The sequence below is a fragment of the Cryptomeria japonica genome, chromosome 7 (assembly GCF_030272615.1).
Source record: "Cryptomeria japonica chromosome 7, Sugi_1.0, whole genome shotgun sequence".
NCBI classification, from domain to species: Eukaryota; Viridiplantae; Streptophyta; class Pinopsida; order Cupressales; family Cupressaceae; genus Cryptomeria; species Cryptomeria japonica.
In genome coordinates, this window is record NC_081411.1 from 147,199,291 (window position 1) to 147,261,911 (window position 62,621).

The window sequence follows — 62,621 nt, forward strand, 5'->3', positions numbered from 1 at the left end:
AAATCAGGTTTCGGTATAATATACCAAATTAAATTACTTGAACATAAAAATTATGCAAATTGAACCAAAACCATTTAACCCTTCTTTTTCATCTCAAAACATATCTAATGGCTTTGTGGTATGCAATCCTTGTATCATATCTTAAGTTGACTAATGTCTAATTGGGGTAATCCATGAGTGTCTAATGTGAATTTGTTATCAATGTTGTGAAGTCATCGAGAGTATGGTGATATTCATCCTTATAGGATCCTCTCAATACTGTCCAAATCAGTCTAAAAAGAAAGCAACTATCCATTCCCATGGTCATGCATACTTACATGACTAATGCTGCCCTTATGTATCCTAAACATTGGAGATACCTTATCTGACTTTCCTAATCAATGTGGTTTCTATCCTAATATGAAATACTGAGTTCTACCCTTGCCTCTGCATCAAACTTCTCACATCATGTTTCTTCAACAAAACACACTAATATGGCAACTAATCATAATATGTGAAGACGGGGTTCACACATAAGTGTTGGCTCTCAACAATGTCACACTTCCAAAATTGCTAGTCTCAAGACTTCTCCTATTGGGTCAATCACTCATTTATGGCCACAAGGGCAAAGCAATCTAACTAGGCTTCAAACTCCTTACTCTAGGCTTGGAGGACCCTACACAAGGTCTATGAACACTCACTTGGTATTACAATAGAAAGAGCCCAAACATGTACCAAATCTAATTTTGAGCCCTAAACACAACATAATATGATACATAGCATGAACAAAGGTCTTCCCAATCATTTGGGTGAATTTATATGCATGGTAGACCAAACTATACATTATTTACTCCTCTCGGTAAACACTAGGCAGGGTTTTGACATATTTTGGAAAAAACTATGATATCTTCTTTAAAACACAATGAATTTCAATGCCACAAAAAGACAAAATGAATTTAACTTACTTCTCTACCACATCCAATTGACTTCCCATCAAATTATGATGATTTTCACAATGAAAAATTGAAGAGAATCAGACCGAAATGTCAAAAAATGCACATAAAACCCCAATTTCATTAAACAAAACTTTTGGATGCCATGCCAAAGGCCTATTTATTCCCATCCAAGTGGGTTACAACCTCAAACTACCATAAACTAACTTTCCAACCATATTTTTAAGAAGTTGCTACAAGAAATGCAAAATTTGTCATGGCAATATGACAACTTTTTTTCCAATGGACCTCGAACTTTCACAATTAGGTCCCAATATATGAATATTTGAATGGTATGGAAACTTCCAAAGAGGGTAAATCTTGCACACAAATTTAACTGACATAAATATTACAATAAAATATTTATTGAAATATGCAATTAACAATCTCCATGCACATCAATTCTCTTCACATTTAATGTCTCTCCCTAGTGTTTCAATTTTTTAGATAGTTATTGATTTGATGAAACACATGACAATTATATTTATGGTAGAGTTTCAATTATATTTATGGTCTTTTCTATTCTTGTTTCTTGCATAGCCTGTCTCTATATTGTGCCACGCACCATCTCTGTAGCCTTCCAAAGTAGTGTTATGTTTTTTTATTGCCCCTTTTACTAAACTCTATAAACTACAATCTTGTATTTATTTTTAATTGATGCTTTCCTAAATTGTTTGATGTGCCATCTTGTTAGAAATATCATCTCTATTATTCTTTCATGGATGTCTCATCCTGTTACAAACCTCACATTTTGGCATTGGTAGAAAGGATATTTGCAAAGGTTGTGGAATATGGATTTTACATCTACCACTTGTCATTTCATCTTGTGCATATGGCTTTTACATGTAAAAGAAATAAATTTGATAAATAGGCCATATGGTGGATGATAAGTGAAGGATGTAAGTACTAAAGGTGTGGCACTAGGGGTGGTACATGAGGGTGACTAGAGGTTGTGGAAGGAGAAATGGTGGAAGCTGGATCTATGGTAGAGGTGGGACTAGATGTTATTTATGCATGAAAATTTTAATCTAATACTCATAAAATATCTAGGAATCCAACTTAAGGCATTCTATTTGTTAATAAATTTCTCTACCATTGAGCTACTACCCCCTTTCTTACCATTCCATTGTTGGCTTGAGTGTAGAATATTTTCAACACCCATTATAAGACACATTATAGGTTCTTGGGGATCCTAACTTAACCTAGCTTTGATAACATTTTGAGCTACTACTCATGGACTAGTTAGGTTACCAAGATATGACCTATTTGTTGTTAGAAAGCAATCTATGACTAAGTATTAGAGGATCTTACTAACTTGGGTATCATGCTTTTATGTGTCTCTAACATGACTCCTAGTAACTATATAAGGATCTTAAGAGTCCTAGATCTATGCCTTGTCTTTTTGATATGGTTCCTAGTGAGAATATATGAATCTTACTAGTTCTAAATGTCATAACTTTGTGTTTTGCATGCTCCATGTGTGTTACCAATGTTACTCATATTACTCACTTTGTACTTCCCTTTTATCTCAATATTGTAGATTGACAATATCATGTCTTCGGGGATACCACCTTTCCAAACTTGTAGTCATCTTGACTCTTCAATATCTTGGTGAAAGAATATTTGGTTTCTCCATATTTTCCCAAGAGTACATGAGCATAATTTAATACTCATGCTAAGAGGGGGCTAAATATTGCATCATAAGTTGTATCTCTTTATAAATATACACTAGGTTTGGACTCACTTTAGTGGTTGTGCCTTATTTATGCCTAATTGTATTTAGTTTGAGAATGTTTTCATAAATTTGGTTCATTCCCTTATTCATGATGTTCCTCATGGCTCAAATTTCTAGGACTAGTGTCTTGGGAACCCTTATTCATGGAAATTGGACCTAAATTTTGAAAGATGAATGTTGGATTCGCAAATAGTAGGAATTTCCTCTCCAAATTTGGACTTTTCTAAAAGTTCAATTTGAAAAGGTGCAAGTTGCATATAGATACAAGTCTATTTCTCATTTCAAACCCCTATCAATTCCAACCCACATCTACCAATTTTTCAATCAAGCAATTCAAATCAATTGATCATAGATCTATAATCAAGGAACAAGGCATTCAAAGATAAAACTTTGTTACATCAGTTATGATCAACTACATTATGTTTTTCCATGATGAAAGCATACACTAACATTTTCTAGAAACATTTAAGCATTTCAAAATTGAGGTATATTTGTCAATTTTTTATTTACATTTATGTTTGGAACATATTAACAGAAACTATAATGTTATGAAGCTTCCTCTGCTAGATACCTCCCTAGAACTGGTTCAAGATGACTCTCACACACATTTGTAAATGTGCAAGGAAACACAATAGACAAAAAAAAAAGTAGAAAAGGAAGATGGTTTTCCAGCTAAAGACCTTAACATAAAACATGAAAAATTTAAGTAACTATCTTGAACTACCTCACTGTTAGAGGGGGTGTGGTTGATAACTACAAAAATAGTTTGACAATGGCCTCTCCTAGTCTATCTTCTAATGAGAAATGGAAACTCATCAATGCTAACCACGAAAGGTTGATCCTTTAACCGGTTAGCTCGTTCTTCACCATGTATACGTCCTAGTGCCATGGTAGGGGTAGGGTGGAAGAGAGAGAAAAGAGAAAGAGAGTTCAATTGCCCTCTAGGCCGTATATAATTCATGGTGACGGAAGGGGAAGAGTGAACATTGACAACCAAGGCATAGGGGAAACATTAAAAGACTTTCGATGATGTTGACCTAGGAACGACAAAGCATAGGTAGTTGTGAAATGTAGTGGATAGCTCAAGCAATGACAAGCAATTCCTCATATATGCAAATCAATGAATGAATGTGAAGATTCAACTACCTCGAATGGTGAAGAGTCTACCCAAGAAATTCCTCATATTATGCAAATCCAAAATGAAGGTGAAGATTCTACCTCGAATGGTGAGTGTACAAAAGTACCTCGAATGGTGACTGTGTCATTTGATCTTGCCAGGGGTTTAGCTCGACGCAGAAGCTTGCGTGGGATTGCAAATGCACAAATAACTTGCCCTCTTTTATTTTTTTAAAGTATAATGCCCATTGTCGTCTAAATTTCGACGAATGCGGGCACTTTTTAAAAAAAAATAAAATAAAAATTTCATTGCTAATGCCTTCTCCGTCGAAACCAAATGTGAAATTACCGTCGGAATTTCGACGAATTGTGGCATTTCTTAAAAAAAAATCAAATTTGGTCACAATATACCTTCTCCATCAGAATTATAGATCAAATGTATTAGTGGAGGCTGAAACTTAAAATTTAAGTCTGTGATGGTGTTGGAAGGTTGTTTCTTCTGTCAGAATTTGATCTAGACATGTAGCTAAACTTTCAACATAAAAAAATGGTATGTGTGTGGCTATATAGAGATTTTCCTTAGTTGACCCCTCATTTTGGTGATTTCGACCTCCACAAATAACTGATATCAAAATTGGAATTATGTGTGCTCTTGAATCTTAAGTGTATTTAAGATTGTTATGAGCTAAATCTATAAAAATAGCCTAGAGATCTACTCAAATTGTTATAATAAAACCCTAAATGATATTGAAAATGAGATTACATGAATCAAATAACTTGAAACCATGAAACTTAGATCTGATGCTTGTATGTAGAAATTTTTAGCAAGAGACACTGTTTTAGAAGTGATTTATGTTTGAGGATTGTTTAGGGGTTGTCATTGATGGCAACTCAGCTCAGATGTGTCATCCGGTATATGCAAATTCATTCTACCAGAAGTTTTGTTTAAGTCTAGAAGGTGGAACACATTGTTCAAGAGAGTATGAGTACATTGAGAAGAACTCAATTTTGGGTGCACATTTTCATTTGTGGTGGAAGAGGTAGTTGATTTGTTGATTGGAATTACTTTTTCCGCAATCCTAGATTTTGGTATTGATTCTTGTGAAAGTTTTATGATCCGGTATCTAGTATTTCAGGAAGAATAGAGTTATTTGGGTTATTGTTGTGTAGAGTGTTATACAAAATCTTCAGGATGATTTTATTGATTGGTACCATGTTCGAGGTTGTTGTGCTGACTTGTTTGAAGTGTATTATCAATTTGTTTTTGTCAGCATGAGCATTTGTAATCAGATTGAGCTGACATCTTATTACACATTTCATATTTTTGGAGCTGACATGTTAGTGATCTAATCATGTGATCAGGATGTATAAGGTAGATTTATATGAGCATTTTTCAATGTGAAGGCAGTGTGTGAAGATTGTGTGAGTGTATATGCATAGTTTCACGTATAATACATTTTGATCTATTCTTTGGTATATGAATGAGCAGAGTAGAACAAAGCAATGTGGTAGAACAATGGAAGAAGACTCTTTGTGCCTAACCAAAACTGCATTTTGGCATTTTTAGATACTATTCATCAGTTTAGACAATCAATTATCATTTGTAATCATTTGTATGTGTAAAGTGGAAAATTGGATCCTAGTGACTCCCCACCTAGGAGAGACAAAGGAAGCCACTAGGATGATTTTCTCTTGGGAGGAAATTTACATTCAAAAGAACGATTGAATCCACTAGATCCAAATCTAAGAGAGAGAAGGATCTAAATACTAAGTGGATTGCAAGTGGTTGAAGTGTGATTTACCCTCTTTTGTAAATAAGAAAGTTAACTTGTTGACTATGTGGAAAAGAGAGAGGAAACGAGTGAAATAAGGTGCTACCAGTTCGGCATTGAGCTGTAACTTTGGATCTGAGCTAATTAAACTGGCGCGGATCTGCCGTACAAATTTGGAGAAAAGTCATCAAGACCATGGCGGGAATGTACATGGTCTGCCACAAAATCTGTGAAATGAAAAGGGTTCTTCCGTCTCTGCAAATGAAGCCCAAACATACAATTACAGCAACGCACCTACAACCTACACACCACAGTTGAGGAATCAAGGGGGGTTGTGGATAGAGGTTTTCCTGAGTCAAACCACGGTTGAGGAATCAACCTAGAAAGAAAGTAATTGCGAATTCTTGAATGTAAACAATGGAGATGTATACCTTATAGATCTGCAACTTGTTGATGATGATTGCTTTGCTTCTTGAATGTAATCACAAATGTTGTATGAAATGGCATGAAATATGATAAAACCCTAACACATACACATCCTTGCAAATGAATGTTGTAATGTTGCTCCAATGGATGAATGAAGAAGACTTGAATGCTTGATGATGACCTTGAAATGTTGTATCTTCTCCTTATGCTCTCTATTTGTCTATGTGCTATCCATCCATTGTTCTCTCCCTTGAATGAGGGTATTGAATTCCCTTTTGTACATGCCTCAAGCATTAACTTTCAACCACTGAAGGCTGACAAAGAGGAATAACAAACCTCGAAGACAAGAAGTGCATACGAGATCGGGAAACCCACAAATAGGACTACCCTAGGAGGTGGGGACAGGGGCACCACGCCACTATCCTAGGGGGACAAGGGCACCACGCCACTATCCTGCCCTATTTTGGGCCCTAGATAGGATACAGAGCAACCACAAGACATAAGTAAGGAGATGCCATTTGCAAGGTGAGGACCCCAAATATGGTTAAAATTGTAGGGGTCGCAATTTTATGACACTACATTTAGCCCCCACTTTAGCGAGAGTATAGCTTACACCACTACTTCTGATAAAGTAGAAGAAAAGAGAGATGAAGATGAGAGATGCAGAAAAACCACAAGGCATATAAGACACCAATAATATTATGGAGCAAAAATCCCCCAATATTAGGGTCTCAACTCATGCCAACATATGCAAGAGCACACAAAACAAAAAGGCACAAGACACACAAAACAAAGATGAAGTGCAAAAAGACACACGACAAGAACAAGACACAAAATGACAAACTAACTAGATGAAGAGATCTCGAGCTCAGATGTCTCAACAACTGATTAGGACACAAAGACCAGTGCTATCACACAAACACGAGTGATCACATAAAAGAGAAAATATGACATCATCCATGAACTATCAATAGTAAAACTATGAGTTCATGAGAGGAAGAAGAGAGAGAACATGAATACACACTTTGGTGATCCATGAGAAGAAAGATGAAGAAGAAAGAAACCATGGATGTCTCACCCCTAAAAATAGGTGATCCATGGAGAGGACATGGAAAATCTCACCCCTAGAGCTTGCCTAGGTGATCCATGTAAAGAGAGAGAGAGAGTGAGAACTCTGTTAGTTCCACTCAACCTCATGCACGTGTGTGCAAGTGAGGTTTGAAGTGCGTTATAGGAGTCTATGCCTGAGTACGCTACAAACTTTATAGAATGTATAGTACAAGTGTCAAGAAAGGTGTGATATCTCACTCTAAGAGACCATGCTCTGGTTTCAAGAGTAATCACCCTGCACAAGAGAAAAGTGGCATCATCTCTCTCTAAGAGACCATTCTCTGGTTTCGAGAATGACCCATTGTACAAGAGAAAACTGACGACGTCTTTCTCTATGAGGCTCCCCCCTAGTTCCAAGAATGACCCACTATACTAGACAAGAAGAAGACAAGACATCTTGCTCTAAGAGACCATGCTCTGGTTCTGAGAATGACCCACTATACAAAAAGTGACGACATCTTTCTCTAAGAGGTTTCCCTCTAGTTCCAAGAATGTCCCACTGTTCCATGCATGAGAGAAGTATAGTACAAAGGAGCAGTGTGGGTGCCCCCCCCCCTTAAGATGTCAACATAGTCCAATGTTGATATCTTAAGGAAAGTAGAACAAGGATACCTACCTTCGTCACAAAGAAGATATCTACCATGCAAAACAATGTCATAAATCTAAGTAAGAGAGGGAATACTCTTCAAGAAAGGATATGATAGCTGACAAGAGATATCTTGTTGTAAGTGTAAAGGTGATCCTTGGAGGAGAAGAGATCTTTATTCAAAAAGACACCTACCCCCAAGAGGAGTTATCTTAGACAAATATAACATCTTCTAGAAAAAGAAAAGGAAAGAACAAGAATGCAATCCTTCCTCCTATTTCTAGGTGAAAGGGATTCTTGATGAGGGATGACTCATGTTCAGCCCCCAGAGGGATGGTTGGATTTATCATAGATGTACATTACCAAGTGTAAAAGACGTCGTAGTCAAGGATTAACAGTTCTTATATCAAAGAGAATCCTTAAGTCAATAACCAACAAATTCGACACAAGGAATGACATCAATTAATAGAACTCACACCATCCACTTAATAGGATAAAGTGGATCCCTAGAGAAAGAGAGAGAGAAGGATCATTTCCCCCCAAGCTAAGGGACAATGAGAAGAGCTTACACAATCTACTAGAGAGAGATTAAACATAAGCAAATGTGCAATGAACTTACATGAACACATGCAAGAAAAGACACTAGTAAATGTGAAATACATATCTCTAGAAGTGATAATCTTTGAAAAGAAGAGAGAAAAAGAATCATACATTCCCCAAGGGGGATTATTCATAAAAGCATACAATTATAAGAAATGATAATCACATATGAAAAATTCATCCCCTAAAGGAAATAATGATACAAGGGAAAGGAGTGAAAATCCTTGCCCCCCAAGTGAGGAGAACAAGGAGAAATGTTACACATTTTTTGATGGTGATTAGTTTCAAGAGATATGTCGTCCTAGTGGAACAAATCCTTTCAAGGAAGGGATACATACTTCTCAAGAGATCATTCCCTGTTAAAGGGCATATCATACTTGCCAATAATTGAAAACATAAAAGAGGTAAGATTTCCAAGAGAATTAAGGAAAGAGAAGAAGTGCAGTACTTATTGAAGATACCCCTCTCCAAGCAAAGAGGAAAACCAAATAACAATTATATGCCCACATAGGAATAACCCTATGTGAGAAAAGAGATATAATAACGAATAATGCACCAAGATAGAGATAAATGAATAGAAAGAAGAGAAAAAATGGGCTTCATGTTGCTGCCCCAAAGTATGTTTAAATAAAATACTACCACCACTAATAAAAAAAAACCCCCATTACATGGGATAATTATATCATAGGGTGAAGAGCAACATGAAGGGAAAGGAAGTGCCTAAGGCACAATGTTTTTACCAAGAAAGACAACTAGATCTTCTGTGAGACAAATGTGTGCAAGATCATATTATAGTTGAACAAATTTCTTAAATGCATAATATTTTCCAATAGAATGTGAATATAAATCATTAAAAATACAATATTCAATACCTTTGACTTGCTTAAGATTTTTATTTTTTATTTTGAGGAGGAAAGGAAATGTTCTTGTCAAATTTCAATCTCCAGTAGATTCTTGCAGCTAATCTGTCAGGATGGTAAATATCACCTTGCCATGAAGAAGAGGGTTTGCTAGAAGAAGGAGTTTGATTATCCACAATTCTAATTTTGCCACTACCTATGCCATCTTAAATAGATTTTTTAAAATTAGGGCAATCATCAGCATTATGGTCATGGGTTTGATGAAATGAACAAAAAGGATGCTTTGAAGAAGAAGTATTCTTATGAGCTCTCTTGATTTGTTGTTTTTGAGGGTAATCTTTAAAGTTTTGAAGTCTAAGGAATTCATCCATAGAAAGAGGGGTACCACTTCCTAGGCCTCTTGTAGTAATTTGTGTAGGAGGGTTTATAGGGACATGAATTCCATGCTCAATTTTCCCAATTCCTTTTCCTTTAAAACCTTGTTTTGTAATTATATGAAAGCCACGACTATAAGAATATTGCAATTGACTAGATGGAGGAACATGATCATGAATTTATTTGAAATCTGATGTGAAAGGAGGTGGAAAAGGATTTGTAGATGAAGGAGGAGTATCATGTGGAATGAGAATCTCTTTGCCTTTATCAAGCTTATCCTTTGTGGAAGATTAGGGAGGAATATCTTCATCATTCAAAAGCTCATTGCTAGTGATTTTTATGAGAGGAGAAAGGTCATGAATAAAATGCATGACATGATCCTCTCTACATAGACTTTGATGTTGAAGATAGGTCCTAGGAGAATAAGGAGGATCTAAAGATGTAAGAATGTTGATGTTGTCATATTGCCCCCCTTGCTCAAGGGTGTGTGTAGAAGAAGAAGATGGATCCATATTACTTTCCAATGCTTGCTCTCTTTTAGAAAGATCATTAGTTAAAGCATTAGGTCTCATCTCATTTACAAAAAATACCCTAGGAGAGGTACAAAGGTTAGGATCTACAAAAGCTTTAAGGTGATTAACATAGGAAATGCATTTTGTTAACAATATCACCATAATGCAACATAAATGATACATGAAAGCTTTGAGATCTAATAATTTAGAAATCCTAACAATACAATATGACCAAGGACTATGAAGAAAGAGAAGCAACAAGAAATGGAAGAAACTCTTATCCGACACATGATAAATATATGCAAAAATTAATGTAATCACATGTGAAAGAGCAAGTAAATCCAATTTATTAATTGCCATTAAAAGTCTCTTAAGTGAAATCTAAATTTGCTGGAAAATAAAATCTAAAATGAGGACCTTTTATGAAAATTAATTTTAAGATATGAATTTAATGAATTTTGAATCTGTGTTTGACCTTAGATAGTGTTAAAATTGATAAAGTATGTTGATTTTCTAGATCTGAGCAGAAAAATATAGTCAATTCCATCTCCTGAAATTTTGGGAAAAAAGTCGAGGACCGTGGCGGGAATGCACACAGTCTGACCAACTTTTTTCAAAAATTTCAGGGATGATAGAGATTATGATTTTAATGCAAAATCCAAAAAAATAGCTGATTTGGAGATGTCTAGATTAGTCAAACCTGCAATCAAAGGTTGAAAATGAAAAGATCTTAAAAATTAGGGTTTTATGATTTAACCACTGAATTTTCATAATAAAGAGACAGATTTGAATTGCAATTTTGAAATAGAAATCAAATCTAAAACTAGCAATTACAATTTTGCACCTCACAAGACTAATTCTCACAAAATGAAAAATTAGGGTTTTTATGCAATTAACCTCTAAAATTTGCAAATAGATCAAACTTGAAAATGAAAATTTGAAATTCAAATTGCAATTAATCAGATCTAAGAATGAGAAATCAGAATTAATGTTTAGGACGTTAGGTTCACTAAAATGTAAAGTGGAAAATTGGATCCTAGTGACTCCCCACCTAGGAGAGAGAAAGGAAGCCACTAGGATGATTTTCACTTCGGAGGAACTTTACATTCAAAAGAGGGGTTGAATCCACTAGATCCAAATCCAAGAGAGACAAGGATCTGAATACTAAGTGGATTGCAAGTGGTTGAAGTGTGATTTACTAGTTCGGGATCGTGCTATAACTTTGGATTTGAGCTAATTAAACTAACGTGGATCTACCCTACAAATTTGAAGAAAAGTCATCGTGACCATGGCAGGAATGTACATGGTCTGCCACAAAATCTGTGAAACGAAAAGGGTTCTTATGTCTCTGTAAATGAAGCCCAAATGTGCAATTACAGTCATGCACCTGCAACCTACACATAGAAAAGAGAAGAAAGGGGGGTTGTGGATAGGGGTTTGCCTCAGTCAAACCTCGGTTGAGGAATCAAGCTAGAAAGAAAGTAATTGCAAATGCTTGAATGTAAATAATGGAGATGTATACCTTGTAGATATGCAACTTGTTGATGATGATTTCTTTGCTTCTTGAATGTAATCACAAATGTTGTATGAAATGGCATGTAACATGACAAAACCCTAACACATACACATGCTTGCAAATGAATGTTGTAATGTTGCTCCAATGGATGAATGAAGGAGACTTGAATGCTTGATGATGACCTTGAAATATTGTATCTTCTCCTTATGCTCTCTATCTATCTATGCGCTATCCATCCGTTGTCCTCTCCCTTGAATGAGGGTATTGAATTCCCTTTTATACATGCCTCAAGGATTAACTTTCAACCACTAAAGGCCGACAAAGAGGAATAACAAACCCCAAAGACAAGAAGTGCATAAGAGAATCAAGATAACCACAAATAGGACCACCCTAGGAGGTGGGGACAGGGGCACCACGCCACTGTCCTATGGGGACAAGGGTGCAAAATCCTTGTTCTACCCTATTTTGGGCCCCAGACAAGATACAAAGCAGCCACAAGACATAAATGAGGAAGGGAGAAGGATTAGAAATGCAGAAGTAGGTCTTAGTTAAGGAAGGAGATGCCATCGCCAAGGTGAGGACCCCAAATGTGGTTAAAATTGTAGGGGTCACAATTTTATGACACTACAATAGGATAGTGAATCTGTCGGGGTTGGTAGCCCTCTCTTTGTAATTGAGCAGTGAGCTCTAAGCAGTGTGCTTGAATGCATGTGCATTCCCCTTTGTAATATTATTATAGTACTAATCATAGTATTATAATATTGTGGGTCTCAATCCCACCATGGTTTTTCCCTTTTTGGATTTCCACATAAAAGTTTTGGTGTCATGGTTTTATGCTTGTGTGTGTTGAGTTTTTGCACTTTACTTTTATTCATTTGCATCGAGTGGTTGAAGAATCAATTAAAGAGAGTTATAAATCATAGAACATTGATTCACCCCCCCCCCCCCCCCCCCCTCTTAGTGTTCATTGATTCTAACAATTGGTATCATAGCCTAGTTCCTAAAAGGAAGCCTAACTACTTGAGGAAGATCCGAGATAGTGAAACAATGGAAGCTAGTTTACAAAAATAACTCACTGTGGCACTTGAAGATCTAAATGCAATAAGAAAAGAAACAAATAGCCTAAGAAGAAATATGAGCGATGTTGAAGACTTCATTGAATCATTGAAGGAGAAAGTGAACACATCTAGAGAAAAGAGGAAGGAGATTATGGACAAACTCAAGGAGAAAGAAGACCAAATCATTGATGACCAAGCCGTAAAAGACAAGACAAATGAATGTGAAAAAATTGCTAGAGATAATGCAATCTTGAAGAATGAAATAGAATCCATTGTGATGAAGATGATAAAGGAGATTGAAGATAGGAAGAATAATGAAGAAAGCTTGACTCAATCACTAAAGGATAGATCTGATGAATGTTGTATACTAAATCATGAAAATGAACTGTTGAAGCTTTAATTAATACAAACTAGGAATAATGAGAAAGATATTGAAAGGCATATCATAATTCTGAGAGATGAACTTACCACTACTAATGAGTACAAAGAAAAATTCAATGCTAGCTCGACTAAGATGGATGAGATGCTACCAATTCAAAATAATAAAGGTGATATGGGAGGACTTGGATTTGAGAAAAGAGAAAGCTTCGGATTTGGTCAAAAAAATCTTCAGAAGAACAAGAGATCTTCGGTAAGGCAACCTAATGCTTACAAATTCAATGGTAAATGGTTTGTTTGCAATAAATTTGGTCATATGGCAATTTAATGCAAAAGTAGGGAAAATCAGAATAATTCATCATTCTCTGGACAATGTTTCAAGTGTAATAAGTATGGTCATAAGTTAGTTGAATGCAGAAGTATGGTAAATAGGAGGAATGTAAGATGTTATGCTTGTGGAAGATTTGGTCATATTGCTAATCAATGCAGATCAAGGAAAAATCAAGGTAATTCTAGGCATAATCAGAGAAACAACATTGTTTTCTATGCTTGCAACAAATCTGGTCACATTGCAAAATTCTGCAAAAGCAATAATATGAACCAGAATACTCCGACAAACAAAAATAAGCTGGATGATAAGGGAAAATAAAAGGTTGAAGAGATCAGAGAGAAGTACAAGAAGAAATGGGTCAAGAAGGGTGATTTAAATACAGTGAATGAGTTCACACTTGATTCCGTTGTGGAACCTCATTCAATAACTATGTCACTTAGCCTTAGGGGGGAATCTTTTCATGCAAATCCTAAAAAGCCCCTATCTAAGATCTGTAACTGGTTGTGGCAAGCTACAGATGGTTGTGAATGTTTGTGCAGTCAATCTTGAAGGATCTTCAAAAAACTTCATGTTGATTTGTGACTCTAGAATAATATTCATGTGATACAAATAAGTTAGTAGAGTTAGGGTTAAGCATTTATTATACCTAAAAGTTAGCTATGCAGCAGATAAAAAGGTGATTTAACTTATTTCTCACATTGAGTTCAAAGCAAAAGATCAGGAGATCTTGGCGAAGAGATTGTGAAGTGAACCTGGAGCTTGGAAGATATTAGATGAAGATTTCTTGCATTCAGTTGAAGATCAAAAGGTATTTTTCAGAGTCGAATAACTTTCTTTGTTCATAACCTAAAATTTGACAATAGCATCATCTAGTGTGACGACTCCATTGGTTGTTGACATAGCTGATAGGGCAAGGCCTAAACTCAAGAAACACCCATATAAATCAATGGAAGATGATCTACAAGGGGCATTTTTGTTTGTTTTGTATGGACGTCTACATGTTGAAGACATTAGGGCTTACATTCATTGCAATTTTAAAGAACTTGGGAATGCTGAAATGTTGAAGCTTTGCATAGAGCATATGATAGATGGTATGAGAAACCTTAAACCCAAATTCAAATCACTCAAGGACAAGGGTTTCATCCAATTTTTGAAGTTTCCATTATTTGACGAACTTGAATGGGTCAAATACATTTTGAGCATAGTTCATGGCGAGTTCATATGCCTTGATACGCCACACAAGATCACGAAGAAAGCAATCAAAGCCATAACATGCTTGAATGCAACCGATGAAGTTCCTGGCCTAAGAAATGTGAAGAACATGACCATGATGGAGGCAACTGGTTTTGAACATAATGAAAGATCCATGACAATTAGTGACATTATTGAGTATGATGTTAGATTTGAATCCATGGTGATAGGTTACAAAGTTTATCAGTCTAGCAGAGATAACTCAGTATCTGGTATGGCCATTTACGCTGCTTTTCAAATTCTTAAGGAAAATATGCTATTTGATCTATGTGAGGTGCTCTGGAGTGAGATCTTGAATAATTTGAAGAAGATACAACAAGATAAAAAGTATGTATTCAAATTCGGTACCCTGATTATTTGCTTGTACTTCTATTTCATGAATGAGGTCCCCAATGTAGGAAAAGTTTGATGGGCCTATGATAGGGTAGTGGTTGTATAGATAAAGGAAACTTTAGATAGATTGGGTGATGCACAAGCTTAGAGAGCTATTTTGTGGGGTTAATTTAAAACTTTTAAGGCATGTTGTAGAGTAGGGAAAGAATCCCTAATGAAATTGTGGAGAAGTATGAAGACTCCATATGCTTCATGGTGGACACCGATCAATGCTTGATGGAGGTTGTCGAACCTAGGACAATTTAGATCATACCCATGGGGTATGAGTTTAGTGGTGATATTCTTGATGCATATGCTCAACACCTCTTGAGAAAGCTGGTAGACTCAATAGAGGAAAGGTTTGGAACATAAGGAGAAAAGTTTGAGTTTGCACTCTCAGTTCACCAAACCTGGAATGCAGAGGAGAGTGAGGAAGGAAGTGGAGCATCTTGCAAAAGACATGGTAATTAATAAGGAGGTAGTCCAGAGGGCTCAGGAGAAGAATATCCTAAAGAAAAAAGACATGGTGAAACCTAAGAAGACCAAACTATAATCTCCCTCCCCGAAGCTAAGGCAAACAAGGAAGCCAACACCTTCCTTTGGTGGTCAAAAGACTATTCCTCCACCCAAGCCTCAATCCAAACCATTCGGTGGAGCTAAGAAGAGGAAGAAAGGGAAACCTGAAGAAAGAGATTATGTAGTAGCCACTATGAAAAAAGAAACTGAATCAGATGAAGTAGTGAGAGAAGTAAAGAAGAGTGCTACTACAGCTAGGGTTGTGAAGACATAATCCTCTGGTGGAAGTCAGACCTGCAAGAAGCCAAGAGTTGAAGATGATACATCTAGAATAAATATTAAGAAAGTCAAGGAAGAAATAGAAGAACAAGGTAATTATTGGAGTTGAGGGAAAATCAACTCTACAGCTCCCAAAGATCACCTGCATGCAAACCTGTCATAGAAGGAGAGAAGCAAAAAAGCTATGGAGGCCAGAATTCAGAGATCCAAAAAATAGGAGTCATATTGATTGTGCAACAAGAATATAATTCAATAATTACAGTTGTTATGAAAATACAAAGAGAGAATCCTTATAAGAGGATACTTGAAACCCTAAAGAATTATAAGATTCCTAAGTTTCGCTTAAGCATAGAGTATAATACACTAATAATTAAATAAATAATTATTGGCTAATAAAAGATTACTCTAACACCCCCCCTTAAGATGAACTTAGGGAGTAGCTAAAAAACAACCAATGACTAAAAAAGCATTTAAAAAATTGATGAAAGCAACAATGGGTCCCAACAACTAGGCCTGATGAGGTACCCAAGTACAATACAGTCTTTGTATAGTGGAGAAAAAGGAGAAAACCTTGTGGGGAAAAAAATCCTCTCCAAGAAGAGATGAAAGCTCAAGTGAAGGACTAAGAAGCATCCAAACAAGAGTCTTCCAAAAGATAGGAACAAAAAGAAGAGAATGTAGAACACCACTAAAGCAAGAAATAGCTGCAAACACTGTCGAAGAGTAACTGCTGATCTGAAGAACCTCCATTGAAATAGAACATGACCAGGTAGAGAAGATTATAATTTGCATGAGTGTCCTCAAATGACACTACTCGAATTAGATGGAAAACAAAGGAAAACAACTGAACTCAAAGATATAGATGGCATGAAACACCAAAGCCTGAAGAGCTGATCAATCAAACCAATGAAGCACTAGAAAAATAGGACAAACCTCCCCATAATATTGAAAAGGGAGAGGGACAGGTACACTGAAAAGAACGGCCAACAAGAATTGCATGATGAAGAACCAAGAACATCGAAGGTGCATATAAAGTACATAGTGTTGTGGAAGGAACACTTACTTGACACACATCATGAGGCTAATGTCATGGAAGGAACACTCATGTGACAAAGGTAGATGGCAAACAAGACAAACATCAACCCCCCCATGGCACTTTACAAGTAGTGCATGTACAGTAAGGTACAAGATGTGCAAGATTCCAAGTATACAATGCATGATGTCACTTTATATCAGTGTGTTTGCATAAATAAAATGCTATAATGATAAGAAGAGACAGAAGACTGGAAATATAGAAAGAACAACCCAAGACGTGACATCCTATTCAAAGAAAGAGATCCTAGGATCTAAAACATCCAAGATATTCACCAGAGTGCTGAAAAGCAAAAAACTAAATAAAATATACTTGCAGCAGAATCTGGAAAGAAAAATCATATGAATGGAAATAATAGAGAACAAGCTTTTCAATGATATAAAGTTTTCAAAAAATAGAGTTTGGATGCTAAAGTTACGTCTCTCAGAGTGCAAAAAAGACCCTTTGGATTTGATAGCACAAAACTCCATAAAAAAAGAAAAAATCAAAATTTCAAACCTCCATATCTGGATAGAGATTGGAAAGAGATTTCCGACGATATAAGGTTTTGCAAAAAATGACTCTGTTTGCCCAAGTTATGGCAAAACAACCATTAGCCTATTAAAACCCTTCAAAAAAACACAACCCCCTGTTGGTGGCAGGGAGGTGGTGGTAAGGTGGAGGGCGGGCGGTGGGCTTTTGGGCTTGGCAATCGGTAGGGGCTTCGCGACCGGCAAGGTTTCAGGGTGGCGGGACATGGGCAGTCGACGGGCAGGTTTCCGGGCGGTGGGCTGGTCCTAGGCGGTGGCGGGGCCCGAGCTGCTGGTGGCTTGTTGGCTGCTAGCGGCTCTTGGACCACCAATAGAGACCATGAGGGCTGGCCCCAATAGTTAACAAACCACTGGTGGTCATCGGTGTTTGGATTGGCCTAAACAAGCCATAAAATGGCAAAAAAAAAATTGATCTGTGTGCCCGAGGTTGTACGACCTGGGGCCTAAATTGTTTTTGCCTCCAAAACACCTGACTCCAAAATAAGTCAAATTTTATATCCAAATTCATGGAAACGACCTCCTGTATCAAACCGTGAGGTCATTTTGGCACAAAAATGTACCAAAAAATCAGCTACCCCCATAAATGGAAAAAGGCAACTGTACAAACTCCCAAATACACAGATGTGAAGAACAAGGCCCAAAAGCTCTCATGAAGAGAACAAGGGCATGCAAATCTAGATCTCTGATACCATATTGGAGTTGAGGGGAAATCAACTCTATAGCTCCCAAAGATCACCTGCATGCAAACCTATCACAGAAGGAGAGAAGCAAAAAAGCTATGGAGGCCAAAATTTAGAGATCCAAAAAAGAGGAGTCATATTGATTGTGCAACAAGAATGCAATTCAATAATTATAGTTGTTATGAAAATACAAAGAGAGAATCCTTATAAGAGCATACTTGAAACCCTAAAGAATTATAAGATTCCTAAGTTTAGCTTAAGCATAGATTATAATAGACTAATTATTAAATAAATAATTATTAGCTAATAAAAGATTACTCTAACAGTAACCTTAAATTGCTTTCCCAATTTTATGATTGTTTGGATGAGAAAGGGAAAAGGTCTCTAGAAGAAGCTACTATTGTATATTTGAATAAGTATAGTAGGGTGCTTATTGAGATTACTTTTGAAGTTCCTAAGAGTTTGTATGATATTTTGGATATGAGAAAAGAAGTTGCAATAGTAGAAGATGAGAGAATTAGGGAGTATGAGTTAGTGCAACTCCGTCCTATGATTGCCAAGGTAGAAGTTGATAAAATTCTTAAGGAAAATAAAGAAAGATTCAAAAGTAAAACCCATGTAAATAAAATAATGATTGGTAATAATGAAGAGATTTATAAGGAGACCTAAGAAATTTTGAGAGAAATAATAAAGAAGTATGAGTATGATGTAGTTCCTTAAAGGTCTCAAGAAAGTGTTCATAAGTCTGTTCCAGAAGTCCTTGGTATGCCAAAAATTGGAAAGTTGGATGTACAGACAATTGAACCTATTGTTATAGATGATATTGATGACAATTAGCAGATTGCAGACTCTGGTGAAGTAGTTCAAGATCATTTGGTGATGAGTGTTGATTAAAAAAATAATATTGAGGAGGTTGGTGATGAGAAGGAAGAGGATGCTGAGATGGGAGAGAAGGAGAAGGATGAAGGAAATATTGAATAGGTTCTAGTGGCAAGAGACACTATGGAATTCGACAAGGGAAAGAAAATTATAAGTGACATTGATCTCATCCTAGGACCTATCAATCTGAATTCATTATCTCCTATGTAAGCAATCAATTTTGCAGCTCTTGCCCAAGCAAAAGCTAGTGAACACTTGTTGAAGTTTTACTTTGAGGACAACAAAATTATATCTTTGCCTACAGGTGTTCTTGAGAAAATTTTGCCGACATTCAAGAAAGACACTCATGACTCACCCTCCGATAAGCTAAGAAGTATGCTTAAGGAAATAGATTCTCATTTTGAATCTCTTGAGAATGTAGCAGATGTAAAGATTTTGAATCATTTTAATGCTATGAGGTTAAGGATAATTTTGATAATGGTTGAAGGTGATAGGGTTAGTTTGATAACCGCTATGAAGGGAATTCAGGAGGCATCAAATAAAGATGGTAAAATGTATAAGTCATGTCTTCTATTACCAAAGTTCACTATAGAACTTGATAAGAGGATCAAAGAATGTGAAGGACAATTGGCCGATATATCTTAGTCCTACTCACCCTAGGCCATTTTTGCAAGTATTTATGAAGCTCATGTGATGTCTTTACTTGATAGAATCAAGAGCTTGAATGAAGAAAAAGATAGAATAATTGGTAGAGTGAGAGAGATAAGGAACTTGATCACTCCCCAGTTGGATACTCTTCTGAGCAGTTAGCAGGATGCCTTGAATGCACTAAATAAGATTGTTCCTTCAGACCTTCGAGGAGAAGAAATGCATGCATACCTATTTAGTGCTCTGATAAATTTTTTTGAGAACCTAAAGAAAGGTTGGGATGATCACTTACAATCATTAAGGACTATTTTTATAGACATTTTCAAATCTTTATAAGTTGTTGTTTATACTTGTACATACAATTTTGAGCGGACACTTGCCTTTGCCATTGATGTCAAAGGGAGAGAGAGCAGAGTTAAAAATGATGTATATTCTCAAGGGGAGCCTGTTAGAATCATAGTTTTGAGAGTTTGCAGTGTTTGACATTTTTGGTTTGACACAGTCATTTTTCACTAAGTATTGCCATCAATGCCAAAGGGGGAGATTGTTGGCAAGAGACACTATTATGGAAGTTATTTGTGCTTGATGATTGTTTAGGGGTTGTCATTGATGGAAAATCATATCAAATGCATCATCCGGTGTATTCAAATTCATTCTATTGGAATTTTTGCTTAAGTCTAGAAGGTGGAACACAGTGTTCGGCAGAGTATGAGTACATTGAGAAGAACTCAATTTTGGGTGCACATTTTTTTTGTGGTGGAAGAGGTAGTTGATTTATGTATTGGAGTTGCTTTGTCTACAATCCTAGCTTTTGATGTTGATTCTTGTTCAATTTTGATGATCTAGTATTTGGCATTTCAAGAAGAACAGAGTTATTTGGGTTATTGTCATGTAGCATGTTATGCGAAATCTTTAGGATGATTTTGTTGATTGGTATTGTGTTCAAGGTTGTGCCGACTTGTTTGAATCGTACTATCAATTTTTTTTTTCAGCATGAGTATTTGCAATCAGATTGAGCTAACTTGTTATTACAGGTTTTATCTTTTTAGATTTGACATGTTGGTGACCTAACAAAATTATGCGGATATTGTAGCGTCCTAAAATTGCACCCCTTGCAATTTTGACCATATTTTGGGTGCTCACCTTTTTAGTCTTATCTCCATTATTGATCAGGACCCATTTATGCCTCCCCTATGCAACCAAACTTCATTTTTCTATCTTACAACCTAGATAGCCCCCTGTCCCTGCCCTAAATTAAGGTAGGTCTAGAGCACCATGCCCTGGTCCCCACCAGGACCAGGGTGCCATGCCTTGGTACTCCCTAAGAAAGATCTATTTTGGCCCCTAGGTTCTGTCTCAAATATGAGCAAGAAATTATTTCCCCATGTCGGCCAATGTCGAACAATTAATCAATTGATGACATGAAAGTATATAAGGAGATTTTACCTTCTCATTTGTGATCCATCAATCATAAGGATATAGCATGACAAAGTGGAGAAGGCAAAGAGACTACATTCAAGAATTCAAGCATTCATCATCAAGTGTTCCTTGAGGTTGCATATTCTTCAACTATCCATTAGAGCAACATTACATTATTCATTTGCAAGCATGTGTGTGTGTTAGGGTTTTTCCATGTTCATGCCATTTCATACAGCATATATGATTACATGAAAGAAGCAAAGCATCATTATCTATTGCAGATTTGAAGGTATACCTTTCCATCATTTATTTCAAGCATTTGTAGTATTTCTTTCAACATTGATACCAAGATGGGGTTTGACTTAGGCAAACCCCTATTCCCAACCCCCTTTCTTCTTCTTTCTATGTGCAAGAAGTAGGTGCGCAACTCTACTTTTGGAATTGAGCTTTATTTGCAGAGACGAAAAAACCCTTTTCGATGCGTGGAAACTTTGGAGGACCAAGTTGGGGGCGACCTAGTCTGGAAACACGATCTCTACAAATTTTGGCAGATTTTGTAGAGCAGCTATGAATCATCACAAACTTTTCAGATCCAGGTGCATGAAAAAATCCTGAATATATAGCTCATTGTTTCCACTTACTTTGTCTTCAATTTCAACACTTTACTTATTCAGCTTATAAAAGAGGGTCAAACACATTCCAAACCCAATCAGTCTACTTAGTATTCAGTCCTTGTATTATTTATGATTGGATCTAGTGGATTCATCCCCTCTTCTGAATGTAAAGTCCTCCAAGTGAAAATCATCTTAGTGATTTCCCCCTTTCATGTGGTGAATTTGTTAAGCTTGAAATTTCCACTTTACATTTTGGTGAACCCAACGTGAATACCTTAATTCTAATTTTTTCTTTTTAGATCTGAGTGTATGCAATTTAAAATTCAAATTTTCAATTACAAGTTTGAGTTCCTTGCAATTTTAAAAATTTAGAGCTTAAATTCATAAAAACCCTAGTTTTTTTAAAATTCAAAATTGAACTTGTGATTTGTCTAAATTGGATTGATAGTTTCAAATCTGAGAACTCTTCAATTTTACAATTCAAGTTTGTTTTTTTATTAGTAATATTTGTATTTTATTTACTTAGAACTAAATAGTACAACTTCAACAAGATAAAAAACTATCAAGAAGCTCCCTAAAACCACCCACAAAAAGTCATCCAAACCAGCCAACCAAAAAATTGGAATTTCAGAACTAGTAACCAGTGCCCACACTAAACCCACACCCCCATGCTATGAGTATGAAAAACTACATATTACATCTTGCCATTCAAAATTCTAGTAGATACTACTTATAATGTTCTAAATGGAAACTAGAAAGTTTAAGTTTTCCAACTGAAAATTTAACTGAACCAAAAAGAAACAAAGGAAATTGGCACCTAGAAGTACCATTACATGTTGTGACCAATTTATCTCTCTTCCTTCACATCTCTTGCAGCTAAGGCACTCAATTCACCAGCCACCCTAAGTCGGTGAGAGCCTCCTCTTCCTGCTTGTGGATCTCTTATCCTTCCTTATGCATCCTTGCTCGCTGCCCCTCACGAGATTGGTTTTTCTGACTCACCACTGCGTCCACCCGCTACATCACCCCCCGCATGTTTTTCCATTTCTACAGATAATATCCTCATTATCGACCTCCTAAGGCTCAATTCCTCCACCACTCTCTCTCCACCATCCTACCTAATCTCATCTTCAATGTCCATAATCTGGAAAAATATTAGTAGCTCTTCCCATCCTTGCTTCACATCATCCTTGAAGCGAGCTCTGGCTTCTTCACGACAACGAAGAAACTTAATATGTGAATGTCTCACCCTTAACTCCTTGTTCTCCTTCAAGATACCTTTTGTGAGATTAAAACCCCATCATGGTACCACCCACTCCAGCAGAGACTCCAAATTTAATAGGTACTCTCTTGGAACAATTCTCTACAAGAATTTCCTCACCTCTTCACAAGTGTGTCCCAACTCCAAACCTTACACCATGAGGAGCAAGTAGATGTCTTATCTGCACCTATAATAGTGGCCGATAATAGCCACCTCTTCTCCTAAAACCAACAAAATTTCTTTCAAGAGTAGAGGGTCCTTAGCTAGAAACATTTTCTTGAGCTTCTTGGGAGGGACAGGTCCTCGAAAAGCCGACATAAGCTTGGAGGATTCCAGAGTGAAATTCGCTTCCATTTGTGAGCTTGCTAGAAGTTGCAGAAATTTTCAATGAACCTGATTTAAATTTGGTTTCACCAACTTTCCAAACCTATTCATTACATGTGCGGGTATTATGAAATTGGCATTCAATGCATAGCACTCCACCATCACCACCAAATCAGAGCATGTTGCAATAACTGCTCATTAACTCAACCTTGTGTAGGAAAAAAGTCAGCTTCTGATAGGAAATTTGAAATGGTTGTCGTACCAACTTGGTAAGCGATCTTAACTCCATTTAATGGTTTCTTTTTTGCTCTTCTGCCACCTCACCTCCCCTGGCGCGAGACCACATGCATCATTTGACAACCCATCCACAATAGTATTTCCATCTCTTTTCACATGCGAGATGCAGTAATTTTTTAAGGCTTTCAGTTTTTGACTTATATTATTTACATATTTGTTCAATTTCCAGCATGGTGTATGGCCTCTAACCAGAGCTTGGACAACAATTTGGGAATCACCCTCCAAGTGTAATCTTTGCTTCACTTTCAAAATTTACTTTCCCTCCTTGCAACATTCAAATATTTAAATTTAAATTTTTTAAATTAAGCGGTTTAGGCAACAAATCCTAATTTTTAAAATTAAATTAATCTTGTGCAAATTCAAATTTTCCTTTAAGCGTTTAATTGACCCAATTAAATCTAAAGCCTCTTGTTTTACTTCTAAACATCATAAAAGTTAGCCCTTAAGTGTGCCCTTTCTTTGTTTTATTGTTTCAATTAATCATTGTCTTGAACATCCTAAGTGTGTCCTATTTCAATCTTCAAGGCTTATTTTCACATATCTAGACATCTCCAATTCCCATATCCTTTTGCAATTTTCATTAAAATCACAATATCTCGCTTCTGTGAAAATTTGGTAAAAAGTTGGTTGGACTAAGTAGGTACAAGTAATTGGTCCCAACTTTTTCTCCTCAAAATTTGAGATCCTATTCCAACTGTATTTTACTGCTTAGTTCCAAATATTTGTGAAATTTTATTGATTTTAGGTCACCCTATGGTCAAAAAATAAATTTGAATTTCAGCATTTCCATTTTCAATTTAAATTTTAAAATTAAATGGTTAATTACAACAAACCCTATTTTAAAAAATTAAATTGATTTCTTCAAAATTTCAACATTTCAATATTTTAAATTTTAAAATTAAGAGGTTAGTTTTGGACAACCCTAATTTTATATTTAAATCTTCCCTCTTTTCAATTTCCAATTTTAAAATTAAGAGGTTATTTTCACTAGGCTCTAATTTTGAAATTCACTCTCTTTTGGATAATTTTAATTTTCAGTTTTCTAGGAGATTGCATTATTTCTCTTTATTCTTTCAATCAATTGAATAATCATTTTTCCTAGAATTTTACATTATTCAATTATTCTTCAAGTCCCAATTTCAATTCTCAAGTTTCAAAATTCAAAATTCAAAATTTCCCTCCTAGATCTTATTTGAATTACATAAATTTAGTGGTTGAATTTATAAAAACCCTAATTTATAAGTTATCTTGTTGATTGAATCTAGTTCATTGCATTCACTTATTTCATTGCAAGTTTCCTTTTCTTAATTTGTAAAAATGTCAAATTTGTTTTTACAAGAGGTTATTAAGTTGAAAGGATTTAAGAGATATGAAAAAGCCTTTTATAAGCCTACCAATAATTCCTCTCCCTAAAGAGGGCATTTTAATGCAAGAAGATATGTTTAACACTTCTCTCAATGATTTGCCTATTTGGGATGAACCATTAGAGGATGACGTGGATTATTGTCTTAATATGTTCCTCTCTCATGAGAATACCTTGGAGAAAGAGGATGATATCTTGGTAAAAGAAGTTTAAATGACTGAGAATTCTTTCGATAACACATCACCTACTATTCATTTCAATAGCCATCCTCCTAGAGATGAAACATTAATTACATATGATAGTTTCTTATTGATTGTCTTAATCACAAAGAGACCTTAGAGGAATTCTAGATGATGTTATTTACCATAATTGTAATTCTCTCTCTCCCAAAAATGAAGTGCCTAACAAAGATCAAATCAATAAAATTCATATTGCTAAGAAATCAAAAAATTCTTTTTATTATCATGTAGTGCCTTACACATATAGCAATGAGGTGTATTATTTAGATGAGACCATACGAATTGAAGCATAGTATGATTTCTTAGTTCCTAAAATACTTTCTCCAATTCAAACAAATACACTATCTCCTACTAAAGAAGTTCCTAAAGAAGAACTCTTACAGGATGATTGGGGGTCCTTAGATTTCACTTTTTCTTTTTATAGAAAATCTAAGATGCTGGAATTTGATACTCAAAATGTTTGTCCTAAATCATGCCTAGTAATTTATTGGGCCTATTTAAACTTCAATCCAATTCCACCTAAGAGAAAACCCCCTCTTGATCTTACACATGAATACAACAGACAAGTTTTAGGATGTGTGCAACAACGTTGTGAAATTCATTAGAAATCACATTTTTCTAGTGAAAAGCTAGGTTTCCAACCTCTTCCTTTGTCAACATCTCCTTCGCCATTGTCTAGTGAATTAACACCTTCTCATTCCAATTTTGTGTTACAACAAGAAAATGTATTGTCCAATTTTCTTCATGCCAATTTAATCTCTATTCTTTTTCCTAAAAGAAGAATGACACATAAACAACCTCTTGAAAATTCTTATTTTTGCAAGTATAATCAAATTCATGGCCATTCTACTAATGAGTGCCAATCTTTGAAAACAAAAATACAACATTATATTGATTCAAGCATAATAAAAATAATATCTAACCATGAATGACATATTTATCATGATCATTACAAATAACATTCAAATTCCTATTATGTTGCTTCTCACTATATGAGATTGTCAGCCTACCTATTGAAGGCTCGTTGTCATTCATGGTGGTACAATTTCAAGTGCAATCATATTTATTGAGAAATATAATAGTCTATTTATTCTTGTCTCTATTCTTGGGGGGCAAGAATATTATCTTTTCTCCTCCTAAGGTTTCACTATTTCACTATGAATTGCATTATTCATAACTTGATGTCCTTTCTTTCATTGAGTTATCCTTCATGCCAGCACATGTTTGTTCCTTGGTTAGGACCTATTCCTTGCTCGAAACGATATGTTTTTTATGAATGATCTATCCTTACAGAAGTTTTGTGATCCTTCTTTTATCTCACTTTTTCTCTTCGAATATTACCTCTTCTTTTGCATTGCAATTTTCATAACATGATGTCCTTTCATACATTGAGTTATCCTTCATGCGCGTACATGTGTGTCCCTTGTTAGGACCTATTATTTGTTTGAAATGGTACATCGCTTATAAATAATCTCTCTTAAAAAGTTGTGTGATTCTTCTTATTTTCCTTACACTTGGGGGGTAATGATTTATTTCTCTCTCTTTCTCTCTTTCTCTTTATCTCTCTTACCATCTCTAAGGATCTACTTTTCCTTTGTTGAGTGGTGTTTTTTCATGATTTGATGCCATTCCTTGTGTTAAGCTATTGTTTTCTCAACGATTCTCTCTTATACAAGAGGTGTAAGTCCTTGGCTACAACCTCTTCTTCACTTGGCAATGTAAACTTATCATAAACTTACTTCTCACATTGGCTCAAAAGTATGTCATCCTTCATCAAGAATCCCTTTCACCTAGAAATAGGAAGAAGGTATGTATTCTTATTCTCCTCTTCTTCTTTTGGTAGAAGATGTTATGTTTGTTCAAGATAGCCCCTCTTAGAGGTAGATGTCTTTTGAGCAAATATCTCTTCTCCTCCAAGGATCTCCTCTACACTTGTAATATATCTCTTTTTCAACTATCTTATCCTTGCTTGAAGACTATTCCCACTCGAGCTTGGATTTATGACATTGTTGCCTACAAGATATCTCCTTGGTGTTGAAGGTAAGGTATCCTTGTTTCTATCTTCTTTAAGAGATCAACATAGGGCTATGTTGACATCTTAAGGGGGAGGCACCCATATCGCTCCCTTTGTATCATATTGTACTATAATTTTGCATATCATTATCACATGTCTTAAACGGGGTGTTCATTCTTGAAACTAGAGTAAAAAATCTTAGAGTGAGATGCTTCAAACCCAAATAAATATGCATCATGTCTTATATGGGGTTACACATCACCTAAATCAAAGCAAAAACTCTTACAAGGGATGGCCTTGAAACCAGGCATGTATTTGTCTTAAATGGGGTTCTCATTCATGGAACCAGAGTAAAAACTCTTAGACAAAGATGCTTCATACTTGAAACTAGATACAAAATTTGATTCACCATTTGGAATTTTAATTTACATTATATCTCTTAAATAGGTTGAAGCACACTAAAAAAAAGACAAAGTCTTATACGAGGTGCTATACACTTGAACCAAACATCACTTGCACACATGCACGAGGATGACTGGAACTAGCTAAAAATAACTATACTATTGTTACTCTCCTCCCCACATGGATCACATAGATAAAAACTTCTAGGGGCGAGTTTTCCATGTCCTTCCTCATCATGGATCACCTAGATAAAAACATCTAGGGGCGAGTAGTCCATGCCCTTTCGCATCATTCTTCTCATGGATCACCTAGATAAACACATCTAGTGTGTATTCATGCTCTCTCTTCTTCTTCTCATGAACTCATAGTTTTTATATTGATAGTTCATGGATGATGCTTTATTTTCTCTTTTATGTGATCACTTGTGTTCGTGAGATGGTAATTTTCAAGAATGATATTAATTGTTGAGACATTTTGATATCAAGGTCTCTTCAGCTAGTTGACTTGAGTTCTTTTTTGTTACTCTTAGCTTTTGTTGTGTGTCTTTTTATGTTCGCTTTCATATGTTTAAGTGCGTTAAGATCCTAATATTGGGGGCTTGGTTTCTCAAAATTAGTGATATTTTATACTCTTTGTGATCTTGTTCCACATTCCTCATCTTATTCATCCCTCTTTCTTCTACTTTACCATGAGTATTTACATAAGCTCATACTCCCACTAAAGTGGGGCTAAATGTAGCATCCTAAGATTGCACCCCTTGCAATTTTGACTGTATTTAGGGCCCTCACCTTGCTAGTCTCATCCCCATGCTTGATCGGGACCCGTTTATGCCTCCCCTATGCAGCCAAACTTCATTTTTCTATCTTACAACCTACATAGCCCCTTGTCCCTAGCCTAAATTAGGGTAGGACTAGGGCACCATGCCCTGGTCCCCACTAAGACCAAGGTGCCACACCTTGGTCCTCCCTAATCAGGACCTATTCTGGCTACTAGGCCCTATCTCAAATATGAGTGGGATATTACTTCCCCATGTCGGCCTATGTCAGACAATTAAACAATTGACGATAGGAAAGTATATATATTTTACCCTCTCATTTGCAATCCATAAATCATAAGGATATAGCATGACAAAGTGGATAAGGTAAGGAGACTACATTCAAGCATTCATCATCAAGTGTTCCTCAAGGCTACATATTATTCATCTATCCATTCGAGAAGCATTACATCATTCATTTTCAAGCATGTGTGTGTTAGGGTTTTTCCATGTTCATGTCATTTCATACAAAATATGTGATTACATCTAAGAAGCAAAGCACCATCATCTATTACAGATTTGAAGGTATACATTTCCATCATTTATTTCAAGCATTTGTAGTATTTATTTCAACATTGATTCCAAATTGGGGTTTGACTTAGGCAAACCCTACTCCCAACCCCTTTTCTTCTTCTTCTTTGTGTGTGCAAGAAGTAGGTGCGTAGCTATACTTCTAGAGTTCAGCTTTATTTACAGAGACGAAAAAACCTTTTTCGATGCATGGAAAGTTTGGAGGACCAAGTTGGGGGTGATCTGGTTTGGACACATGGTCCCTGCAAATTTTGGCAGATTTTGCAGAGCAACTCCGAATATCTCAAACTTCTTAGATCCAAGTTCTTGACAGAATCCCAAATCTGTAGCTCACTATTTCCACTTACTTTGTCTTCATTTTCATTTCTTTACTTATTCAACGTACAAAAGAGGGTCAAACACATTCGAAACCCAATGAATCTACTTAGTATTTAGTCCTTGTATTATTTAGGATTGGATCTAGTGGATTCATCCCATCTTTTGAATATAAAGTCCTCCAAGTTAAAATCAACTTAGTGAGGAACCCTTTCATGTGGTGAATTTGTTAAGATTGAATTTTCCACTTTACAACTATATAAGGTCGATTTATATGAGGCTTTTGCGATGTGAAGGTTGTGAGTGACTATTCTGTGAGTGTCTATGTGTTGTTCAATGTGTGCTATCTTTGGATCTATGCTCTGGTATATGATAGGGCAATGTAAAACAAAGCAGTGTGCTAGACCAATGGAAGAAGACTCTTTGTGGCTAACCGAAACTACATTTTGGCATTTGTATTTTCTATTCATCAGTTCAGACAATCAGTTATTATTTTTAATCATTTGTAGGAAAGTGAGTCCTTCGAGGGTTGTAGCCCTCTCTTTGTAATTGAGCAGTGAGCTCTAGGCAGTGTCCCTAAATGCATGTGCATTCCCCTTTGTAATATTATTATACTCTTGATCATAGTATTATAATATTATGGGTCTCAATCCCACCGTGGTTTTTCCCTTTCTGAGTTTCCACGTAAAAATTCTAGTGTTATGGTTTTATGCTTGTGTGTTGAATTTCTACACTTTACTTTTATTCATTTGCATTTGGTGGTTTAAAAATGTGTTAAAGAGAGTTATAAATTGCCAAACACTGATTCAACCCCCCTCTCAGTGTTCATTGATTCCAAAATAAATATGAGAATAACATGAAATAATACCACACACAAAGGGAGAGGTACCAACCAATCATTAGTTAGTAATTCCTTATTATCCTCCAAGATTTCTTGAAGCTTCCATGTTGAATGATGAAAAATGGATTGAATCTTGATGTTTGTTGATTTCTCCTTTAACTTACAGATCATAACTTCATAGGATGTCTTCAAATTGCATATCTAATCTTTCACAATTGTTTCCCTCCCCAAATGAAATGAGATAACTTGCATTTATAAATCACTAAGAATTTCAAGATCTAAAAATTAGAGCAAGCCAACATGAGAAAATATTTCTTTCTTAACCAAGCTCACCATTAAGAAATTCAAATTTGAGACAAAACATCAAGGAGCAGACCACCCTAATTGTCCCCCTCACATGAGCAAGGTGCACGGGTGCCCTTTCTCCCTCCAATGTAGACCTAAATTTAAACCCAAACCTCAGAACACTGAGGAGAGGCAAGAATTAAATGAAAATTGAGTTGTATTGTTGAGGTAAGATACAAAAGGCCACACATGTTAAAAAAGGTGTTTAGGTGGGTATAAAGAAATAGGAAATGAAATAATTAAAGGCAATTATGATTAAGGGCCCATGTAAGATTTTATTGAGAGAGGAATCACATATTTTGAATTAATCATTAAATAATTTCATAATGAAGTCCTATAATGCATACGAGGATGATACACACTATAATGAGTGCTAAATAAGTTTCAAATTGGACACCCTAGGTACATTTACGATGCTACAATATTGTATATTGTATTATTCACATTTTTGTGGACCAATAGACTTCTAAAGAGTTGTATAGAAAGTTAATTTATTTTTTTGGCTTGTGATAGGTGTTTTGGTTGTAGGTTACTTCTAAGAGTTATGGGGTTCAATAATAAACTCCATCATGGTATCAAAGCACTATATCTATGACTTCTTTTTTGTTGAGAGAGAGATTTAGTGTTGAATAATCAAATGGTGCATCTTAGAGAAAAATAGACCTCAATGTTCTGTTTAGAACATTAAAAAACCTAAGGATGCATGCTCAAACATTGAAACCTAAGCAAAAATAACTTACACAATTTAGAGAGTTAAATTAGTACATAAACCATATCAATGGGATTTATTATTAAGAAATAGATATGTTTTCAAAAACTTTCAAAAGATAATCAAGAGATGAGTCCACTCCAATATTTGGGATGGTGTGGTGCAACAATGACCTTTTATTTTATTATACTAAATTATCCATTACTTGTAAAACTTCTAATGTTAGACACTAATAGCCATTGTTGCTTGTACATAAAAAGTGAACATAAACAAAATATGTTCACAAGTCACATTAAAACAAGAGACACAAAGTATCATGTTTTGGCCTTTAGTTTAGAGTAGATAAAACTTGAGATGAAGATAGAGGGGGAGAGGAAGAGAATGAAATAGATAGAAAGATAGAGAGAGGTAGAGGGAGAGTTAAAGATAAAAATAGAGAGATATAGATAAGAAGATTGCCAGATAAAGAGAAAGAGGTTGAAGGATAGATAAAGATATAGAGAGATAGAGAGAAATGAATCATAAAGAGATATAAGTATATATCAGTGTCAAGATGGTGCTTTGTGTCTCTTGTTTAAACTAGATTTTTCATGAACACATTGACTTAAAAAAATTATGAGCAATAAATATAATTAATGTATTGAATTTAATTAATTTTCAATTTGGTCAATTTTGCATCCATTATAGTCGATAAATATGAGCTGCTTTTATATCATGCTATACATTTGAAATAATAAAGTCATTCCACATGGATGCATTAACAACTTCAGATTTTTGATCATGTGTTAAGACAACAACGTTATTTTAATCTTCTCACATATTTCAAAAAAGAAGGTGTATCTTCTCTTTACCACCACGTGTAAACTACAAGTTCCAAAACAAATGGGTAAAAATGCTTACAAAGGTTATCCCAACCTAATGATATATATAAATAATTATAATAAATTTCAATATTAATAAGATTAAAAAAATCAATTCTTAATCTGACAACTTATTTAATTCAATTTATACATGATAATAAGTATTAATATTATTAAAATTTTCATATAATGTATATTACAATTAATTAATTATATATTCTATATTAAAATATCAAAAAACAAATATTTTCAAACTTGATTTTTCTGACATTATACATTGTAGTAATGGTAAGAGAAAATCTAAAATCTCATTATACTCTCTCAACTAAATTTGCGATGCTCTACATTAAGTTACAAATTAATATTTATTAAAAATGTTACATTTTAAAGTAACCATGCAAATGTAAGTATAGTAATATAAAATTAAATAGTGGCTGATTGAAAGACATAAAATTAAGTAAAAATACTATTTGTAATGAATAAATGAATATAATCTTTATATTACTATAATCTAATTTAAAAAATATTCAGTGCATATCCTAAAAACAAATTTTATCAAGCTTGTATTATTTAGTATAATATCTAAGAAGTAGATTTTGACAAGCTTGATTTGTTGACATTATACATCCAAAATATCATTATATTCTATCAATTAAATTTAGACTACATTACCCTATAATTACATGAATGAATGTATATTATATTAATTTATAAAATATAGATTACATTAGTTTAATACAATAAATTTATATAATTTGAACTTTCAAAAAGGTGATCAATTACTCTTAGGAGGAGGTGAATGGTTGATTAATAATTTCTAACACACTTGAAGAGAAAAATTATTTGTCCATTAAAAAATTGTGTCAATTTTATTTATTAATTAAAAATTAAAATTATAATAATAATATATAAAAATTATAATAAAAATTCAAGACAATAATAATATGTTAATGGAGTCTTCAGACATGTAGTGTCGTGGTTAAAACACTTTGTTGGTGAAGTGGCCACCAAGGTTCAAACCCCTGTTGGGCCATTTTGCTCGCAGGCCTTGTGTCTTCGTTGGGTCGGTGTGCTTGCGGGTTTGAATGTGGGGACGAGGTCCCCCAGTTGTGGCCTCACCGGTTCATAGCTCTGGGTCAAAAGAGTTTCACGTGGAGCTGGAGGGCATGTCATGCCAGCGTCACCAATCACCCACCACAAACATCAATATGTAAATTAAAAATTTTTAAAAATGGAAAAATAAACTCTAGATGTGATATATAATGTCACTAAAAAATTTAATAATGCTTATATATGTATAAAAATGTGTCTTTTTTAATAAAAATCTATTGTTAATGTGATGTCACTCGTAATAATAATGATAATGATGATGTACTCTATGTCCTATGTATAATAGTAAAATAAATTGAAGTTAAAAGATTATTCGGCATTTGCTGTTGTAATTATTTTGCATTTTTTGTTAACAAAAATTGAATTTTATGCCTCTTGAAAATAACATAGACCAATCATATGACAAATAAATCAGTTTTTAAATGACTTTTACTAAAAAAATTGCATGTTGACTTTTGAAAAGATGTAAATTTATTTTAATTTGAAAATTAAAAAAAAAATGATTGGTTGGGAAGGACAATGATTAATAACTATTTAATCCATGTAAAAAATAATGAATGCTATATGTTGTTATAACATGAACTAAAAATGATCAATCACATGATGTGAACATTTCAAACTATCTTTTTTGAAAGAATCTTTTAAAAACTTCATGGAAACATTATTGATATGGCTACATTATTTATGACCAAAACCACAAATAATAGCTTTAATCTCTTGATTTATGTATATATATATAGTTTCATCTACCCTAATTTATGTGGTATAAAAGACATATAAACAACCATAAGAATAATGACATTTTAATACCTAAATAGAAGAGTTGTGTAATGTCAAGCTTTAAGTTGTATGAAGGAATGAAAATGTACCAAATTTGGTATAAGATTTAAATAAATGTAAACATTAAATTTCAAATTAAGTATACATTATAGTCTCTCAGACCTTTCTAAAAGAAAGTGTATATCTGAAATTCTAAATATTTTTTATAAAAAGAAATTATTAATTAAAATTCAAAAATATTATATTTAATTTTAATATATAAGATAACCACCAACCTTTTCTAGTTGTTTTGCTCACTAAAATTGTGCCACATATCTTTCAAACATTAATAAAGCAATTTTATAAGATAGATATTTAGTAAGTAATTGAGATTGTCAATTAACATGTGTGGGAAAAGATCTAGTAGTTGAGCATGTCCCAATAGCTGTTATAGTATTTCTTGATTTAATGTTCAATATTTTTAATAATATAGCACCAATAATTGTGACTTTAAAGAAGTTAGTGCTAACAATGAATATTCATAAATGAATGAAATGTATTCCTTAGATCTAAAAAGTAACAAATTATGTGATTGCACATCAGCCAACCAATAAAACATAAGTTAGTGCAAAACTATCAATCTAACATTTTTTTGAGATCTTTTTTGACAAAATGAACATACAACTCCTACACCTCAACAAAAAAAATGTTGATGTGGCATCATATGTGATGACATGACTCTAAAATCTTTATTATAAGAAGGGGATTCCCAAATAAGTTGTTGTAAAAAATTGGAAGTGATTTGAAATTTAAACGAAAGATTTTGAAAAACATGAAGTTAAGGTGAACAACTAGGGAATGAGCACCAATTACGACCCATGTTCCAAATTATAGTTCACTCCTTACTCACCCAATCCCTCAATTACTAACTTTAAAGAAACCAAAAAATTATAAATTGTTACTACCCACATGCCAAATGAATAGCTATATATAATTAAATTGCATACATAAACAACAAAAATATATACACAAAATTGACTATAATGCAACCAATTACCCAAATCATAAGAAATGCATAAGTGAGCGTTGAACGTAGCCTTGTTCTAAGCAATAATCATCGATAGATTACATGTTTAATGCAAAATGGGCAGTGATAACTCACCTCTAAATCAATACAATCACTACATTTACAGCAGGGATCTGCGCATTTAATATGCTACTTCGTCGGTTGGTATACCTAGAAATTTTTATAAAGAGGCTTAAAAAACTAGTGCACAATGAATAATGGTGCATCTAGGGGAAAGGACCCAGTAGTTGAGCGTGTTCCAATTCTTGTGATAGAAATTGTTGATTTAATACCCCCATACTTGCCGATTTAATGTCAAACTTTTGTACACATTGCACCAATAGTTGTATGATAAGTACCAATAATTAAATAAAATATACTATTTGTTGTGAAAAATAACCAATCATGTGATGCCACATCAACTGCACAAGTCTTGGGTTCCTTTTGCACACCTATTGGTCTCACTTTTTTGGGGGGGCTGTTTTGGACACCTTGGCAAAAAGCATGCTGATGTGGCATCATATTTGATGATGTGGCCCTGAAACCTTAGTTATAAGAAGGGGACTTGTCAAGTAAGCTGCTGTAAAAAAATCGGAGTGATTTGAAATTTCCATGTAGGATTTTGAGAAGCGCAAAAATAGGGTGCACAACTACTGGGTCCTTTCCCCTAATCTACACCATTCTGCGCATATTGATTTCTCCAGTCTCATCTAGAATTTATTATTTTCTCTGGCAGTGGCATGGCAGCCCTTCACACAAGCTAAAGTGTGAAATGTCTTTATCCAACACACTTAAAATGATGGCCTACAATGAAGGCTTCAATCTTGTACTCAATATACACATTGGATTCCACCGACTATACAATCTTACGCAAGATATTCTCCTTAACACATGAGAGTTGTACTTGGAAAATTGGTTGCCCATTGCCAGGAATCCTCAAGTACATAGATGCCAACACTATGAAAGTATTTTTTCGTCCAGGGCACGATCTCGGCCTCATGCCTTATGATGTCAAACCCTCGCACTTAGCAAGACTTGATCCCTGGTGGGCTCATTTGGAACAATTCAACTTCACCAGTAGACCAAGGGCCCATTGACAACATGCCAGTTTTCATTTAGGTTTGGGTTTACTTTTGTGAATGTGTGGATATGATTGTATAGCAATAAGTGACTATTGGAATTAAATAATACTGCCTTCAATACTTATATACTTAAACAATTAATAGTAATTTAGCGTTTCTTTGTAAAGAAAGGTCGTACATATTTTCTTTATTCATGAGGTGAGTGGAACAAATTTAATTCCTAACAAAATAAAAAGGTAAAATTGCAACCTCTTTCTTGTGATTGGGTAACACAAAATTTTGGATTTTTTTCTGGTAACTCGAGGTAATCTAATGTGGATTGTACTATAAGAAACTCAAATAGCAATTTTTAGTTGTTGCATCTTAAACATGATCTCTTGGCATCCAAATTCATCACCAATTTGGTATGAGCAATGTAGAAGTTGAAGAAGATTCATTAAATATAGTGAATTTTGTCTATATATGACAAATAAGAGCTACAAGATCAATAATATGTTATTACGAACAAATATGATCATATTTTTATTTCAACTCTTTCAAAATTCAACACACCTATAAAGAAAGAAAATATTGTGGTAGAATACTTGGGCAATAAATAATGTTGTGTAATGACATCTTTCTTGCTATAATGAGATTTCATGGGGAGCAAGGTTTACACTTGAGGCAAGACAATTGTCTTTTCTATTGTTTAATTCACAAGAGTTTTCAAAAAATGGATACAAATGTTAGCAATGAAGGATGTCAAACAACCATCTTGTGCAATATTTCAAAGCCAATATTAATAAAAGGTCTTTAAAACCAAGTTCAACCTACTTATTTATGAGAGTTAGCTGATGATATGTAAAGAATTTCTTGTCATAGAACATCAATAAAAAGTGAATATAGTTATCCCCTCTATGTTTGTAGTTGTCCTACTAAATTTATGTGAGAAGCTAGATGGTATTGACATTAAAGAAATATAGTCTACAAATAAATGTGTTAGAAAATCATAAAATCTAAATCAGGAGCTACAAACTAAAGGACATGGACAAGCATTATAATAGCATAGATGAAACATAGAGATTGAGTGCACCAAGATGGAGGACCAAAAAAGTTGCCACTTTACTTTTTGCCTCCCATAGGAACATAGTGCACTAGACAAATATGGCACATGCACTTTAGGTTTGGAAATGACCAAGCCTAAGGCTTGGTCAATTTAAACCAAAATTCCAACATACTATTTGGCTAGTGTGTCTTAAAAATGTTGTCATAAAAAGGGCATTTTTTCCCTTATTTTTGTTGTTTGATTCCACGACCTACATGCTTTTGTTTCTTAAACTCACACTCGTGATCAAAGGAAGTTATTTTTGCTCCTTAAACCCATGATCAAGAGAGAATAAGAGAGAGAAAGGGAGGGACAAAGAGAGAGATGTGGGTAAAGGAGGTGGAGATAGGGTGGGAGAGGGGAAGAAAGGGAGGGAAAAGAGGAGAGACAAAAAGAACAAAGCGCGAGAGAAGTGATAAGGGATGGAGGTGGATGTAGACATGGATGGAGTGAGTGACCTAGTGAAGGAGGAGATGTAGAGGTGAGGGAAGAGAGAGAATAAAATGAGAGAGTTCATAAAGGGAGAGAGAGGTAGAGAGGGGGAGAGAGAGAAATAGAGAGGGGGCATATTGAGAGGTGGGAGACCTAGATGGGGAGAGAGAGGTGTGAGATAGATAGAGGGAGATATAAAGGGGTGGGTAATGAGAAATGGATGGAGAGGTACAAAGGTGGAGAGGGGGGAGGGAGAAACCTAGAGAGGGTTGGAGGGAATGTGATGACCTAGATAATGGAGAGAGTGGGAGAGGAAGAGAGAGATGGGGGTAAGGAGGGAGGGGGAGATAGAGACAGAGAGGGGAAGAAAGGGATGGAGATACCTAGAGAGTGGTGGAAGGGAGAAGACGAGAGGCAAAAGAAAAAAGAGAGAGAGAGGAGTAAGGAGGGATGGAGGGAGAGGTAGACATGGAGGGGTGAGAGACCTAGAGAAGGAGGAGATAGAGAGGTGACGGGAGAGAGGATAAAATTAGAGTGTTCATTGAGGGAGAGGGGTAAGTGGGGAAAGAGAGATGGAGAGGGAGGGAGAGAACTAGAGAGGTGAGAAAGAGGTGATTCACCTAGATAGAGGAAGAGAGGGGTGAGATAGATAGAGGGGGATAGAGAGAGGTGGGTGATGAGACATGAATGGAGAGGTAGAGGGGTGGGGAGGGAGGGAGGGAGAGGCCTATAGAAGAGAGAGAGAGAGAGAGAGAGAGAGAGAGAGAGAGTTCATAAAGGGAGAGTAGTAATGGGTGGAGAGAGGATAAATAGAGAGGTGAGAGACCTAAAGAGGAGAGAGATGTGACAAACCTAGATGGGGAGATAGAGAGGTGAGATATATGGAGGTGGATAATGAAACATCGACAAAGAGGTAGAGAGGTGAAGAGGGAGGGAGCGAGAAACTTACAAAGGGGAGAAATGCAGAGTATGGGAGATAAAGGTGATGACGTGGACAATGGAGAGAGAGAATAAGAGAGAGTGGAGGAGGGAGAGAGATGGGGCTAAGGAGGGAAGGAGAGATATAGAGGGAGAGGGGAAGAAAGGGAGGGATAGACCTAGAGAGGGGAGGGCTAGAAAAGAGGAGAGACAAAAGAAAAAAGAGAGAGAGGAGGAAGAAGTGATGAAGGGAGAGGTAGACATGGAGGGAGTGAGCGACCTAGGGAAGGAGGAGACAGAGAGGTGTGGGAGGAGATTGAAGAGAATTGGAGAGTTCATAAAGGGAGAGGGGTAAGGGGGAGTGAGAGAGAGGTGGAGAGGAGGGAGAGAACTAGAGAGTGGACAAATAAAGGGGTGAGCTACCAAGAGGGGGAGAGGTGAGAAACATATATGAGGAGAGAGAGGGGTGAGATAGATAGAGGTGGGTAACGAGATGTGGATGGAGAGGTAGAGAGGTGGAGACCGGAGGAGGAAAATGTTGGAATAAATAATTCATATATTAGTTATTGACTTAATTATATTAATTCGCTAAATAATCAATGCCTTAGTAATTAATTATTGGCATTTATTAGTTAGTTAATTAACTAATTATGAATAATTAATTGATATTTATCTCCACGCATGATGCAAACTAGGAAAAGCAAACTATGTTTAGAATTTCGAGAGTTTTATGCATTAATTAGTCTATTATGCTTTTGTACATACATGACTAATTCATGCATTCTACTTTAACTCCTAGTCTATCTTGTAGACTCTACCATTCAGGGTTTCTATCTTTAGAGTTAGATTTATTTATAAGGATAATTCTCTCTTATTGTGTCATAGGTATTTTATCAAAAGATAATTGGGCTTGTGGGATTCGCATTTCATGAATTCTAACAGAAAAAATCTAGAGAGAGAGAGAGAGAGAGAGAGAGAGAGAGAGAGAGAGAGAGAGAGAGAGAGAGAGAGAGAGAGATGGTGGGAGGGAAAGGTGATGACTTAGACAATGGGGAGAGAGATGGGGGTAAGGAGGGACAACTAGATAGAGAGTGAGAGGGGAAAATAGGAGGGAGAGAGAAGAGGAGAGACAAAAGAACAAAGAGAGTAATGAGTAAGGAGGGATGGAGGGATACCTAATGAAGGAGGAGATAGAGATGTGAGGGGAGAGAGAGAAGAATTAGAGAGTTCATAAAGGTAGAAGGATAAGGGGGGAGGGAGAGAACTAGAGAGGGGAAAAATATAGAGTTGAGATACTTTCATGGGAAAAGAGAGGTGAGATAGATAGAGGGGGCTATAGAGAGGTGGGAAATTAGATGTAAATAGAGAGAGAGAGAGAGAGAGAGAGAGAGAGAGAGAGAGAGAGAGAGAGAGAGAGAGAGAGAGAGAGAGAGAGAGAGCGCTAATGACCTTGATAATGGGGAGAGAGAATAAGAGAGAGTTGGCAAGGGAAAGATAGAGGGGTAAGGAGGGAGGAGGAGGTAGAGGGAGAGAACTAGAGATGGGAGGGAGGGAGAAAAGGAGAGAAAAATGAACAATGTGAGATAACAAACTATGAAGGGATGGAGTGAGAGATAGACATGAAGGGAATGAGAGACCCAATGAATGAGGAAATAGAGAGGTGAGGGGAGAGAAAGAAGAGAATGATAAATTTCATGTTACATCCCTCTTTATTACATTGACAATACTTTTTGCTTACATGGTATTTTGTGGTAAATATGTATGTGGATTTAGGTTACATCAGATGGATGTTTTAATTATGCATGTGTGTATTTAATTCTCATCAATAATTTTCAATGATATATGATTTTTTTTTTGTTTTTATGTACATGACAATGATTAATGTTATTAAATAACTACAATTTTGGTTTCCAAAATAGATGTAGGACAATCTACCCTACCCTCTTGGATAGAGAGGGATACAAATATGAGAATAGGTATGTGATGTCATCTATGTTTTTTCACACACACATAAGTTAATGCCATTACTATCTTATGGCCGATTCTTAGATTGAACACCTTGAATTACATCAGTTCTATGTCGATTTGAATCTATGTTGACTCTAGGTACAGTCAAAACCTAGATCTAAGTGTTGGTTGGCTAAACCTTAGATAGATTGTTGATTTCTTAGTACACATTAATATTTTAACATGTCATTTATATTACTATTATCTCATCACTACATATGTACCTAAATGTATAGCTACATAAAGATGTATACATGTGTACATATATGTATATGAAATATACATATAAGCACATGCATATATGTATACACACTTATACATATAAATACATATAGATAGATGAACATAAAAGATGAAGGATCATTTACTCAACTTATTGTATTGTGAAATAATGGTGGAACTTAATTCTATGTAGATTTATTTTCAAACTTATTAGCTTATGAAGTTGAGGTACTATACCCACATAAGCCGATTATACATTATTTACACAACTTTCATTTCATGCACCTAATATATAGAAGATAAGATACATGAAACCATCAAATGGTATTACAAAACCATGAGCTAGAATCACCCAATAAGTGGTGCACCTATTTCCTCTGTTGGGTAACTGGTTCCAAATGGTATTACAAATTACAAACTTTAGATCTTCACTTAATTAGTCTGCACCTATTTCCTCTATTGGGTAATTGGTTCCTACATAACAAAAATGAGAGAAAATGTTGGGTAGAAAGAGGTTTTCCTCTATCAAACCCTAGTTTTGGAATCAACCTTGAAATTGAATTGAATTGAACATGAAAGGAAAGTGTGTTGTTAGGTAGTAGAGGCTAGACTTGGAAATAGAATGTTTATACCTTCACAAACCCTCTTTGATGTCAAAATGCTCATGAAGATATGATGTTGTCATGAATGTAGTTGAACTTAGGAAGAAAAGATCATGGAGGCCATCACAAATGCATAGATCAACCAAATACTCCTAGTCTTCAATGCCTTGATGCTTGATCTCTTGCTCTTGAGGACTTGAGATGCGAAATTGATATTATGTCATCATATTACTTGAGTAGGTTTCCTAAAATGAAGAGTATACCTCTCCCAAGCATTTCGAGGTGCAAAACTTGGAGTAGGCCGAGATAGGAAAAAAATTCTCGCATGACTTGGTTGAGTATGCCATGGTTTAAATTTGGGGCCAAACATCAAGGATTAGGGCACCCTAGCTTCCTTGCTCCCCCCAAAGTGGCCTCAAATTAAGGACCTGAGATCCAAAATAAGAAGGATATGCCAGAAGCAAATGCTGAATTGGGGTTGGATCAAATCATGTTGGGCACGAAAGGCTAGGAACACTAAAATGGGGTGTAGTTTAGCAAGAAATTGTATAGGGATGCAATTTATGATGCTACACCTCCAAATACAACCATCTATTTTTCTTCATTTAAAAAGAACACAAAATGACACATTTATCACCCTCAATTTGTTTTAGTTTCATGGTGAGGTGAGGCAAATTATTAAAATCTATTACTCACTATGTCAATTACAAAAAAAAAGAATACATGTATCCTATTTATTCCTTTTGACAAATTTTTATTTTCCAAACAGACATGCATTGTTACATTTTAAGATTATGATTTAATAATGCTTCAACCCATTTTTCTTTTGATGATGCCACTTTTCTCCACTATCTTGCTAACATTTCAATTAATGTTAATTCAACATTTCAATTAATGTTGATTCAACATTTCAATTAATGTTGATTCACTTTGCCACTCTTCTACCAATGTCACTGTTCTCCACTATCCTCCCAACTAAACTCTTACAAACCTAATGTTATATTTTGTTACCTTAAAAAATAAATAATGCAATAAAATAAAAGAAATTAAACCACTTATACAATCCAAATTAAGTTTAAAGTAAGAGGAAAAACCCAAAGCCATCATACAAACCAAAAAAACTTATTACAAAATTGCATTCTAACTTAAATTCAGCTAAACAAAATTGTAAACTTAAATCCTAAAAAATTTATAATTATAGAATTTGTAACTTCACATGTCATAAATCTTTGCTGCTAGTGGAGAACGGCTCTCCACGTAATAAATGAAAATCACCAGCAATCATATATATAGTGGAAGTAACTGCCGCCAACAGTCAAGGTAAAGTTGCCATATTAATATCCGCCAAACTAAAGAGAAGTAACCGCTGAACTTCCACATTTTCGCTGCCCCTACTACCATTAGGTATCTCTCTAACTTCCCACTTCTCATGAAAACTATTCCAAATTCGTAAAAACCCATACGTCAGATAATTTTGTTGACTGAAACTCTGCTATAAAATCATCTTTCCCTTCCGCTTTTGTGTTTATCTCCTTTCAAGAGCGAACGTAGCATCTTTTTGAGCTCCCTGTTGAAGTCGAAGCACTCTTTCTATCTCCGAGTCTGTTTGCACCATGTCACTCCCAGTCGAAAATGCTAATCCAAGTGTGGCAGGCCTTCCCCTAACCTGTTTAGGGTGATGCGCATTGTCCCTGATAAGCAAGATTACAGCTTTGTTGAAAAGGTGCAGCTTCCGGAAAATGAAATTTTAAGGCTCTGCAACAAGTTCATGCCCGCTTCTGCCTCTGCTTGCTTAGGAAACCCACCAAGAATCCGAATCGATTTCGACGGATTAAACCAGCGGTCCTTCTCTACGTGGGATTGTATGGTGAGAAGAAGATGATGATACGCAGTTTCCGAATGAAAGTCTTGCTGGAGGAGTCAGTTGTGGCTCAACTGGAGGGGGGCAACTTTGAGGCGGGACTTTACATCATTGTTCCGCAAGAGACAACTAGCCCTGTGGTTGCTTTCTATTGGCACGAAGGTGAGCATTTCAGGGAGGCGTCTAGGAAGGATGTTTCCTGCAATTTCATCCGATATTTGGTCGAGCTTTGTGATTATGTGTTTATTTGTGTGGAAGGGAGCTCCGATTTTCACACCCTGGCTACTTCTATGGCGAGCTCGCGCTCCAAAGCTTCGCGTACATGAAGGGTTCATGTAACCAGTGTGAAAAACACAGATAATGATGTTGAATTGTTGCCTGGTTTTAATGTTAGAATTGATGGATGGGGTTTCATAAATAACAAAACTTCATCAGTGCTCGGTGGATATAAGGATGGTATGTTCAATCATAACAGAATTCTGGTGTTCTGTGATGGGTATCAACGGTGTAGTTTCATGGCATCGGAGCCTGAGGAGAAGGAGAAGCTTGTTTGGAAAGTGTGTGAGCTATCCCCAATGAAAAAAGACTTGAAGGTATTGACCAGCAATTCTGGACCTGCAATCGTCCCGACATGTGGTGAGCCTGTGGAATTAGTAACTTTAAATACTGCATGTGAAAGTTTGTTTAAAGTTTTCCAACTTAGCTCTGGCGAATTGTTGGTTTTTATTCATAATTTCAAAGATTCATGCCTGCATCTGTATCGCTCACCCAAGATTGGGTCCAACATAAATAACATGAGTCCAATTCATACTTTCAAAAGGGGTTTCGATTTGTTGTCTGTGGACGAAGGTGCACGATCCATGGCCCTGTATGATAAAAGTAGATTTAAGATTGGAATATATAAGTTTGATGAGTCGTTTAGGAAGGTTTATGGGACTGGAGTAGAGATTCAGTTGGAAACATATGAAGGCAGCAAGGTCATTAAATGGATGCATTTGATACCACTCAAGATGGAGTTGCTTTTGGTTGACGACTCAAACACTGTGAGAGTCTTGGAAATCCATGAAAAGCCAATGATGAATTCAAAGCACATTTCCCTCCCTTTGCAGCAGCCTCTGTCAAAAGCATGCATCTCTGCTGATGGGTTTTTCTTCATTGTGTTAAGGCAATCCCAATCCTCAAACTATCTTGATGTGTCGCTTGCAGGGCGTGAGATAATGTTGGAGGTTTATGTTTTGGGTGATCTCATGAACCATTTGAAGACCATTAAATTCATTTCAGATGAAAGAAGGACACCCGATTTGGATCATCTGCAAGTGAAAATTTATTAATAGCTTTGGACCACAAAGTCATCTTGTGCTGCATAGTCCTAATGATGCCCCTTGCTTTCTCTCTTCGCATCTTCTGAAGACTGTCTTGGCTAAAGAGGTAGTGCAACAAGAAGTGCAAAACAAAGTTCCTAATGGGGAACAGGGGGAAACAGAAATAGGTGGTCCGTGCCCTACTTTGGGTTACATATACCACATTTTTGACAAATTTGCAATCACTCCTGCATTGTTTCCAACAGATAAGAAGGACATCACCTTCAACATAGTACTAGAAAACAGCATGGACCCCTGCAATGGAGAGGCCTGCATCAAATATCTGGAAGCTCTTGTTCGGAAATTAAGGGTGGCCAAAGACAAAGATTTTTCAAACATAAGCTGAAAATATAGAGAAATGGGCAGAAATATTTGAGAGCATGGTTTCAGATGCAGCAGATTACAATACAAAGATGAGAATTGGAATGTGGATCCGTAAGCTTCTTTGCCTTGTGCCCATTCAGATTGCTCGTGCAGAAAACAATGGAATGGTTGCTTTAAAGGATGGACTTCAAATCCCTTCTCATGTTAGTTACGTGGATAGCATATCACTTGCCAATTTAATGCGCTTTGGGTTCTACGATGTTGTTCTCAACAGCTGGAGGGGTAAAATTAGGGTTATATCTTCCATGGGAAAGCAGAGTAGTGGGAAGTCGTATTTGCTAAACCATTTGTCAGGTTCCCACCTTGATGTTTCAGGTGGGAGATGCACTGATGGTGTGTGGATGACCATCACTACAAGTGAAGGAGATGGCTGCCTCTATGTGCTCTTGGACTTTGAAGGGCTTGGCAGTTTTGAGCGAAGCGAACAGGAGGATATGCTTCTCTCTGTTCTGAACGCTGCCCTCAGCAACCTTACAATATTCAACAAAAAGGTATGTATGCCTCCACACTCTGAGACTCTAATTTTCTTTTAAGAAAAAATATTATAGCTTAACCCCATTTTAAAAAATCGATGTTGTTACAATCTGTGCTTCGGTAGCCCAACACTTACTTTAATCCTGGTATAACAGGATTTTCACCTTGATAAGGATACAGAGTCTGCTTTCAGCTGCTTCCACAGTGGGATCAACCTATTGGAGCAGGACAAAAAACTATTCAAGGGCTTATTCTACATTGCAATCAAGGATGTTGATGAATCCGATGTACTTGACCTTATCCAAGAATTCCATGAGAAGATATCTCCAATATGCAGCAAGTCTCAGGAAAACTTCATATTAAAAATGTATGATGGGAAGTTCGAGATCGCTGTTATGGCTCCTTATAACCGGGCTGAATATTATCATGAGAGCTTGAGGGAATTAGCACAGACGGTGTATGAAACAGATTCTTGCTATGATAATGGTTCTATTTTCTTGAAAGACCTTAAGCTTATAATTGCTCAGATTGCTGTTAAAGATTGGTCTTCTGTTGACAGTAAACGTGTGGCTATCATAGTTGACATTGTAAGGAGAAATCTCATGTGTGCCATCAATATGGGGTGTCTTTCTCCCACAAATTCAGATGAAGAAGTGCAGGAGCTCGTGAGCCTTGATACACAGGTAGAAGTTCCTGATATGCCTCTTGTTGTTGGCGAGTCGATGCTCATCAACTTTCGAGATTCAGGGTTGACTTTAGTACCTTCCAAGGAATCATCAACATCTAGTTCTATTAGAGACTTGTTAGCTCAAATCAGGCTAAAACTAGAGGCCGTTGTTCCTAGGAAAGGGAGCAATATTGATTCCTGGCATTCCATGTTGGAGAGGTTCCTTAGTGCAGTGGCAGAGAGAAGGCTTAATAGAGTTCAACGGTGGATAAGCTCAAACACAATGGATTTCTGCGGTAATGATGAGGTGGAGAGTTAGTGTTAGAGGCAGATGTAATTCTTGGAAAGATAAAACAAGGTCTCTCTGTTTGTGGATGCAAATGTTCTCAGTGCTTTTGGAGATGTGTGCTTGAGAAAGGCCACGATGATGGTCACACTTGCATGAGTAGTCACTCCTGTACTGAGCCCTGTAGTTATTGTGTTAAAGAACGGGGAGAGCTAGAAGAAGCCGAGACCTTAACTCTGTGCAGGGATCTGGCTGGGCATGAAGGTGGTCACAATTGCAGAGAGAAAAATCATACATGTGGACAGATCTGTGAGTTGTTTGGAAGGTCATCGAATTGTAACAAGTTGTGTTCTCTTGAGCCTGAACACCATGGCAGCCAACACAAATGCAACTCTCCGCAACATAAATGCAAGATGCTATGTTCTCTTGAGAGCTGCAACAATCCATGTGTTGTGGCAGTTGAGCTTGACCACGAGAAGCATCAGTGCCATGAAACATATTGCTCCAGCCCATGCGTTATAATGGATGTAGAAGGACATGTGGAGTGAAGGATCATTTTCATGGTATGAATGATCCTTATGTAGAGCATTTATGTGGAAGCGAACATGCCTGTGCAGAGAAATGCGAAGAGCCTGTAATCTGTGAAATTCTTACAGAGCTTGTAAGACAAACCCGGGTTTTCGAGGGACAGAGGGGATGTTTTCAGTATGAACATTTCTCAGAACAAAATGGCTTGTGCAAAGGTTGTTGCATTCCCATACCCCCTTTTGAGAAGAAGCATCGAGGGCCACATGTTCACACCAAGAATGAACTCTCCGTGCACTACTGTGACACTAGATGCCAAGCTTGCGGTTACTTCTGTCGGCGTCCAGTGGGTCATCTTGGCTTGCATGAAACAACTCATGGTAATATAAGGAATGCAAGATTCATCTCAGAGGAGGAAGACATTGACAGTAAGGATCGAAAGTATAAATGGGGAGAGAAAGGAGAGGCTGAGACTTAGTTACCAGAAACGAGAAACGAGAAACGCAACGGCAACGGCAACGTGACGAGAAACGGAATATTTAAAGGTTGCGTATAAGAAACGTATATATATAAAAAATTATAAAAAATTATTTTACATAAATGAAAAAGCATGGAGTTTTATATATATTTTCATTAAAAAACTTGATTTCACATAAATAAAAAATATGAAGTTAAAGTTTCTAAAATACAAAACAATAGATATATACGCATGCAAGTTTATTATAAAAATATATGTATATGCAATTTTTTATAATCAAATTCACCTTGATATTCTGAATTTTTTATAAAGCACAAACTTTTTCTAAAAATTTCAAAAAAAAATCTAAATTAATGTTAAAAACTAAATGTAATCAAATTCACCTTGATATTCTGAAACATTAGTGGAAGATAAACATAAATTATATTTAGATATTACATTGCATGAATCGTAGATATTGCATTGCATGAATTGTAGATAATTATATTGAAATATTTTGCATGGGGCTGTATAATTAATGTTAGTTAAAGTTATATATTTAATGTAACTAACATGACATAGAAAACTATAATCTACATCTACTAGTTAATCTAAAGTTAAGCCATGAAACATGCAATTTCACATGCCAAAAAAATCAGTGTGTCAATGTTAAATCAATAAAAAACAATTACTTTACTGTCAAATCAATCTGTTTAAAACATTTACTTTACTATAAAAACCTGTTAAAAACAATTACTTTACCATTTAAAACATTTACTTTACTTTAAAAACAATTACTTTACCCCACTTATAATGGAAAACAATTATTTGACTGACAAATCAAAACAATGGAAAACATATTACAAACACTGCAGAAACGGCCGTTAGAAACACTGCAGAAACGGCCGTTAGAAACGCGAAACGCGTTTCTCCCGTTGAAACGCGAAACGATGGGAGACCGTCGCGTTTCTGGCAACTAAGAGCCTGAGATGTGCAATATGTATTGCAGGAAGCAGGGCCGTGGTCATATCCATTTGGTTCCGTGTAAAGGCTCCGAGATGTGCGGTAGCAATCTCTATGATGGTGCCAGGCACGAGACTGTGAAATATGGACCTGATGTGGATGTTCCGAAAGATGAGATGACTCATGAGACTTACTGGCAATATGTTAGATTTGCTGATCCTTGCACAAAAGAAGAGGGCATTGAGTTTGGCCTGTGCAATCACTATTGCAAATCGGAGGAGCACAACTCAGAGGAAAAGGCTTCTAAAAAATCCTACTGCATTGAGAATCTATGGCACGAACCCATCACAAAAACTGGCCTACAGATGAATTCTGCTGGCTATGTGACTGATGATGGGCATCATTTTGGCTGCGATCAATCTAATAATGTCCCTTATCATGTCATCTTCGTGATTGACAAATCAGGCTCAATGAGCACCTCTGATATTAGCCCTACAATGACCAAGTTTAACAGTCATAATTGTAGGCTGGGATGTGTATATGAGGCCATTTTGAGGTTTATACAAGCTCGGTTAAGAATAGTTTGTGATGATTCAATATCAATAATCTTATTTGATAGATCTGCAACGGTAGCTGTAGAGATTCAAGATATGGAAGAAGGTGCTGTTGATTCGCTTCTTCAGTACCCTGCTGCTGGACAAACCACGTACTCATCTGGTTTGGATGCTGCACAGAAATTAATGATGAAAGCATCCAGAAACCCAAAAGTAGACATGAAAAAACCAGTTGTTATCTTCTTGAGTGATGGGGAAAACAATGGCGGAGAGGATCCCGTCCACTACGTGAACAAAATGAAAAGGCAGGAGCCTAGATGACACTTCATACAATTATGTACGGGAAACATCCTGCGATGAGCATCTTGGAGGAAATGGCCAAGGAAGGGAATGGGCAGTTCCAATTAACTCTTGATGGACTTCAGCTGGCTCAGAGTTTTGAAAATCTCGCAAAAAGCCTCAAGCCTCGAGTTGCAGCCTTAATGTAAGGGCACAGATTCCTTGCTAGCTGCTTCTTAGTTCTGTTTTTTGTTCTCTGAAGTGACGGTCCACTTGGTATTAGTATTTAACTAATCAGAATTTAGATTGGGTTTAGGTGTGTTTTATAACTCTACAGTCGTAAATGCAGTCCAGATCAAACTGCCAACATTTTGAAAAATATATATTCCCTACTTGTAGTTTTGTGTCTGTGATGGGATCTTGTTGTGGTCTGTTTAAGGTATAAAGATCTGAAGTGTCCCTGATGTTAATTATTTAAGATGGAATCAAATAATTATATTTAGAAATGAGTTTATGGAAGGTTTTGGTCATGAGCAATTTGATGACTCTGTTAACAGAGCATTTTGAATATTAGTAATAGAAATTCTTATTTTCATTTCATTCTCAGTGGTATCACTCTGGCAGGCCATATAGTTTAGGGGACATAGCTCTTAACAAGTCTTCCAACTGAAGGTTTATATATATGAAATCAGATGAAATTTATTATCTCTAAAGAGCAACAATAGCTGAAAGTAGACTGCATAAACTTTTATATAGCCCAAATAAACATCGATTTAAGTTGATCCATGTTAAACTAGATTTCTTTGAATTGCCAAGATTGCAACTGATATTAACCTGTCAAATTGCAGGTTGTGATAAACATTTATTTATATTATCTGTGTTTGAATTCATCCTTTTAAAGCCTTCCCTGCAAGTTAGTTGTGTTTCAACTTTGTGGGCAGAGCAACTGTACATCCTTTGTTTACTCATTCAGGTTTACCATTTTATTCTTAATTTCTTTCCAGAGATTAAAGATAATTTACAGGACAATTACCCCAAGTTATATTTCAAGTTTCTGGGCCATTGTCCATTTATTCCTAATTTCTTTAAGATTAAATTAAGATAATTTACAAGACAACTATCCCATTTATATTAATTTCATAGAAAACCTATGAAACATGCTTGTTAAAAACAAAAGGAATTGTAAATATTACTTTTTATGGACTAAGTTAATCAAACCATTTAGTTTTTCTGTGTCCAAGTGTTCTCCACTGCGTATAAATATATGAATGCAAATATTTTTTAAATATACAATAATGCAAATTTATTTTGCCCTGTTTTCTAAATCTGTATTATAATATATTGAAATGCAAATATTATTAATTTAAATAGATAATTGTATTAACTCATTCAAATCGTTTTGATAACAATTATACTATTTTTTACTACCTATATATGAATGTAGTTTCTTTGTATATACAATTATATATAATAATAATGCAATTTTTTAAATATAGTTTTTTTTTCCCTCATTAGTTAGGATCAACTCATTCACAAATGTCATGATTTTATGATTTTAGCTCTCCTTTCATTTCCCTATCTAACTTGTTATCTATTTTCTGTTAGGTCCTGGGGACAATTGAGAGGGCGGGCGGGCGGGGGGGACGGGGGAGGGTGAATCAGTTGTCTTAAAATATTAAGCCAAAAACCATTTAAACAAATTGCAGTTTAATACCGGTGAAACAAATTAATTGATAAATGCAATACCGGTAAAGATTAATGCATGAAACCAAAAGATAAAATCATCCACAACACATAACACCAATATTTGTATGTGGAAACTCTGTAAGGGGAAAAACCACGGTGGGAAACCTTCACATACAACCTTCACATAAACCTTCACATACAACTTTCTTCGCTTTCCTCATTCGATCTTACATTTAAGATCTTACATTTATACCATAACCTAAGACCAATTATAGTAGGTCGGCTCTACAAGATATTACAATAAAATCATTTTACAACTAATACAATATCCGATGCAATAACCAATTGAATATGTCGACTCAATTCATTTACAACATTAATTAATTAATTCCATAGCGTGCCATGCTAATCTGGAAGAGTTAAACCTGCCGGTGTAACCCTAGATAACTCTGGACCTATTTGCCGGTAAAAGCAAATATGCAAGTATGAATATACCAATGATTAATTCTTCAAAACAAGGTGTCCCCATGATGTCTTCGACATTACCAGGTGTCTTCCATGTCATTCCAAGTGCCGGTGAACCATATACCAGTAACTGTGCAATAGTTACTTGTCTGCCGGTGAAAGTTGCTAGATCACCAGAGTGCTAGTGTTTTAATAGGTGTTGACATCAATGACAAAACCATACCAAAATACCAACAATCTCCCCCTTTGGCATTGATGGCAACACAAGATGGAAAAACCATCAAAGTGCCAAAACAGAAATGCCAAATACTAAAAACCAATAATATCCTTTAGTTCAATAAACAATCTCTCCCTCTATGGGTAACATGTATCTTTTTTCTTTCTGTGTTTTTCCATACCAATCTCTCCCCTTTTGACATCAAATGCCAAAGTTACAAAAATCAATTGTTATTTTCATATGCAAAATACCAACTATATTCAATATACCATCTACTCCCCCTGAGAAGTAGCTTCCTCATCAAAGTCGGTTTTAAGAATATATCTCTATTAATTCTATCGGTTGATGACAGACATCAATTCTTTAAGTGTCTACCGGTGGGGGTATGACCCCAAGCTGATCTCTGAGATATTCGAAAGTCTCCTTAGGCAAAGGTTTTGTGAAAATATCTGCATGTTGTTCTTTATTATTCACATAAACTAGTTTTATCTCCTTTTCTTCAACTTTTTCCCTTAGAAAATTCAGTTTGATAGAAACATGTTTTGTTTTAGAATGTAATGCCAGATTCTTAGATATATCAATTGCTATAGCGTTATCACAGTATATAGTAATGGGTTCCTTGCATTTTATCTTTATGTCCTTTAACAGTTGTTTAAGCCATAATACCTGTGTACAGTTTGTTGTTGTTGCAACATATTCTGATTTTGCTATTGATAAAGATGTGCAACTTTGTTTCTTGCTTAACCAAGAAATTAATCTGCTTCCAAGGAAAAATGCTCCGCTGGTGGTTCTTTTTCTGTCATCTACATGTCCTGCCCAATTTGCATCTGTGTATGCACATAATTCAAAATTTTCATTTCTAGGATACCATAATCCAAGATTTGTAGTGCCTTGTAAATACCGGAAAATCCTTTTTACTTTTGATTCATGATTTTCCTTAGGATTACTTTGAAATCTTGAAACAATACATACTGCATTCATAATATCTGGTCTTGTTTGTGTTAAATACAGTAAACCTCCTATCATAGATTTGTACTTGGTTGGATTGACAGGTGTTGATTCATCTCTTATTGATAATTTGTCATTTGTAGTCATAGGTGTACTTACCGGTTTAGAGTTTTCCATCCCAAATTTCTTTAGTAGCTCTTTTAAGTACTTTGATTGACTCAAAAATATACCACTATCAATCTGAGAGATCTGTAATCCTAAAAAGAATTTTACTTCTCCTATCATAGACATTTCAAATTCTTGCTGCATTTTGATAGAAAAATCTTTACATAATCCATCTTCTCCTCCAAAGATTATATCATCAACAAAAACTTCTATAACCAAGATGTCATTATCAATTACTTTATAGTATAAATTATTGTCTGCATTACCTTTAAAAAAACCAATCTCTAAAAGATACTTATCTAATCTTGCATACCAAGCTCTTGGAGCTTGCTTCAATCCATATAGAGCTTTCTTTAACCTACAAACCATATCTTTGTCTTCTGTTAAAGAAAATCCATCAGGTTGTTCAATGTAAACCTCTTCTTCAAGAATTCCATTCAAGAATGCACATTTAATATCCATTTGATATACTTTATAGTTTTTATGAGCTGAAAAAGCCAAAAATAATCTAACTACTTCAATTCAGGCTGTCGGTGCAAAGGTTTCATTGTAATCAATTCCTTTCTTTTGAGAATATCCCTTACACACTAATTTTTCTTTATTTCTGATTATTTTACCATCTTCATTAAGTTTGTTTCTAAAAACTCATTTGGTTCCAATAACATTTTTATCTTTAGGCCGGGGAACTAATGTCCAAGTGTTATTCTTCTCAATTTGCTCTAATTCTTCTTCCATAGCTTTAATCCAAAATTTATCTTCACATGCCTCATTAATTGATGATGGTTCAATTTGAGAAATAAAACATACCTCTTCATTTGCCAATCTTCCTCTTGTCATAACTCCTCTATATTTATTTCCAATTATCTGATCTTCAGAATGACTCAATCTTACATACCGGGGTGTTTTTGTTTGCTGCTATTCCTCAGTTACTGTGGAATTTTCAGATGATACCGGTGTAACTGGATCTTCATTTTGTGCCGGTGGATTCAGTGTAGATTCATTTGACAGAATCTCTGTTGCCAGTTCATAATCCATATACCTTGAAGTTCCTTTGAATTGTTCATCAATCTTTACATTTGTGCTTTCAACAATCTTCTGCAATCTTTTGTTAAAACATCTATATGCTTTGCTCTTAGATGAATAACCAAGAAATATTCCTTCATCACTTCTAGGATCAAATTTTCCAATATACTCATCTCTCCTAATATAACATTTGCTTCCAAAAATTCTGAAATATTTAAGAGTAGGAATAGTACCAAACCATAGTTCATGAGGAGTCTTACCGGTTTCACTTTTGATGTGAACTTTGTTGAATGTATAGACCATTGTGCTTACTGCCTTTCTCCATTATATATGTGGTAGGTTTGCTTCAGATAACATACTTCTTGTTGCATCCAAGATAGTTTTGTTTTTCCTTTCATTAACCCCATTCTGCTGTGGTGTCTGAGGTGCTGATAGCTATCTTCTGATTCCATTCACTTCACAAAATGTATTGAATTCCTTAGATGTGAATTCACCTCCTTGGTTTGATCTTAAACATTTGATTTTCTTGCTGGTTTCATTTTCAACCATTGCTTTGAATAGTTTAAACTTTCCAAGTGCTTCTAATTTTTCTCTGAGAAAAGTAACCCAGCACATTCTAGAATAGTCATCTATGATTAGCATGAAATATCTATCACCTTGCAAGCTTTTAGTTCTAGCTGGACCACATAAATCAGTATGAATTAAATCAAGAGCATTGTTTGATTTCTCTGGAATACTTTTAAAACTAGCTCTAACCTGTTTTCCAAATTGACATTCCTTACATACTGTGTTGTGAGGTTTGACAATTTTAGGTAAATCTCTAACTGCTTTAGTAGTACTGATTTTTACCATGCAATCAAAATTTACATGACAGAGTCTCTTGTGCCATAACCAACTTTCATCAATGTGTGCAATCAAACATGTCTTTTCACTGTTGTTCAAATGAAAGATATTACCTCTAGTCTAATTACTGGTTGCAATTTCTAAACCAGTTCTATTCATAATTTTGTATTTACCATTTTTGAATTGTAGCTAAAATCCTTTCTTTACTAATTGACCAACACTCAAAAGATTATGTTTTAGACCTTCAACATAGTAAACATTTTCAGTGTTATGCTTACCATCAAGAGATATTGAACCCTTACCTTTAATTGAACAAGCTTTGTCATCACCAAATCTTACTAGACCTCCATTATATTCTTGAAAGTTCAAGAATTTACTTTTGTCACCAATCATGTGATGTGAGCATCTTGAGTCAATGATCCACTCATCTTTCACTTCAACTTTCATTGCCAAAGCTTGTTCTACCGGTTGTACTGCAGGTGTCAGTTGATCTTCTGTTATAGCAACAAAAATCCATCCATTGTCTGCCGGATCCTCATCAGAATCATCAGTCACTCCTTCATCAACAACATAACAAGATTTGTCCTTATTTTTCTTGAATCTATATTTCTGATATTCAGGATTAGGCTTGTATGTTCTTCTAGCTTCTTCTCTTAACCTAGCATGTCTATCAGGGCGTCTTGAAGCCATATGACCAATCTTATTACAGTTGAAACATTTAAAGGGTGCTTTACCTTCATACTTACTTCCAACTAGACCTTTAGGCATTTTTCTTTCAAATAGTGCTTCAAGTTCTTCATTTTCTCTCCTAGTTTCTTCAAGTTCTCTTGCATAAAAAGTTTTCCAATCAGATTTGTCAAATGCAGATGATGTTGATGCTTTAAAAGCTAGATCTGTCTTTATAGTAGTAACAGGACCAAATTCTTCAATTTCAAAGGCTGATATTTTTCCAATCAGTGTATCCCTAGTTACTAATGTGTTAGACATTGTTCTAAGTTCATTTATAGCAGTAACCTTCATTTTATATGCCGGTGGCAAACCTCTTAAAACTTTTGAAACAATTTCATCTTCACTTAAGGTTCCTCCACAACATTTAATACCTAAAACAATTTCATTTACTCTTTACATAAAAGTAGAAATTCTTTCATCTTCTTCCATTTTCAGACTTTCATACCTGACCCGAAAGCTTTCAAGTTTTGCAATTTTGGTTGTGGAATCTCCTTCATTCAGTGTTTCCAAATGATCCCATATAGCTTTAGCAGTAGATCTGTCTAATAGTCCCATGGTTTTCTGATCTGATAATGCGCTCAAAAGTGCTTCTCTTTCCTTTCAATCATTTTCTTCATCTTTAGTCAAATTTGGAGGATTTGGTTGAGTTGTTGTAGGAGCAGTATATCCATTTTTTGTAACTTCCCAGATATCCTTTCCAATACAGTTCAGATGTGTCTCCATTCTGATTTTCCATATTCCATAGTTAGTTCCATCAAGTTTAGGATTGTCCTTCTTAAAATAGTTGCTAGACATTGGATCTCCTCAAGCTGTTAAGCTTTTACAAAAAGAGGACTTAGCTCTGATACCAGTTGTTAGGTCCCGGGGACAACTAAGAGGGGGGGGGGGGGTGAATCAATTGTCTTAAAATATTAAGCCAAAAACCATTTAAACAAATTGCAGTTTAATACCGGTGAAACAGATTAACTGATAAATGCAATACTGGTAAAGATTAATGCATGAAACCAAAAGATAAAATCATCCACAACACATAACACCAATATTTGTATGTGGAAACCCTGTAAGGGGAAAAACCATGGTGGGAAACCTTACCCACAATCAGATGATACTACTACAGATAGTAAGTGTACATAAATGGGGTATGTACATGCAGAAAGGCCAACTGCCTAGAGCTCACTGCTCAAATACAAATGGGAGTCACACTGACTACAATTGGATGGTTAAATCCAATAAGAATGTACTGCCTAAAGTAGCATCTTTATATGCTGGATTCAGTACTGGTGTAATGCTGATATGCTTTCACAAAACCCTAGCTTTAACTTCAAATGATGTCTTCGTGTATAGCTCTGCTAAATCTCGCATATACTTTCACATACAACCTTCTTCGCTTTCCTCATTCGATCTTACATTTATACCATAACCTAAGACCAATTATAGTAGGTTGGCTCTACAAGATATTACAATAAAATCATTTTACAACTAATACAATATCCGATGCAATAACCGATTGAATATGTTGGCTCAATGCATTTACAACATTAATTAATTAATTCCATAGCGTGCCATGCTAATCTGGAAGAGTTAAACCTGCCGGTGTATCCCTAGATAACTTTGGACCTATTTGCCGGTAAAAGCAAATATGCAAGTATGAATATACCAATGATTAATTCTTCAAAACAAGGTGTCCCCACGATGTCTTCGACATACCAGGTGTCTTCCATGTCATTCCAAGTGTCAGTGAACCATATACCAGTAACTGTGCAATAGTTACTTGTCTGCCGGTGAATGCTGCTAGATCACCAGAGTGGTAGTGTTTTAGTAGGTGTTGACATCAATGACAAAACCATACCAAAATACCAACATTTTCCACCTTGGCTTTTGGTTGTTCATTAGATAACTTTTTCCAAGACACAAGTAATGTATGTAACCTATTTTATTGGTTGACTTTCATACTTTGGCAAGACACAAGTTAAGAATTAATAATGTTTTTAATAAAATTTAATATTTAAACTATTATTTTCAAATTATTCAATTAAAATACATAAAATTTAGATTTAATTTATTTTTTTATTTTTTCAAAATCTATTTTATCTTATAATTGAGATATTTGTCTATAATTCTTACAACTTAATATTTTATCAACATATAAATAAATTGAAGATTCTCATTTAAGACTTGAAATTGAAGAGGATGATAACTAGAAGCACCCAAATTAGACGAGAATATATCATAAAGTTTGATAATAACTTAACAAACAACAACAACCCTAAGTGACATGAAATAATAAAATTTTTGTTTCCTAATTGATCTTTATGTGTTTGAATTGTTTAGCTAGTTTTAAAACCTACCACCTTTCTCATTTTGTACTTATTTGACTATTTGCTAGAGTTCATCCCTTCCCACCATATTATTTTTGTTCCACAACTAATGTTTTCACCATTTTTCCTTCTATTTATCTCATTTGGTGAATCTCAATCTACCATGATAAAGTTATGTCACATTTGTTTTTCTTATGTGTCTTTTCCTTGCATGAAGCTTTCTATCTATAGTTTATTCTTTCTACTCTATTGGCTAAAGTCCCCTAACATTGTATAGGAATGGTGAAGCTTTCTTTCTATAGTTTATTCTTTCTACTTTGTTGGCTAAAGTCCCCTAACATTGTATAGGAATGGTGTTTCTACCTTTTCTAGGGTCTTCATCCACATATAGAAATCCAACAGCTTTTACAAGTTTTATTTATTTATTTATTTATTAAGTGTTAGAGAAATTCTAAGAATTTTGAATGTTAATTTCAAGTTTTCAAGGTTTTATAAGTTCTAGATTTTATCTCACATCTTCCATTGGTTGAAAATTTTATTTTCGAATTTTGAAATATATTGGTTAACCTTCATGTATTAATTGAGTAACTCATTCAATTTTCAATTTGTATAATTTTCCTTTTTATATGCAATTATATACAATAATAATGAAATTCTATTTTATACTATCAATCTTCAATTTTTTATTCTAAATATTAATTTTTATAGATGAAACAAATTCATTCATTTAATTTTAAGTTTAGCTAATTTTCAATATCTATAAATATGAATAAAAATCTTGTTATATATAAACAAATATTTTCCATGAATTTAATAAGAGGCTTAATGCAAACAATTGCTCTATCTAAATTGTTATTTACTGATCACCTCGGTGTATGTTGTGTTTTAGAAAGATTTTTCCAAATTAAGTTATAATTATCTTACCTCCACATAAACTAGGCAACCTACTTTATAATTTGATTTTCACACTTGGCAATAGAAAAACACAATAATAGACAAAATTAATATTAAAGTTTAATTTGGTACTAACTATTAACAATGTTTTCTATAAAATTTTATAAGACTTGGATTAATATAATCCATTTAATCCCTCGAGATTTTTATTTATCAGGTAATCTAGATATCCATCTATAACCTTTAGAACTTCACATTTTATCAATCAATAAATAAAAGGTTTTGAATGAGGAATTTAAATACAAGATAGAAATTGAAAGTGTCCAAATTATAAGAGAATATATTATAAAGTTTGATAATAACTTAACAACCAAACATACATTCCTTTATGACATGAAATAATAAAAATATGTATTTACTAATTAATTCTCATATGGTGGAATTGTTAAGATAGTTCCTAAGATCTCCACCTTTCTCATTGTATTCTTATTTAACCATTTTCTAGTGTCCATCCCTTCTTACCTCTTCACAACCCATTTTTGTCCCATTTTTGTCCCACAAGTAATGTGTTCAACCTTTTTCCTTCAATTCACCCCATTTTTTGAATCTCAATTCACCATGGTGAAATGTATCATACACGTTTTCCATATGTGTGTCTTTTCCTTTCATCTAGAGCTTTCTTCCTTTCATTTATTCTTTCTACTTTATTAGATAAGCTCTCCTAAAATTGCATAGGCATGTTGTTTCTATATTTTCTATTGGTCTTTATCCTTACATAACAACCAACATCATTTGAAAGTGTTTGAATTTTTTTATGTCTAAGGTGTTCTATATTTTCTAGTTTCAAGTTTTCATACGTATATTGGTTCTAGATTTTATCTCACATATTCCATATATCCATTAGGCCTTCATCTAGCAATATCACCCACTATCAATTAGTTCCCAATATCCTCTATGGCCTTTGGAATAATGATAACCAATAAATTCTAAGTTCTAGAAAATTTTAAATTATTAATCAATAGTTATAACATCCATTTTCATTGTCTTCTTTTAGTTATTTTATTTTGAATCTCTTCACCACATTTGATCATGAAAGACCATTTTATAGGAAAGGACTATAGCTCGATGAAACAAGTTAAGACTCCATGGACAACAATCATTAGTATCGACATTCTTCACATTTTGACTTCATTATATCCACATGTGGGGTTTTTGTACATAAGGGAATATGCCACAAAATATTCTAATGACATAGGTGCCTACACAAGAATGATAAAAATATTAAATAATAAGGGTATGGAGCTATACACTCACCAAATTATATGATGTTTATAATCAATCCTAATATAGTTGCACTTTTGGAATCAACTATGAGGTTAGATCTAGACTAGGATACAATGTAGAAGTTGATGATTTCAAACTCACAAGTCAAGAATCCTCTGCAAGAACACCACCTATCATATAGAGAAATCAAGCAAGAATAATTTTCTCAACCAGCCTAGGAATTATGTATTGATTGTACAAAATATATGTTATGCTATATGAATGAATCCTTATGAAAGAATGAATGAAACCCTAAAGATAGACTAAATTAGCTAGTGGCAAGTTTCATAATAAAAATGATTGAGATAACTTAAGATAGATTATTATCTTAATTAAATTTAAAGGCAAAAAACACCTAAGTTTACTTTAAGTGAATAAAGTAATTAAATGACCTAATTAATTAAATAATTACTTAAAGTCTCCTAATTACTCTAACATACATGGGCTCGCATAAAAAAAATGGAAAAAACTTGTAATGACCCTTTTTCAATAACATTATGTTTATGTATTAAAATATCATTCTTGATGTCTCCCATGGTTAAAGAGTGTAAATGAATTCTCCCTCTTCTCCCATGTTCCTATTAGGTTTAGAAATTGCTAAGGTCCCAAATTTTTTCTAAGACTGTAGGTTGTTATCTAGTATCATACTTTCCCTTTATGGTGTCTCTTTCCTTTAACCCTTTCTCCATTCCCTCATTGCCAAATATATAGTTCTTTGTATCAACATTCAACTCACACCCAAGCCTTGATCCTTGACATTCCCACCTTTTTGTCATTCCTACCTACACTTGCATGGCTAGGAGCACTATTAATCATAAGTGTTGATTTAGAAATCACACGAAAAGGAATTTTTCTATGTAGAAACAAGGATAATCTCTTAAGGTCATGGATTCATATACAATTTCAAGTAAATGATGAGGAGGGTCAACATGTTGACCTAGGGTGCACTTGCTAAAAAAAATTCAATCCCCCAAAAGAAAAAGAGTAAACCCTAAAACAAAAAAGATTAGAGGAAAGTTACTTGGAACACAACACTAGCCAAACAATTACAACCACATCCAAGCCCTTTTGACCCCTCCTAGTAAATGAAACACTAGTTGGGCACCTCTTTATGATCAACATACCTTTACCTATCTAATAGTTTATTGATGGATTTATATCAAATAGACTCATTTCAGATGCTACGCTCAATTCTCACAAAACCCATCATTAACACACCCGCCATGAGGTCTCTGTTATTCAAGAATTTTTACATGCATGCCACCAACTAACTCCATGGCTAATTGGCATGCATAACACATGGTATTAAAACTAAATGCCACTACAAAGGATCAAGAAGGATGGAAAAATTGAGAGAACTAAAGGAAGCTCAACAATGTAGTAAACGAGATTAACTGGAAACGTATGATTGGTCTCAAATCCCACATTTTTTCTTGCTATTTTAGCATTGAATTTGATTACCAATTGTAAAAACTATTCATTACCATTACCAGCTCATGCAGCACAATGCCAAAGACATTGTAGGTTTTCCGTTCTCTTGTATTGGTCTTTATGAACTCATTTACTAACCATCCACACTACTAATCATAGATTGCCAAAATATTTTGGATCAATATTTCAAATAAAAAGTATGCAAGTTGTACATAACACACATTGAAAATAAATTTATGTGAGGAAATCTAATAGTTTGTTTGTCTGAATGAAAAAGTATTAATCACTATTTAATTACTTTTGCTTCAATGGCAATAGTTCCATGGAAGGAACTAATAATATTAAACAAAGGAATTGCTTAAGATTGATGGAATGCATTCCAAGCTCTCTATATTGAATTTGAACTTCTCATGTTTCAAGATTTGCTTCATTTTAATGAGCACCATTTAATGTTATGATGGAGGCTGATTTTTGTTGTACATAAGAAAATATGATGCTTTTGATGTGCATGAGACAATTGACTGATCAAATATTATGCTTTGGCTTCATCAAATAGAGGAGAGGGCTTGATACATGCACACCCTATGTTGATCGGTCCACGTGGACTAAAAAAATTTGCCACCAATTTTTTTGGTCGATTTCAACATCATCTAACACGTATACAATGGTCATTGGTTCAAGGTGTCCTTTTTTTGCCAAATTGGCACAGTGACTGAAATTTGGCCAGGCCCACTCCAACTAGGTGCATGGCACAACATTTGAAGTGGATAGTGTAGCCACACGAAAAACCTCCACCTTGCCACACTATACATTCAACATTCTCGCATTTGACTCCCACTATCACACTACACTTTGCTACCTTCCCACATTTACTATATGTCTCTTCCCTTTACTTTCACCTTACATTGCACAAATATTGAGTTGTTTAGCTTTCATTTCTCCTACATTTTCTCCAAAAAATATAACATTGTTTCCTTTCATTGCTGCTTTTTTTATAGTGTTCAATATGGTAGGGTCCCAAAATTTTTCACTTTCTATCTCTACAACTTTGTTCATCTTCCACACAACATGCTCACAACTGACACCAATCTCCCTTTGACTTCGGTGATGGCTACACCCTAGTGCATGGAGACCACAACTCTATTTCATCATCTATAAGTTAATAACAATGGTTTAAATCAACCCCATTATATTTTCTTCCCTTCTTGATGATTATCTTTTGGAATTTCAGTAACTTAGCATTTGCTTCCCTTTTGGGTGGTTATCATTTGGAATTTCAATACCAGCATTTGCTTCCCTTTTGGGTGGTTATCATTTTGAATTTTAGCTTGTACATTTCTATTTCACTCTATTTATATCTTGTAGAGAAAAGGGCATAACTGGGCCTAAATTTCTTCGATGCGTGGTCTCTGCCTGGTTTTTCGAAGTAGCTTTTACTTTCCACCTTGCACCTTTGTAGGTTTGAACTTGCATGTTGTTTTGGCATTGGCTACACATAGGAAAACACTTCAACCACTTCTTGTTTGACCTCAGCGGTGAGTTTC

At 35.2% G+C, this 62,621-nt stretch overlaps 1 protein-coding gene across 1 annotated transcript; it reads left to right on the forward strand.

The window, feature by feature from the left end:
- Positions 1-44,826: 44,826 nt before the first annotated feature.
- LOC131038014 (uncharacterized) lies at positions 44,827-46,290 on the forward strand. Its single transcript, XM_057970279.2, has 2 exons — positions 44,827-45,321; positions 45,460-46,290. Exons 1-2 carry the CDS (start codon positions 44,827-44,829, stop codon positions 46,288-46,290), a joined length of 1,326 nt encoding a protein of 441 aa, XP_057826262.2.
- Positions 46,291-62,621: the final 16,331 nt, after the last annotated feature.

Excerpts from the sequence above, each read along its gene's own strand:
- LOC131038014 (XM_057970279.2), top strand. The coding sequence starts at position 44,827 with ATGGTTTCAGATGCAGCAGATTACAATACAAAGATGAGAATTGGAATG. Across the intron at positions 45,322-45,459 it reads TTACAATATTCAACAAAAAG|GATTTTCACCTTGATAAGGA; the intron begins GTATGTATGCCT and ends CTGGTATAACAG.